This window comes from Capricornis sumatraensis, chromosome 4 (genome assembly GCF_032405125.1).
Source record: "Capricornis sumatraensis isolate serow.1 chromosome 4, serow.2, whole genome shotgun sequence".
Taxonomy (NCBI): Eukaryota; Metazoa; Chordata; class Mammalia; order Artiodactyla; family Bovidae; genus Capricornis; species Capricornis sumatraensis.
Window position 1 is genome coordinate 73,286,948 of NC_091072.1, and position 70,397 is coordinate 73,357,344.

A 70,397-nucleotide genomic window follows, 5' to 3' on the forward strand; every position below is an offset into this window, starting at 1 on the left:
CACATTAAATTGTAAAAGTAATAGCAAATCAGTAGTCAGTTGGACTGGATGGCTTCTGAGAGTCTGTGGTTCTAACAATCTTGAAACATAATGGAGGGACTTCCTTGGTGGTCCAGTGGTTAAGAAACCGCCTGCCACCGTGGGTTCAATCCCTGGTCTAAGAAGATCCACATGCTTTGAGGCAACTAAGTCCATGTGTCACAACTACTGAGCCTGTTCCCCACAAGAGAAGCCCTGCAATGAGAAGCCCGCACAGCACAAGGAAGTGCAGTAGTCCCCACTTGCCACAATTAGAGAAAGACCATGTTAAGCCATGAAGACACAGCACAGCCAAAAATAAATGAATAAAAAAATAAAAATAATTTTTTAAAGTGTTAGGAAAAAAACATAATGGAATATGCCATGGGGGAGACTGACCCAGATACAAGAAAAATCTCAACTTTCCCTGGAATTCATGGTCAATTTGTCAATAAATGCAAGCAGTTGTCCACCTCTGCAATTTAACCCTTAGGATTTGAGTTTCCTTTTCTATTCTTTTATCTGAGGACTGGCCAGGCTTACCTTTTTATTAACTTACATACATCTTGCCTACGTGTTAACTTTCTTTACCTTTCTCGGTTGGATTGGTAGTTTTCTCACACATGGACTTTTTTCTTCCTCACTGACAACTGCTATATTGTTGAATATATATTTAAGTGAATGAATTTAATCAACTTATTTTGTTTTTTTCCTTTTTTTAACCAATAAGTATCTTTAGGAATAAAAGCAACTATCTTTGCTTACTTATTATTTTATTTATTCTTTGCTTCCCCCCCCAAACTTATTTTTAACTGAAGGAAAATTGCTTCACAATATCTTGTTGGCCTCTGCCACACATCAACATGAATCAGTCATAGGTATACATGTGTCCCCTTCCTCTTTAACCCCCACCCCACCCATTCCCACCCCTCTAAATTGTTACAGAGTATTCTTTGCTTTTTTCCCCTTACTCTATGCCCCTATTCTCTGAGACTCTGTCTTTCAGTCCTTGTTTCCCAAATGAACAAGTACAATTCCTCTCTATCTGATTTATATAAATATTGATTCGCAAAGATAGAGAACTCCTTCCAGGAATAAGAAGCAAGCATAGAAATCTGTAACACTTAGAGGGAAGATGAGTAACAATAAGAGTTCTAACTAGTAAGTAGGAAGCCAAGATAACATTTACTGAGCACTTACTATTGTGCCAGGTAAGCTTCTAACGCTTTAAATGCATGAACTCGGTCCATCCCCACAGTAATTCTGTGAGACAGGTACTGCTCCAGAAGAGAGAAATGAAACAGAACTGTCCAAGAACAAACAGCAGAGCAGGTTCCAGAGCCTGTGTTAACACTAACATTACAGCCTTACTCATCGAGCTCCTCATTAATTGGGAACATTTCCTGCCACAAAGAAGTGAGTCAAGAGGTGACTGAAGTCTGGCATTAATTAGTCTCAAATGGAGGTGTTTCCCAGGTGCTAGAACCACACTGAAAAGGCATGATTTTTCAGTCCCCCATTTCAGGGATGAAAGATCAGATTTTAGAGATGTTAACAATCTGCCCAAAGTCACACGGCTAAGAAGCAGCGGAGCTAGGACTGTTTTGAGTCCAAAGTCCACGAGTCTCTTCACCTCTGCACTACATCTCTTCAGAAGAATTCGGGCATCGTTCCTCTCTCCATCGCACCCCCATGCTCCCCGGCCCGAGGTGTGCCCACTACGTTAGCTTAGGTTCCAAGCTTCTGCACACAGACCTGTTTACGTAAATGACACGCAAACGCAAGTGAAATGTAACTTTTTATTTGCTGAAAATTCAAATAATGTCGGTGGCGGGGAAAGCGGATGGTCGCACTAACCCCGGGGCTCATCAGGTCCCGTGCCCTCCGGAGCCTCGAGGCAGGCGGGGGAGGAAGCGGCTCCGGATGGAGAGTAAAGTGACAATCGGAGAAGGAAAAGCAGCCTTTCCTCCCGGGGGAGCAGGAGGCGGCCGGCGGGCAGAGGGAACCTGCAGAGGGCGGTTTCTCTCCTCTTTTCCTGTCCCACCCAGTCGGCCGCCCCCACCCCACCCCCACCCCTACTCCCGCCGGCCTCGGCAGCTAACTCTGCCAGTCCCTGCGCGCTTCCTCAGCTCCGAGTCCCCGGCGGGTCCCCGCGCTGCCTGCGGTGCCCGCCCCCGTCGAGTTGAGAGGGACGCGCGGCGCCCGCCCGTCCCCGCCGCCCGTCCGACTGGTAAGGTGAGCACGCGGGGGAGGGGACTGCGCAGGGCGGGAGGGCCGCGCGCGCCGGACGCCCACACTCACACCGCAGCCGCCGCGGCCGCGGAGGAACTGAAACCCAGAGCGGCCGAGCTTGGGCCTCGGCTGGAGCCTCCCGTCTTGGCGGCTCGGAACCCGTGCCCAGGACGGGCCGCCCTCGGAGCGCAGCGAGCCCTGCCTGGCGCCGGTAAAGGGGGCCGGGGCGGGGGCCGCGAGCCCCGACGATCGTGGACGCGACGAGGGCCCCAGGGTGTCCCGGTCTCGGCAGGGCCAGGTGGGGGGCGGGCCCGGGGGCCCGGCTAGCGGGGGATCGGTAGACCGCTCGGACGGCGCAGCGGACGACCGAGGGGCACTGGGAGGCGGCGAGCCGGGCCTCGACAACCGGCCGTCTCGGACGGGCCGGGGGACGATTGAGGACCCTCTCTGCGGTTCCCCGCTCCTGGCTCCCCCAGCGGGGCCGGGTCCCTGCCCCCGCGCCGCCACCGAGCCTGGGCCGGGGGCCTGCCCTCCCTGCGCTCTCCTGACACCTAGTGGACGGCTCCCCCAACTCGCGGGCTGGGAGAGAGCCGGTGGTGGGGGGAAACCTATTACCGCGCCTGGGCGAGCCTGGGTCCGTTGCTAATTTGCAGACTCTTACCTAACTTTCTCAGGCCCAGTGAAGGGATCTCGGGAAAGACGCGCAAAGGGGAAAGGGTGGGTGGGGGGAGGCGAAGGGATTCTGGAAAACCTGGCACCAGATGCTTTCTTAGGATTTCCGGTCGTTTTCAGCCCCAGGCACGGGCCCACCCACCTCATGCTGGGCTCTGTCCCTTTTCCTACAGACCCACACCTCCCTACCGGTGCCCGATCACCTACCGCGATGACTGGCTTCCCAACCACGCCTCCTCCAGCAGGTAGGTGAGCGCCTCTCCCAGTTCAAGTCCCTCACCCATAGCCCAGTTCCGGAATTCCCTGAGGCCTCAGCCCAGGAGGGAAGACTCTTCCACCACTCTCCACCTGCCTGACACCGCAAAACCCGGGAGGAAGCCGAAGGCAACCTGACTGCACACTTCAGTACAGTTTGAATCTGGAGTTTCATGGACCTGGGCCCATTCCTGGTACCACTTAGAGCTTTGTGACCTTGAGTGAATTATCTACCTTCTTAGCGCCAGTCTCCTCATTTGTAAAATGGGGGAAATAGTACCTTAAGAGATTATCTGTGAGGGTGAAATGAGATAATCCATGTAAAACACTGAACACAGTGTCTGGTGTCTAGGAAGCGCTCAAAAACATGGGTTATTATTACTGGGTGCTTGTAAGAAAAGTCCATCTATTCCTGAGAAGCAGTTTTGCTTGTTTTTTCCCCCCTGGCCCCCAGTTGTGTGGGATTCCCCAAATCTCTGCCATGTGGTGTCCTAGTTCCCTCACCAGGGACTGAACCTGGCCCCCTACAGTGGAGGGGCAGATTCTTAACCACAGGGCTGCCTGGGAAGTCCCTCGGCCTGCTTTTTAATTCCACTCTGATGATTCACTCCAGCATCAAAAATCCCTTGTTCCTGAAACTATTGTTAACCCTGTTCCTCAGGCCAGTATCCCCTCTTCTTCTGCTTCTCATTGAGAATGGAGTCCCACCTTTCATTTCATAAACAAACTTAGCTGGACAAACTAAGCTTGTTTTCATTGCATGTTAATTAGGATGAGGAAAGAATGAAACCTTGGTTAGTCTGTATACTTTTGTTTTCATATACGGTCTCATCTGTCATTAGGACAGACATTCTCTGCTTTTCTGTTGTGGAAACGAGTGAGAACCCCAGGGGAAGTTGAAGGTGCTGTCCTGTATGACTGGTGATGAACACAATTCAGATCTTTAGTTTTCTGCTGAGAGATAAGAAAAGGGAGAAATGGGTAACCAGCTGGATTAGTCAGTACAGGCTTCATGAGTGGGGAAGGGGATTAAGCATTACGCTTGAAGGATGGGTGAGGTTTATACAGGCCAAGACGGGTGCAGCAGGGATTCCAGACAAAGGCAGTGCCACCTCTTGTGAGCTGCAGAGCCTGTACTTACCCTGGAGGGTATCCTGAGGGAGAAGACAGAGGCCCTCCAGAGTATACCTGCCTGTAGGGAAGAGAAGTGACGCTTGCCTGGCAGCTAAGGAGTTAGAACTTGGGCAAAAGGAGAACTGTATACATTCCTTTTATTTTAAGTTGGTGGTAGGATAAACATACTATAAATGTTACCATTTTGATTATTTTTTGGCGTGTTGTTCAGTGCTGTTAAGTATTGATTGACATTCAAGTTGCTCTGCAATTATCACCACCATCCATCTCCAGAACTTTTCACCTTCCCGAACTGAACCTCTGTATCTATTAAATAATAACTCTTCCTTCCACTTTCCCCACAGCCCCTGGCTACCACCATTATACTTTCAATCTGTTTGTATTTGACTAAGTACCTAGTGTAAGTGGAATCATACAAAATTTGTCCTTTTGTGTCTGGCTTATTTCAGTTAGCATAACATTTCCGAGGCACATCCATTTTGTAGCATGTGTCAGAATTTCCTTCCTTTTTAAGGCTGAATAATATTATATACATATATATGTATATAAGTACATCATTTTTTTAATTCATTCATTCATCAGTAGATACTTGGCTTGCTTGGCTGTTGTGAATACTGCTGCTGTGAACATGGTTTTACAAATATCTCTTTGAGTCCCTGCTTTCAATTCTTTTGGATTTATACCCAGAAGTAGAATTGCAAGAATGTGTGGTAATTCTGTTTAATTTTTTGAAGACCTGTCATACTGTTTCCCAGGGTAGCTGTACACTTTACATTCTTAACAGCAATGCACAGGGTTCCAATTTCTCTACATCTCTACAACACTTGTTATTTTTTGATTTTTAATAGTGGCTATCTGAATGGGTGTGAATGGGATCTCACTGTGGTTTTGATTTACATTTCCCTGATGGCATCACGGACTTGATGGACGTGAGTCTGAGTGAACTCCGGGAGATGGTGATGGACAGGGAGGCCTGGCGTGCTGTGATTCATGGGGTCGCAAAGAGTCGGACAAGACTGAGCGACTGAACTGAACTGAATGACTAGTGATGTTGAACCTCTTTTCATGTGTTTATTGGCATCTGTATATCTTCTTTGGAGAAATGTCTATTCAAGTCCATGCCCATTTTTTAATTGTCTGTTTTGATTTGTTGTTGAGTTGTGTATTTACATTTTTGACCCACCAAATGACTTGAGTGGAGTGGTATTTTAGAACATACCATATAGTCCCCTACCCAGTGGGTCCAAGCAAATGTATTAATAAGTTCCCAGGACAGAAATGGAAAAAAATCCCACAGGGTGAGAGCTTTCACTGGGAAAAATGTAATCATTGAGGGCCTCGCATGTCTCTTCCCCACCTCCCTACCTATCCCCTCTCACATCCCTTTTCCTCAATCTGTAAAGTCCTCCACAAGGAGGACTTTAAGAGGGTTGAAAGTGAGGGCCACATTGTAACTTTCATGGGCCCTTAGCACGTGTGCCTTTGTGGACCCATTCCTTCATTTGAAAAAGGTAATATACTAAAAATTGTATTTTAGAACTGTGTTGCTGTAAGGAAGAATATAATATCAATATAATAAAATCACTAATGGTTATATTTATAATTAATTGATTGATATAGCAATATTACAATGTCCTTGACATAAACATGCATCAATTTTTTCTTCTGATTTTAAAAGAAGTTAAGATCATTAAAAAACATTTTCATGGGCCTCTAGAAGTATTGTGGATCCTAGCATGTTGCCTGTTGTATGTAGTGCGTAAGTTGCCCTCTTGGAAGGAGAGTGGAGTGGAACTTGGTGTTGTGGGCTCTGCCCACCCCACCAGGTAAAGCCCAATCCCTTGCCACCTAGTCACACTAGGTTGTCCTCACTCTAGATTAGATGCTCAGGGTTTTTCATCATGCTTAGTCTTCATCACAATCCTGTGAGCACTTATTAAAAAGTTATTTGTTTATTTATTTTTGGCTACACTGGGTGCTCATTGCTGTGCACGGGCTTTCTCAGGTTGCAGCAAGTGGGTGCCACTCTTTGTTGCCATGCACAGGCTTCTCTCTGTGATGACTTCTCTTGTTGCAGAGCATGGACTCTAGGGTGAACGGGCTTCATTAACTGTGGCGCACGCACTTAGTAGCCCTGAGGCCTGTGGGATCTTCCCAGACTAGGGATCAATCCCCTGCATTGGCAGGCAGATTCTCAACCACTGGACCATCAGGAAAGTCCTGTGAGAATGTTTCATTCTCATTTTAAAGAAGCAAAAACTGAGGTTCAGAGACGTTAAATGTTCAGAGGCTAAACTCTCCCAAGGTTAAGCAACTGATAATGGCAGAGGCAGGATATTGTGCCAAGTCTGATTTATTCTAGAGCCTGTATTCTTTCCATCATAGTGCACTGCTCTCAGCCACTCCACCCCGTGGCTGAGGCACATGACAAAGAAGGAAGAAGAAAGGAAGCAGAATTCCAGGGCGGGTTCCCATGGAAAGGAGAACTGGGGGAGCCGCCCTGTGCTGGGCAGGGCTAGAGCAAATAAGTAGGTTGGCAGACTCAGGTGGCAAAGGATCTGATGTCTCAGTGATAAGAGATTTAGCCCAGGAACAAGGGCCACAAAGAAACCAACCAGTATCTAGGTTAACTATAACAAAAAAAAGAGTAGGTGAGCCAAATAGATCTTGAAGTTCGTTTACTGTAGGTTAGGATTTGGGTTAGCCTCAAATCTCAAATCTTGTGGTCCTCAGCCCCAGGCCTCCCTCCTTGAAGAAAATCAGTGCTATACTCTTTCCATGTCTAAGAAGGGAAGGAACAAAGACACCTTCTTATTCCTTTGTTTGGAAGAGGAGACAGGAGAGAAATGGGATGGGAAAAGGAGATCAGGGAAGTAAACCATTCCTTCCACTTAATGCCAGGTTTCCTGAACTTTGTTTATTTCATTGTTGTTTTTTCATTACAAAGCTATTACATCCCCCTCAGGGAAAAACCTTCTAGGCTTCTCTGTGTGTATATATATATATGTGTGTGTATTTATAGTTTTATTTTAACCTACTTTTTCTTTACAAACATGTAATCATATTACACGTACTGCCCTAGCAATTTGCTTTTTTTGTCTAACCATATACTCTGTTCCAGTAATTGCAGATCTACCACATTCTTTTTAACAAGTGTGTACTATTTCCAGAATGAATGGCCTGTCATTTATTTAATCATTCTTCTGCTGATAGACATTCAGATATGTGTCACTCTTGCAAACAGTGCTTCAGTGAACACCCTTTCCATCCTGCAGTCAAGCTCTGAGAACCAAACCCAGCGGACAGTTCAACAAAATGTTCAGGCTGGAGTGAATAGGGATGATTCCAGACTTTGGAGAGAACCTTGAAGTGAGGAGACAAATTTGTAGCTGGGCCTAGCCAACCGCTGAGTGACGAGGGGCTGGTGGATGAAGCTTGCCGAGCTGCCTCAGTTTTCTTGGCTTGTATGTAACGATAACACCAACCCTAGTTATATCACGTTATTGGAGTGGAGATAAAATAGCTTATGTTTTTTGAACTCTAAGTCACAGATACAGATTACCATTGTGATACTTGGGCTTCCCAAGTAGCGCTAGTGGTAAAGAACCCGACTGCCCACGCAGGAGACATAAGAGACACGGGTTCAACTCTTGTGTCAGCCCAAAGGCCCCAGCTCATTCACGCGAACATCCTGTGACCTGTAGTCTGAGAAAAATTCTTCTGCATAGAGTTGAGTTCATATTCTTTTTTTTTTTTTTTTGGCTACACCACATGACGTGTAGAATCTTAGTTCCCTGACAAGGGATCCAACCTCTGCCCCATGCAGTGGAAGCTCAAAAGGTTTAACCACTGAACCACCAGGCAAGTCCCTGTTTTTTTGTTTTTAATTGAAGTATAGTTGATTTACAATGTTGTGTTTGTTTCTGCTGTTCAGTAAAGTGAACCAGTTATATACACAAACGTATACCCAGTCTTTTTTAGATTCTTTAAAATTTTTTATGTTTTTAATAGACATTTTATTTTGGAATAATTTTAAGTTTATAGAAAAGTTGAAAAAATAGTACAGTACCCTTTCATTTCAGTTCAGTTCAGTCGCTCAGTCGTATCCAACTCTTTGCGACCCCATGAATTGCAGCACGCCAGGCCTCCCTGTCCATCACCAACTCCCGGAGTTCACTCAAACTCACGTCCATCGAGCTGGTGATGCCATCCAGCCATCTCATCCTCTGTCGTCCCTTCTCCTCCTGCTCCCAATCCCTTCCAGCATCAGAGTCTTTTCCAGTGAGTCAACTCTTCACATGAGGTGGCCAAAGTATTGGAGTTTCAGTTTTAGCATCATTCCTTCCAAAGAGCACCCAGGACCGATCTCCTTTAGAATGGACTGGTTGGATCTCCTTGCACTAGTCAATCTAATCACATGGACCACAGCCTTGTCCAACTCAGTGAAACTAAGCCATGCCATGTGGGGCCACCCAAGACAGAGGGGTCATGGTGGAGAGGTCTACAGAATGTGGTCCACTGGAGAAGGGAATGGCAAACCACTTCAGTATTCTTGCCTTGAGAACCCCATGAACAGTAGCAAAAGGCAAAATGATAGGATACTGAAAGAGAAACTCCCCAGGTCGGTAGGTGCCCAATATGCTACTGGAGATCAGTGGAGAAATAACTCCAGAAAGAATGAAGGGATGGAGCCAAAGCAAAAACAATCCCCAGCTGTGGATGTGACTGGTGATAGAAGCAAGGTCCGATGCTGTAAAGAGCAATATGGCATAGGAACCTGGAATGTTAGGCCTATGAATCAAGGCAAATTGGAAGTGGCAAACAGGAGATGGCAAGAGTGAACGTCGACATTCTAGGAATCAGCGAACTAAAATGGACTGGAATGGGTGAATTTAACTCAAATGACCATTATATCTACTACTGTGGGCAGGAATCCCTTAGAAGAAATGGAGTAGCCATCACGGTCAACAAAAGAATCTAAAATGCAGTACTTGGATGCATTCTCAAAAATGACAGAATGATCTCTTCATTTCCAAGGCAAACCATTCAATAATATCACAGTAATCCAAGTCTATGCCCCAACCAGTAACGCTGAAGAAGCTGGAGTTGAACGGTTCTATGAAGACCTCCAAGACCTTTTAGAACTAACACCCAAAAAAGATGTCCTTTTCATTATAGGGGGCTGGAATGCAAAAGTAGGAAGTCAAGAAACACCTGGGGTAACAGGCAAATTTGGCCTTGGAATGCGGAATGAAGCAGGGCAAAGACTAATAGAGTTTTACCAAGAGAACGCACTGGTCATAGCAAACACCCTCTTCCAACAACACAAGACAAGACTCTACACATGGACATCACCAGATGGTCAACGCTGAAATCAGATTGATTGTATTCTTTGCAGCCAAAGATGGAGAAGCTCTATACAGTCAGCAAAAACAAGACTGGGAGCTGACTGTGGCTCAGATCATGAACTCCTTATTGCCAAATTCAGACTGAAATTGAAGAAAGTAGGGAAAACCACTAGACCATTCAGCTATGACCTAAATCAAATCCCTTATGATTATATAGTGGAAGTGAGAAATAGATTTAAGGGACTAGATCTGATAGAAAAGTGCCTGATGAACTATGGACGGAGGTTCGTGATATTGTACGAGAGACAGGGATCAAAACCATCCCCGTGGAAAAGAAATGCGAAAAGCAAACTGGCTGTCTGGGGAGGCCTTACAAATAGCTGTGAAAAGAAGAGAAGCGAAAAGCAAAGGAGAAAAGGAAAGATATAAGCATCTGAATGCAGAGTTCCAAAGACTAGCAAGGAGACATAAGAAAGCCTTCCTCAGCAATCAATACAAAGAAATAGAGGAAAACAACAGAATGGGAAAGACTAGAGATCTCTTCAAGAAAATTAGATACCAAGGGAGCATTTCATGCAAAGATGGGCTCAATAAAGGACAGAAACAGTACCCTTTCGTTACCTGAAATGTCATTTGGTACATTTGACATTAATACAGAGGACCATAGTACATTTGTGAAGACCAAAAAATTAACACTGGCACGATACTGTTAACAAATTACAGATTTCACTGAGATGTCACATTTGAAAATTTGATTTTGAAGATAATTCTGATAAAAGACTTCAAATTTTCAAAAATTCTTAACATTAAGACTGAGAAAAGTCTTGGAGGGTCAGCTAGTTCAGCTACCCTTTCTGAGCCAGGGTTCTCTTTCCTGATGCCCACAAAGCTTCTGTCCCGCTTTGGACAGATTCTCTGGGGGAGACACCCATCTCCCGTTAGTTTCTGCCAGTAGTCCTTTTGTACAAGTTGATGTATTCGAAGACAGCACTCAAGTCCTAGTCCTTGCTTCCTGACCAGGTTTTCACTCTGAGCTTTCTCTTGCAAGCTTTCCTCATCTGATGTGGTTTCTCTTGCAAGCTTTCCTTATCTGATATGGTTTCCAAGCCATTTACTGTGTTCCCCGCTCAACTCAAAAATACCCAGACTCAACTCAGCAGCCTAGGAGTAGCACAGAGTGGGACTGCCCTGCTGATACCACTATTAGAGGCCATATTTATATTCATGGTGCAAATTGCCAACATCCTCTGGATCGTCAAAAAAGCAAGAGAGTTCCAGAAAAACATGTATTTCTGCTTTATTGACTATGCCAAAGCCTTTGACTGTGTGGATCACAATAAACTGTGGAAAATTCTGAAACAGATGGGAATACCAGACCACCTGACCTGCCTCTTGAGACACCTGTATGCAGGTCAGGAAGCAACAGAACTGAACATGGAACAACAGACTGGTTCCAAATAGGAAAAGGAATACGTCAAGGCTGTATATTGTCACCCTGCTTATTTAACTTATATGCAGAGTACATCATGAGGAACGCTGGACTGGAAGAAACACAAGCTGGAATCAAGATTGCCGGGAGAAATATCACTAACCTCAGATATGCAGATGACACCACCCTTATTGCAGAAAGTGAAGAAGAACTAAAAAGCCTCTTGATGAAAGTGAAAGGGGAGAGTGAAAAAGTTGGCTTAAAGCTCAACATTCAGAAAACGAAGATCATGGCATCCGGTCCCATCACTTCATGGCAAATAGATGGGGAAACAGTGGCTGACTTTATTTTTCTGGGCTCCAAAATCACTGCAGATGGTGATTGCAGCCATGAAATTAAAAGACGCTTACTCCTTGGAAGGAAAGTTATGACGAACCTAGACAGCATATTAAAAAGCAGAGACCTTACTTTGCCATCAAAGGTCCATCTGGTCAAGGCTATGGTTTTTCCAGGAGTCATGTATGTATGTGAGAGATGGACTATAAAGAAAGCTGAGCGCCGAAGAATTGATGCTTTTGAACTGTGGTGTTGGAGAAGACTCTTGAGAGTCCCTTGGACTGCAAGGAGTTCCAGCCAGTCCATCCTAAAGGAGATCAGTCCTGGGTGTTTATTGGAAGGACTGATGTTGAAGCTGAAACTCCAATACTTTGGCCACCTGATGCGAAGAGCTGACGCATTTGAAAAGACCTTGATGCTGGGAAGGACTGAGGGCGGGAGGAGAAGGGGACGGCAGAGGATGAAATGGTTGGATGGCATCATCAACACAATGGACATGGGTTTGGGTGAACTCTGGGAGTTGGTGATGAACAGGGAGGCCTGGCGTGCTGCAATTCATGGAGTCACAAAGAGACACGACTGAGCAACTGAACTGAACTGAAAAAATAAGAGCAAGCTTTAACTATTTTAGGATTATAAAAGTCATTATCATTGTAAGAAACTTGAAAGATAAAGGAAAAGATACAGAAGAAACTAAAAGGCGTCCAAAATCCTACCACCTCCCTGTCGCTTTCACTGCTGTTTTGAGGTCTGTGCTTCCAGCGCCAGTGAGTTTCTACTGATCCCACTGTAAGTCTTTTATAGATGCTGCCACTAAGCTGTGGCTTCCCCCTGCTTTATTTGTGAGTAGTTGATTTCCTGGACCCAAGAGCAAGGAGTCTGTTGAATTCTCATCTTGTTAAATCTGGCCCATTTCTCCAGCCATTTTTAATCTCTGTTTATCAACTTATCAGTGGCTCCTTAACTTTGTGTCTTTCACAAATTTGCCAAAACTTCCCTGGGTCTACTGGGTTCTGTATTTACGCGAAGGACACTAAACCCTTCCACACAGCACCAGTAAGGCAGAACACCAAAACCAAAGCTCTTGTAAAGAATTTGATATTTACTTTTTGTGGGGCCATGCTCCCCAGCTTGTGGGCTCTTAATTCCCTGAGCAGAGATTGAACCTGGGCCCTCAGCAGCAACAGCACAGAGCCCTAGCCACTGAACTACCAAGGAGCTCCCTCATTTATGTATATTTTAAAAATATTTTTATTTATTTAGCTGTGCTGGGTCTTAGTTGAGGCACGTGGGATCTAGTTCCCTGACCAAGGATCAAACCCAGGCCCCCTGCATTGGGAGCATTGGGTCCCAGCCCCTGGGCCACCAGGGAAGTCCCCCTCACTATTTTTTAAATACTAGCAAAAAAGCTAAGAGCTGTTACCATAAGGGGAAAATGTATTATTGGACTTTGTTATATCTGTCTTGTGATTTAACATTTTTATTTTGAATTACATAAAGGCCTTAATTTGGCCCTGGCATGGTCTGTCATAATAACATCAATTCAAAAAGAACTAAGGTCAAGTCCCCGCGGAAGAATCTCTGTTTAGACTGGCATCACTCCATTCCTTGATGGCCAATTACTACCCCACTTAGTCCTTAATAAAGCCAGGCTGTTAGTCCACAGAGATGTTATAAACACTCCATCATGTGTTCTCGGATGAGATGCTAGCTACTCAGGCAGCACCTTCAACTCCCCTAACCCACCCCCTCCTCATCCTTACTCTTTAAGTTGATGACATGACCTTCTATTTTCTAGAGTTCTCAGGCTCCCCTGCCCCCATCTGCATACTACCCGCCTCCATGCCCACGTGCACATTAATCTTGAGTGATCTCTGCTGTCCGCAGCCAGTCCCTCCATCTGTGCACTGGATCCCATCCCTTCAAGGACATGACTCCAGGTGTCAATTGTTGGCTCCGGGGGTCAGTTGTTCCCTCTCATCTGAGTCATTCATATCCATACATAAACATACTGTCATTTCTCCCATCCAAAAAGCAAAAACAAAAAATTTGAACTCTCTTACCCCCTCCAGCTATAGCTCTATTTCCCTGCTCACCTTGCAAAAAATAAGAGTTTATATCCTGCTGTCAGTGCCTTTCCTTCCCTTTTTTTCTTTTTTACTGAAGTGTAATTATTGACTTACACATTGTGTTAGTTTTAGGTGTACGGCAAAGTGATTCAATGATTCAGTTATTCAGTAGATACATATATATCTATTCTTTTTCAGGTTCTTTTCCCTTATAGGTTATTAAAAAATATTGAATATAGTTCCCTGTGTTATACAGTAGGTCCTTGTTGGTTAATTATTTTATAGATAGTAGCATGTATATGTTAATCCCAAGCTCCTAATTTCCCCCTTTCCCCTTTGGTGACCATAAATTTGTTTTCTGTGTCTGGGTTTATTTCTGTTTTATAAATAAGTTCATTTATTTTTTTTTAGATTCCACATAAGCGATATCATATCATGTTTGTCTTTGTCTGGCTTACTTAGTGTGACAATCTCTAGGTCCATCCATGTTGCTGCACATGGCATTATTTCATTCTTTTTATGGCTGAGTAATATCCCAGAGAGTGTGTGTGTTTGTGTGTGTGTGTGTGTGTGTGTGTGTGTATCTTTTTATGGCTGAGTAATCCCTGTGTGTGTGTGTGTGTGTCTTCTTATGGCTGAGTAATATCCCTGTGTGTGTGTGTGTGTGTGTCTTTTTATGGCTGAGTAATATCCCACTGTGTGTGTGTGTGTGTCTTTTTATGGCTGAGTAATATCCCACTGTGTGTGTGTGTGTGTGTATCTTTTTATGGCTGAGTAATATCCCTGTGTGTGTGTGTGTGTGTGTGTGTGTGTCTTTTTATGGCTGAGTAATATCCCTGTGTGTGTGTGTCTTTTTATGGCTGAGTAATATCCCACTCTGTGTGTGTGTGTGTGTGTGTGTTTATGTATGTGAGTGTGCACGCACGATCTTCTGATCCATTCATCTGTCAAGTGACATTTAGGTTGCCTTCTCTTTTTTTCTTGAACACACTGTAAACCAGGGATTTATACTCAGCACTTCACCAAACGTCTCTTGTCAATGTTACTCATGACCTCTGCATGCAAAACCTGGTAGTCCTCCTACTTGGTCTGTTTGGCTGATACTCCTCAGCCTCCTAACCCTCCCTGGGCTCAGTCCTTTGTCCTCTTTGTCCATACTTACTCTCTTGGTGATCTCATTCCGTCTCATGTTTGTAAATACACTGGCTTTTTATTTATTTTTTAAAAACTGTTTCTTTATGGCTGTGCTGGGTCTTTGTTGCTGTGGCGGCTTTTCTCTCGTTGGGCCGAGCGGGCACTACTCTCCGTTGCAGTGCTGGGGCTTCTAACTACAGTGGCTTCTCTTGCTGCAGAGCATGGGCTCGAGGGTATGCAGGCTTCAGTCGTTGTGACTCCTGGGCTCTGGAGCCCAGACTCTGAGTTGTTCTCTGCAGCGTGCAGGATTTTTCCGGGCCAGAGATCGAACCTGTATCTCCTGCATTGGCAGGCAGATTCTTTACTACTAAGCCACCGAGGAAGCCCTGTGCTGACTTTTAAAATCTCCAGTCCAGACCTCTTCCCCAGATTCCAGTTTTTCAATTTATTTATGGTTGTCCTAGGTCTTCGTTGCTTTGCTCGGGCTTTCTCTAGTCGCAGTGAGCGGGCGCTGCTCTTTAGTTGGGCTTCTCACTGTGGTGGCTCCTCTTGTTGCAGAGCACAGGCTGTAGAGCATGGGGTCAGTAGTTGTGGGGTTGTCTCAAGGCATGTAGAATCCTCCCAGACCAGGGATTGAACCCATGCCCCTGCATTGGCAGGTGGACTCCCAGGCACTGGACCACAGGGAAGTCTTAGTTGTTGTTGTTTTTTCGGCGCACCATGCAGCCTGTGGGATCTTGTTTCCCTGACCAGGGATTGACCCTGCACCCTCAGCAGTGAAAACTCTGGACTGCCAGGGAATTCCCCCCTTAACTTCTATAGGTGTTTATTTCACTCAAGTCACCTCCCTGGCCACCCCATTCACAGTCCAACTCCTGATTCCCTTTCCTGCTTTTATTTTCTACATAGCACTAACCAAAGTCTAACGTGGTACAACCTTTACTCCTTTGTCTGTTCATGGTCCATCTTCCCCCAATCAGGATGTAACTTGTATGACAAAATGGGTTTTTTTTTTAAATTGCAGTAAAATTAGACACAAGATAAAATTTACCCTTTTAAAGGATACAGTTCAGTGGCACTATGTACATTCCCATCGTTCTGCAGCCGTCACCGTCATCCATCTCTAGAACTTTCTCGTCATCCCAAACTGAAACTCGGTACCTGTTAAACAGTATCCCCTCACTCTCCTCTCCTCCCAGCTGCTGATAACCACTTTCTGTACCTATGAATTTGACTATTCTAGGTACCTCAGATAAGTAGAGTCATGTGCTGTTTGTCCTTTTGTGACTGGCTTACCTCGGTTAGCATATCGTCAACATTCATCCATGTTGTAGCTTGTGTCAGAACATCCTTCCTTTTCAATGCTTCATAATATTCCGTTGTGTATGTGTGTGTACACGTACACATGTATGTGTGTGTGTTAGTTGCTCAGTTGTGTCTGACTCTTTGCAGCTCCATGGACTGTGGCCCACCAGGCTCCTCTGTCCTTGGAATTCTCCAGGCAAGAATATGGGAATGGATAGCCATTCTCTTCTCCAGGGGATCTTCCCAATGCAGAGATCAAACCCAGATCTCTTGCATTGTAGGCAGATTCTTTACCATTTGAGGCACCAGGGAAGCCCATATATATACACACACATACACACATATATATAAAATTATGCCATCTTTTGTTTATCTGCTCATCTGTTGATAGACATTTGAGTTGTTTCACTCTTTAGTTGTTAATGTGAATAATGCTGCTGTGAGCATTGATGTACAAATGGTAGTCCCAGTTCCTGCCTTCATTTCTTGTGGATAAATACCCAGAAGTGGAATTGCTGGATCATGTGATAATTCGATCATGTGATAATTCTATTTAATTTTTTTAAGGAACTATGAACGCATGAGTTTTTGCCTGTTGCGTTCACTAATCTATAACCAAACTAATCTATAATCGAACAGAGGCTGGTCCAAAGTACACACTCCATAAATACTTGTTGAATTAACTTTTTAATTTCTCATTCTCTGGACAGTCTAAAAAGGCTGTGTGACTTGTCTGACCTAGCTTGCTCCTAGTGGTCTCACACTAACTCTTAATGCTTGTGGTTTCAAGTTCAAGACCCCCAAAGCAGTCCCTTATAACTTGTACTAGAATTTTGCTGGGAATGGTATCAGTTTCACCAGTTGTTTATGGAACCCACCCCATTCCGTGGCCCTTCAGGCTTCTGGCCCCTCTATCTTTCTCAGAAGCTCCTGTGTCACCAGTAGCTGTCCCATTTACATACTCTCCCAGTGCCCTTGACTGTCACCTCACTGAATCCCTTTCATATCAGCCTGGTGCTTTTTGCTTCGCTTCTCTTGAGCTCACTTCTCCATGTCGCCAAGGCTCCTGCTACTCTTTTAGTGCAGAAATCATTCACTTTGACAGGAGGCAGAGGCAAAAGGGGCTGAGAGATTTCTAGTCTCTGTTACCTCCAATCTCTTAGCTTCAGTGCCAGACAGCAGACCTGTCCCGTTTCCTTGTTTTTGCTCCAAATATAACACTTTTAAAATTGTCCTTCCAGTGTCCTTTGCCAGCTGGAGCTGTGTAGAGTTTCCTGACACGGTTCTCTAAGTTTCTGCTATTAGCTTTTATGTGCATTTTTTTAAAGACTCACCTTCTGAAATCACGTTACTGGAAATGGGCTTACAGGAAATACAGAACTGGGACAGAACACTCAAAACTTATGTAACTTTGTAACAAGAACCCTAAAACTACAACAACAATCTGAATTAAAATACTAGCAGTCAAATCTCTGCTAACAGTCGAACCTCGAATCCTTGTCCATCCTAGACCCCTGTGCCCTGTGGAGTGTGCTTCCTCCTAGATTAGAGGTAGGTTCCGGAGAGATGTCACTTCCAAGAAAGACTGTTTTCATCAAAATTAAAAATCTGATGTAGGATCTGCCTTCTTCTAGTGTTTTTTGAATAGAGATAAATTTTATACAGACTTAAATTTCGTATAGGGGTCTCCCTTCATCTGATGTGTTGGATAGAAGGAAAATTTTTTTTACCACCTTCGTTTCCATTTATTGCTTCACCAGATGGCTTAATATAAGTGGAAAACAACTGATATCTGCATCCAAGGAAGGTTCAGTTCAGTTCAGTTCAGTCGCTCAGTCGTGTCCGACGCTCTGTGACCCCATGAATCGCAGCACGCCAGGCCTCCCTGTCCATCACCAACTCCCGGAGTTCACTCAGACTCACGTCCATCGAGTCGGTGATGCCATCCAGCCATCTTATCCTCTGTCATCCCCTTCTCCTGCCCCCAAACCTTCCCAGCATCAGAGTCTTTTCCAATGAGTCAGCTCTTCGCATGAGGTGGCCAAAGTACTGGAGTTTCAGCTTTAGCATCATTCCTTCCAAAGAAATCCCAGGGCTGATCTCCTTCAGAATGGACTGGTTGGATCTCCTTGCAGTCCAAGGGACTCTCAAGAGTCTTCTCCAACACCACAGTTCAAAAGCATCAATTCTTCGGCACTCAGCTTCCTTCACAGTCCAACTCTCGCATCCATTCATGACCACTGGGAAAACCATAACCTTGACTAGACGGACCTTTGTTGGCAAAGTAGTGTCTCTGCTTTTGAATATGCTATCTAGGTTGGTCATAACTTTTCTTCCAAGGAGTAAGCGTCTTTTAATTTCATGGCTGCAGTCACCATCTGCAGTGATTTTGGAGCCCAAGAAAACAAAAGTCTGACACTATTTCCCCATCTATTTGCTGTGAAGTGATGGGACTGGATGCCGTAATCTTCGTTTTCTGAATGTTGAGCTTTAAGCCAACTTTTTCACTCTCCTCTTTCACTTTCATCAAGAGGCTTTTTAGTTCCTCTTCACTTTCTGCCATAAGGGTGGGGTCATCTGCATATCTGAGGTTAGTGATATTTCTCCCGGCAATCTTGATTCCAGCTTGTGTTTCTTCCAGCCCAGCGTTTCTTATGATGTACTCTGCATATAAGTTAAATAAGCAGGGTGACAATATACAGCCTTGACGTACTCCTTTTCCTATTTGGAACCAGTCTGTTGTTCCATGTCCAGTTCTAGCTGTTGCTTCCTAACCTGCATTCAGGTTTCTCAAGAGGCAGGTCAGGTGGTCTGGTATTCCCATATGTTTCAGAATTTTCCACAGTTTATTGTGATCCACACAGTCAAAGGCTTTGGCATAGTCAATAAAGCAGAAATAGATGTTTTTTCTGGAACTCTCTTGCTTTTTCCGTGATCCTGTGGATGTTGGCAATTTGATCTCTGGTTCCTCTGCCTTTTCTAAAACCAGCTTCAACATATGGAAATTCACAGTTCACATATTGCTGAAGCCTGGCTTGGAGAATTTTGAGCATTACTTTACTATCGTGTGAGATGAGTGCAATTGTGCATAGTTTGAGCATTTTTTGGCATTGCCTTTCTTTGGGATTGGAATGAAAACCGACCTTTTCCAGTCCTGTGGCCACTGCTGAGTTTTCCAAATTTGCTGGCATATTGAGTGCAGCACTTTCACAGCATCATCTTTCAGGATTTGAAATAGCTCAACTGGAATGCCATCACCTCCACTAGCTTTGTTTGTAGTGATGCTTTCTAAGGCCCACTTGACTTAACATTTCAGGATGTCTGGGTCTAGGTAAGTGATCACACCATCGTGATTATCTTGGTCGTGAAGATCTTTTTTGTACAGTTCTTCTATGTATTCTTGCCACCACTTCTTAATATCTTCTGCTTCTGTTAGGTCCATACCATTTCTGTCCATTACCAAGCCCATCTTTGCATGAAATGTAACTAACCCTTGCTATCTCTAATTTTTTTTGAAGAGATCTCTAGTCTTTCCCATTCTGTTGTTTTCCTCTATTTCTTTGCACTGATTGCTGAGGAAGGCTTTCTTATCTCTCCTTGCTAGTCTTTGGAACTCTGCATTCAGATGCTTATATCTTTCCTTTTCTCCTTTGCTTTTCGCTTCTCTTCTTTTCACAGCTATTTGTAAGGCCTCCCCAGACAGCCAGTTTGCTTTTTTGCATTTCTTTTCCATGGGGATGGTCTTGATCCCTGTCTCTTGTACAGTGTCACGAACCTCCGTCCACAGTTCATCAGGCACTCTATCAGATCTAGTCCCTTAAATCTATTTCTCACTTCAACTATATAATCATAAGGGATTTGATTTAGGTCACACCTGAATGGTCTAGTGGTTTTCCCTACTTTCTTCAATTTCAGTCTGAATTTGGCAATAAGGAGTTCATGATCTGAGCCACAGTCAGCTCCCAGTCTTGTTTTTGCTGACTGTATAGAGCTTCTCCATCTTTGGCTGCAAAGAATACAATCAATCTGATTTCAGCGTTGACCATCTGGTGATGTCCATGTGTAGAGTCTTGTCTTGTGTTGTTGGAAGAGGGTGTTTGCTATGACCAGTGCGTTCTCTTGGTAAAACTCTATTAGTCTTTGCCCTGCTTCATTCCGCATTCCAAGGCCAAATTTGCCTGTTACCCCAGGTGTTTCTTGACTTCCTACTTTTGCATTCCAGCCCCCTATAATGAAAAGGACATCTTTTTTGGGTGTTAGTTCTAAAAAGTCTTGGAGGTCTTCATCGAACCGTTCAATTCCAGCTGCTTCAGCGTTACTGGTTGGGGCATAGACTTGGATTACTGTGATAGTAAATGGTTTGCCTTGGAAACGAAGAGATCATTCTGTCATTTTTGAGATTGCATCCAAGTACTACATTTCGGATTCTTTTGTTGACCATGATGGCTACTCCATTTCTTCTAAGGGATTCCTGCCCACAGTAGTAGATATAATGGTCATTTGAGTTAAATTCACCCATTCCAGTCCATTTTAGTTCGCTGATTCCTAGAATGTCGACGTTCACTCTTGCCATCTCCTGTTTGACCACTTCGAATTTACTTTGATTCATGGACCTAACATTCCAGGTTCCTATGCCATATTGCTCTTTACAGCATCGGACCTTGCTTCTATCACCAGTCACATCCACAGCTGGGGATTGTTTTTGCTTTGGCTCCATCCCTTCATTCTTTCTGGAGTTATTTCTCCACTGATCTCCAGTAGCATATTGGGCACCTACCGACCTGGGGAGTTTCTCTTTCAGTATCCTATCATTTTGCCTTTTGCTACTGTTCATGGGGTTCTCAAGGCAAGAATACTGAAGTGGTTTGCCATTCCCTTCTCCAGTGGACCACATTCTGTCAGACCTCTCCACCATGACCCACCCGTCTTTGGTGGCCCCACATGGCATGGCTTAGTTTCACTGAGTTGGACAAGGCTGTGGTCCTTGTGATCAGATTGACTAGTTTTCTGTGATTATGGTTTCAGTGTGTCTGCCCTCTAATGCCCTCTCCCAACACCTACCCTCTTAGTTGGGTTTCTCCTACCTTGGACGTGGGGTATCTCCTCACCGCTGCCCCTCCTGACCTTGAACGTGGAGTAGCTCCTCTCGGCCTTCCTGCGCCCACGCAGCCACGGCTCCTTAGATCCAGGGAAGCCAATCTCTTAAGTCTCTTGCATTGGCAGGCGAGTTCTTTAGCACTAGCGCCACCTGGGGAGCCCCTACAGTAAAATGCTGACTAGGAGAAAACTGAAGGGCTTCCTGACTTATGGAAAGGGAAGCCTGGGTAGTGACTTTCTAGAAGTGGGACTTCCAGGCTCTGAAGGACAGATAGACCAATATAGCAGGAGGAGGTATGGGATATATTTTGGGATAGGAGAGGCCTTATTTCAAAAACTTTCTAATTGCAAGGCCTACTCTGAATGTGTAGAAAAGGGTTTTAACGAGGGAAGGAGAAATGTTTCATTATTTTTAAAAAATGTTTACAAAGAGTTTGTAAGAACATTAAAGAAATGCATGTGCTGTATAATATAAATATACGTACACATATATGCATTCATTATTTGATCTCATTTATATAAAAATGTGTATTCCTAACAATAACATACCCTGTTGAATTACTACATGTCACGACAACCCTATAAAGTAGGTACTGTTATCGCCAGTTCGCAAATGCACAGATGGGTTAGGTAATTTTCTAACGACACAGCCTGTGAAAGATAAAGCTCAGATTTGAACCTTGCTGGTATATATATGTATATATGTGTGTGTGTATATTTTTTGCCAGGCAGTGCAGTTTATAGAATCTTAGTTCCCTGCCCAGGAATCAGACCTCGGGCCCTCAGCAGTACAAGTGCGGAGCCCTAACCACTGTACCACTAGGAGATTCTAGAGCCCATACTCTTAACTATTATGTTAGACAGAGAGGAATCTATCAAAATGTTCATTGTGGTGGTTTGCTTTCTCCTCTGTTCTCCAGGTTTTTCTATACAGATATCCTATAAGAGTTAAATGATAAAAGTTTGAGTAGGGAAGAAGGGGGGGGTTTGAAATTGAAGGATAAATATGTGTTTTAGAACAAAAGAATCCACCCTATTTCCTTTTCCACTTTGTTAAATTTTCCAGAAGAACTGATGGCTACCACAATTCTACAGGCCACTGAGGCCCTGTCTCCGGAAGCTGAAGCCAGCACAGCTCTCATTGCAGGTAACAAAGACTCTGAGTCAAATCCAAGGGGCCTTCTGAGCTCAGGGGCCCTCTTGCTTCAAAGACAGCAAGAAACCAATGTGATGGACTAAGATTCTCCCTATACAGAACAGCACCACAAACTAGAGTCTAAATCTATTAATGGGTTCACTTTGGCATGTAAGTTATGTTACACACACACACAGAGGCTTCACATCAGAGGCACTGCCAGTAATTGAGAGGTTGGGAGGTAGCCACAAACAGATGCACTGCCTATGGGTGCTCCAGTCGGGTGTGGGGATAGGGATGAGGATGTGTGTGGTTTGTTGAGTGGTGAGAAAGAGGATGGGAGGGATCAGAAACCCCTACAGGAGGCGATGGATTTAAAAACTCTTCCTGTTGGGATAAGCGATTTCCTGTTTCCCTCCTTCCTATTTCTATCGTAATCATCAGGAACGAGTTGAGCAGGAGTTCATTTTGACAGAAATCAAGTCCTTAAGCCCAAGGAGACTCTGGATATCATATACTGAGGAAGTTGGGCTTGGTGGGAGAATATGGACTTGGACACTAGTTAACAGCATGAGGATCCTCATTAAGAGTGAGGGAATCTTCTAAAGCAGGGGACCCCGTGAGTTACTGAGATGCCCCCAATCCTGAAACATGCGTTTTCCCTCTCCTTTCCAAGTTGTTATCACCGTGGTCTTCCTCACCCTGCTCTCAGTCGTGATCTTGATCTTCTTTTACCTGTACAAGAACAAAGGCAGCTACGTCACCTACGAACCCGCAGATGGCGAGCCCGGTGCCGTTGTCCTGATGGAGAATGATTCAGCCAAGGGTAGGGAAAAGGAAGAATATTTCATCTAATGGTTCCCAGGCCCCAAGGAGCTTATCCAGGTTCCAGTGCTATCACACTATTTATTAGGTGAAAGTTTTACCTGAAACTGGTGAGAACCATTGATTGATATGGGTAGACCTGAGCTCCTTCCAGGACACAGACCTAAATGCCAGCATCACCAACACCATGGACCCAGGACATGAAGAAAGCTGCTCACGTCTCTTAACCAGGCCTCTGTCACACAGCTTCTGACTGATGAGTGAGATGGAGCTGGACTGGGCAACACTGGAGTATATACCCAGTCATCTTCACTTTTTTCACAGGTTGAAGGGAAGAAGAGTTGGGGGTCACTGGATGCTCCTCTGTCCCTTACCTGGTCACCTAGTGACAACCCAAGTGGAAGTAGTATCCTTAGTTCTTCCCAGAGGCGGGAGACCACAAGGAAAGGCCGGGCCAGGAAACTGTGGAGACCTCCCTCCTGATGAACATGCCACATCCCTTAATCTGAGCCCTTCCTTTCCTTAGCCCCCAACAATCCAGACATATGCTATTTTTATCAGAATTAAAATCATTTATTGATACAGAAATCCGATTCTCATGTGCAAAAAACCACCATCTTTACACTGTGACTTATCTTTGTTGAGACTTTTTTGACAGGTTGCTGCTGTTGTTCAGTCTCTCAGGCCTGTCCGACTCTTTGTGACCCCATGAACTGCAGCATGCCAGACTTCCCTGTCCTCTATCGCCCAGAGTTTGTGCAAGTTCATGTCCATTTTTTGCTTACTCAACTCTTACCTGTGTTCTCTCTCAAGCAAAGGGGGCCCCAAGGAAGTTTCAGAAGTTCCCAGAACAATCTCAGAGGTTTGCAACAGAGGTGGTCCTGGGAAGTTTGTCCTAGAAGAGGGGCATTAGAAACAGACCCGGGGAGATGAGTTGTTTAGCCTCCATCCTGGCAAGGGCCAGTATGTCCCTGATCCATTCTGTGTACACACAGAGGGAACCAGGAACAACCTGTGACTTTTTCCACCATTGCCCTTTCTATCTCATTTCATCCATCTCAAAATGAGGCATATTTAAAAGGTACAGTGTTTTGGTAGAAATCATTAATTCTCCATGCATTGTTTACTTTGGAATTAAACTAAACCTCCTTCAAGGTCTTAACTATATGGTCTCCATTTTTCAAGCTCAAGTCCACTCAAGGTAAGACCCAAGAGTTGAGAAATTCATCTTAGCAACTTATATTCCAGTTTTCAGCATTTCTCCAAACAGAATTTTGGAAAAACCGAAGATCACCCTCAACTTACAGCTTAACAGTTGTCAAACTAAAAAGCATTTTCCTCAAGTCCAACTTAAGGGCTGGAGGAGACTCCTCCAAATGAGGAGACTCCTCCAAATGAGGAGACTCAATTGTTCCCTTATTTCTAAGTTTATGTTCTGAATTCCTCTGGCCTAATAGGCTTTTAAGAATCTGAAAGCACTTAGGAAATAAAATGAAAAAAAGCTAAACATCTAGAATGGAACTCATGAAAATGGTCAAATCTTAGCCTTGTACTCCTGCATTTATTTCAAAGACTTCATTAAAAGAAAAAAACAAAACAAAACAATGACAGCAACACTTATCTGAATTCTAGGTGGGATATAAAAAACGTTATATACAGAAGAGATCTAAAAACAAGTTGAGTAAAGAATCCTTGAAGTGAGGTGTAATGCAACTTCATCACTTTATTCAAATCTTCAAAATAGTCTTTATTCTACATTTTTAGTATAAAAAATCCACAAGTTAAGTGCACCACAGTGTAGAGAGAGACATACAACGCTGAACTTCCATAACAGTCAATGGTACAGTCAAACATCACATGTACAGAACACAAATTTAGATGAACTGAAATTATAAGATAAAATAAAATAAAATCCAATTTTAGAAAACAAAAATCAAAATATTAAGGATCCCTGAAATATTCTTAACCCTAATGAGATTTCACTGGACTCAAGTCATTTAGTAGTGAGGCATTCACAATATGACCCCATTAACCCAGCTGAAGAATTCTTGGGAGCCATAAGTGGCTACATCAGACACTGACAAGAAATGGTAACCAATTTCTGATCTGCAAACTCCCCTTAATTTGGCTCCAGAGTCATCAGGCTTTTAATGCATCCTCCTCCTTGCCCCTCAAAATTATAAACAGACTGGTGTTTACGGTACAGTTTGCACTGATATCCTTTGTTAAAACAAGGTTCAGTTTTTCTGGCACCAAAACAAATTTGGGCTTGGTTCATGTCTGAAGAGAAAACCTATGAGGAGGGTCCAAAAGGCACCCTCCGCTTTTGCCTGAGGAGATGCAAAAGCAGAAGCAATGGGTCCTGTGCTTGGGGCACAGAGGGGGTTTCAGAGGATCCTTTGTGAAAGACTAGTTAAAAGATGACAAGTGGGGGGAAGTGCAAGGAGAGAAGGAAATTAGTCTGACTGGCTTTCTGTCCTGCACCATTGATTCAATGGAGATTGGTGGGAAGGAGTGGAAGACAAGGGTTGAGGGTAGGACCAGGGGCAGAGGACGGAAAGGAAAAGGCAGACAACTAATGCAGTTCGTTTATAACAAGTAATATAAATCAAAGACTTAAAGGAGATTAAAGACCAATCAGAATAATTTGGCAACTTTAATTCTTAGGAAGATCAAAGTTCCCTCCAAACCTAATTTGATGTTTTATTACTAAAAGCAAAGACCAGTATGGTACAGTATTACTCCAGAGGAATTAAAGGAAGATCCTTAGGGCTGCTTCACCCACATTCATTTTATGAATGGATACCTCCCCTACCTCAATATGCTTTAGGGAGGTACTGCTACCATTACATGGTTCCTTATTAAGTTTGAAAAGTGCCTGAAAGTTTGGGCACCAGAAAGACACCCCAACAACATGTGTCTAAACTGCAACTTCAGGTTAATATGACTAAAGCAGTTACATTGTGAGAAGTGCTGAAGGTATGTGATGTCTTTCCCGGCATAGAGATGGCCTTGGTTCTTCACCAGATGGTGTAGCCACCATCTGAGCCACCCATGAAGAAGTTTCCCTTCCGCTGAGTTACGAGGACATTGGCTCCCTGCATGACTGCCAGCTGAGCAGCATTGGGAGGGCATCCAGGGGGAGGAGGCTGAAAGGAAAAGACAAGGTTGATTGGGCAGAGGGCAGCTATGGGAGGGAAGTGGACAAAGGTGAAAAAGGACCGATCAGGAAGATGGCAGTGTGCTAACCAGTGGCATCTCAAAGAGCTATCTGGGCCACCAATCTGAGTCCAGCAGGTCTACATTCTTTGTAAGGCCAAAGATATAAACAGGAAACCCACTCATTTAAAGGATTCCGGATCCAAAATAAAGCCTATGGATACCTTCTAAGTGTGGGAAGTCCAGACTCGGCATTTTCAGTGCAGAAAATCACTCCTATTCACATCCCAAAACGGAGCGGGTACCAGGTCCAGGGACTTACATCACAGGGCCTGACAGTTTTCAAATGGCCCTGGATAATCTGAAGGCTCTACCTGATGACAGCATTTTCACTTCATCTCTAGCCTATGGTTATTGAGTAGATGGTCCTAGCAAGGACCATATGGGCTCTAATTCCCATACATAGGAGAACTAATCAAGAGACATAGCTAAAATCCCTAGTATCTCTCTAAATGCAATTTAATAGGGATTATGCATTGTTTTTTTAATCGTCATGGTTCCTAATACAATGCCATGCTGATGGCACATATAAATAAATGCTTATGGAATGAATGAGGAGTGTTACTAAACTAGTTGAACTAAGTGAACTGGAAAAGCAGCAGGCAGGACTCCTAAGACAGGAAAACTAAGGAATCTGATAAATTCTGACATCGGTGAGTACGCCAGATGTTACTGACTGGCCACGGTTCTCCTGCCCCTTTGAGTGCTTTCTGCCTGACTACTGGACGTCAGTGATTATTACACCAATACCAGCAACTATTACCCAGGGATGATGAAAGGATGACCAGTCATTTCAGAAAGTTAAAATACGTAAGGGTTGAGCTTTTTTGTGACCAAGTCATACTCACAGGAATGTTTCCAGCAGTAGCGCCAGCTCCAAATCTGGCCCCTGTATCATACCCTCCTTCCACCAGCACTGTTGAACCCGGTGGATAGATGGGACCAACTGGGTAATAAGCCATGGGGATTGTGGAACCTAAAGGTCCAACAGCCACAGACTGGGCCATGGGAAGATACAGTGAGGCGCCAGGAAATGCAGCTGACATGGTGGGGACGGTGGCAGCCCCCGGGTGCACAAAGCTCGGACGATAGAGCTAGAAGAGGCAGAAGAGAAGGCAACAAGTTACTTCATGACATTCCTATTTCAGATCTCAATTTAATGAGTCAAGTCTTAATTCTCCTTGTGCAGATTACACTCTTTGAATTACACAAGTTGCCTTTCCACTGCCACTCAATATTCTCCTGGATCACTTCCTGCTATAGCTAATGTTAGGCTCAGGGAATGCAAACTCATCTTCTTAACTTCAGCCAGTGCCAAATAACAAAACAATCAGATAATGCCTTCTCAAACCCAAAAGAAATGGCTGAACTATGTCACGTTTTAAGATGATTCATGTGAGCACTCTCTCCTGTTTGTGGAAAGTAAATAAATGTGTGGAGCCAGACTTGGCCAAGGACCGAAAACATGATCCAAGAGTATTCCATTATTAAGTTAACTGGAAGCACCTCTGAGTAGGCAGGTGGAGCATCAGTATAGGGTGGAGCCTGAGGAAGATGCAAGGTCTGAGGGTACACAGGGTTCCCAGGAGGCTGCACGGGGTAAGTTGGCTGCGTTGGATATTGACCTGGAAGACAAGGGGGGAAAAAAGCATGTTGTCTACCATACAGTCACCAAAACAAAGCAGGGCATATTGGGTAGCCTAGCTGGGATAAGCAAAAAGAGATTTCCAAACGGACTGCCCTAGAGGGCCTGATACCTGGAGCCAAGAAAATAAGCATTCTCTTTGCACCCTTAAAGCTGAAGAAGCTGGATTCTAACTGGACATCCAGTAGCGGACTGCTGTAAGGGGAAAGTCTAGCTGGGCCCAAGATCCTCTCAGAACGCAGGGCAGTTCTGGGCATCCCCTCTAGCCGGTATTTCAACGGCGTGTCCTGTTTCCCTGTCCTGCGTGGTCTCCAAAGGTCTGGTTGTAACTGACCAAGACCTCGTGAGTAACGGTGGTTGTGGTCATCGACCTCACAGGTTCCTACTCAAGGTCGACTTCCAAATGAAAAGAGTGAGTGGTGAAGTGAACGCTGAGATCGGGGAGGGGGCTGAGGGGAATGTTCTGACACAGAAACCGGGAGGCTTTCTGGCCGCCACCGAGGGTAAGGGGGAAGAGACCCTCTTCGGGCCCGACTGGCCCGCCCACCAGAGCGGCACTTCACTAATTAAGCCCGGAGGCCTGCCTGTGGTTCCGGAGCGCGGCGCCCCGCCTCTGCCAGTTCTCCATTGGCCTACCCAAATCTCGCCTCCAGCTCCCCATTTGCTCCTACACATGCCCATCACGACAAACCTTCTCCCCACCCCCCCCAACCCACCCACCCAACAGCCCCCCCCAACCCGAGCCCGCAGCTCCAAACTGCGCCACAGAGTTTAAGGGAGAAAGGGCCGTGAGGGAGCGAACGGCCGTAGTTCGGGAATGACGAAGGTGTCTGGCGCAGCCCCGGGCACTGCAGCTGGCTCAGGAGCGCGGCGCACCTCGCCCCAGGCCTGGCGTTCGGTGACCCTGGGCTCCAGGCCCGCTCTTTCCGGGCCAGCACTACTCCCCCCGGCGGCCTCAGCCACCCCCTATCCTTGCCTTTGCTGTTCATGGTGGCTGCGGGTCCGGTTCGGCTCGGCGTCGCGGACGGTTATTTTTTTCGTCCTCTTCCTGTTCGTAGTCACTTCCGTGTCACGTGACGATCTGTCCGCCTAGCGTCACCCGACGCCCGAGTGCCGCTGCCACCGGAAACCCCGCCCCTTCGCCCGGGCTCCGGTTGCCGGAGGGAGGGCCCGCGTGATCCTGTCCTCTCGCGTAGGCCCCGCCCACCGGGTCTGGTCCTCCAACCCCTAGCCTTGTCTCTCGGCTGAAGGAAAACCAAATACAGGTAATTGTCTCAAAACGGGATCTTTTTTCTCTTGAACGCTCGGAGGCAGTAACATTAAACTATTCTCTGGAACCTTTTTCCACCTACGTTCAGCACCTCAAGGTCACCTCACCTTGACAGCCTTTCTACAAGGGGCATGCATGCTTGCTAAGTCTCATCGGTCGAGTCCGACTCTGTGCGACTCTGTGGACTCTGTCCATGAGATTCTCGCCAGGCTTCCTCTGTCCATGAGATTCTCCAGGCGAGAATACTGGAGTGGGTTGCCATTTCCCATGGACCGAACCGGAAACTAACACACACACACAAGGGACATAGATTCCTACAATCTTAACCTAACTGCCTGAGATGCTTCGCAACCCTTGATCTATCACTCGTTCCCCTCACTCAAGTCTTCACTGCCTTTCTATTCTACCGATAGGCTGTCGGTATTTTATTTCTGTGTCGTTTTCTCACCGACAGGAAGGGTATGCTGTGCTGTGCCCCGCCCCACCCCGCCGCAACAGCTAGCACTAAAACGCATGTTCTTGGTACCCAAGAAGTACCCATGCCCTGGCCCTTACTTTGATACCTGTCACAGACACCTGTATGGTACCTGATAGGTATTTTCTCTGTGTATCCCTTCTCTTCTAACTTAATCGTTCTTAAGAGCAAAGATGCCATCCTTTAAAAAGGCAACAATTGCTTCCATTCTTTATTTTAAGATACCTGCTGAACGCTTGCTGTGTTCAGGTACAGAGATGGAGCTGAACAAGACAGCCCAAGGCTATTTTCTCATGGTTTACATTCTGTAGTGTAGGAAGAACATTAGAAAAGCATCTGAAAAGAAAGCTTTGAAAAGAAAAACCCTCGGTAAACATTAGAAACCTGATACATATTTGCTGTTGAATGACTTAAACCACTGAAAAGACCAGTACTCACTTCATCAGCAATCCGCTGTTTTTCTCTCCAGTGTCATATTACAGTTTGCAGAACACCATTAATATGCATGATTTTATGGAGTCATCACAGATCTTCACAACAGCCCTGTGTGGCAGGCAGGGCTTGTTTAAGCATTTCTGTTTATCAAATGAGAGATTTGCCCTAAGTCACACAGTGAACAGGTTACAAAGTCAGGTGTGTTATCTTGGTCCCCACCCCCACCCCGGTTCCCAAATCAGTGTTTTTGTTTTGTTTTGTTCTTATCCCTTTACTCTGCCTATCACAACTGCTGCTGCTGCTGCTGCTAAGTCGATTCAGTCGTGTCCAACTCTGTGTGACCCCATAGACGGCAGCCCACCAGGCTCCCCCGTCCCTGGGATTCTCCAGGCAAGAACACTGGAGTGAGTTGCCATTTCCTTCTCCAATGCATGAAAGTGAAAAGTGAAAGTGAAGTCGCTCAGTCGTGTCTGACTCTTAGCGACCCCATGGACTGCAGCCCACCAGGCTCCTCGGTCCATGGGATTTTCCAGGCAAGAGTACTGGAGTGGGGTGCCATTGCCTTCTCCAGCCTATCACAACTAAAATGCCCTAAAAGCACAATATCCAAGACTGTATTTGGAGTTCTTTTAGGTTTTTTCCCTTTCTTTAAATTCATATTATTTATTTGGTTCAGGCTGGTATTATTAGTATGATAAAGCCTCTGATATTTACCTTTTCTTGTATTTCTGACTAATCTTCTTGAAGGCAGGCACAGTGTTAGATATTCACTCATTCAACAGTTCTTTGGAGAACACTGAAAAATGCCAAGCACTGTTCTAAAAGAAAACAAAGCTCTTGCTCTCCTGAATTCACCTTCTGGTAAAGGGGCTTACTAAGTTTTTTGAGCAAAATTCACAGTAATTTAAAGTAATAAACTTTAAATCATGACCCAGTACACACACATAAATAAATATGTGTAATTATATGTAACTGGAAATTTTATGACCTGATATCTATCCTTCTGTGTACAATGCACTCTCATATTTTCTAATCTCTCATTTCCTTTTTTCAATTCTGGTTGTGATTTCACATCCTACTAACAAGTCAGGACTCACACTTTGAAAAACACTGTTTTGGGGTTGGTTTGTTTAAGTGGACTTTTAGGGTCTTGCATTTTTCTTAGCATGAAATTTGCAGTCACTAATTGGTAAATTTGAAAGAATAAGTCCTTGGAGGTCAGATCAGTCAATCTTCTCCCTTGTAACCTAACTTTTACAAGTTAGATCCTAAACCCCCCCCGAAAGCCTGAAACTGGAGAGGTCACTAATCTATACCCATCCTACCCTGTGCCCAGGGCCTCAGACAATACAGCAATGAACCTAAGAAAGGAACTGCCCTTATTTCTCTTTGGACCCTCAGTTAGGAACCCTGAAATTGTGTTGACTATAGCAACCCATGTCGGGCTTCCCTGGGGGCTCAGAGGGCAAAGCGTCTGCCTGCAATGCAGGAAACTGGGGTTTGATCCCTGGGTCAGGAAGAGCCCCTGGAGAAGGAAATGGCAACCCACTCCGGTACTCTAGCCTGGAAAATCCCATGGACGGAGAAGCCTGGTAGGCTTCATGGGGTCGCAAAGAGTCAGACACGACTGAGCAACTTCCCTTTCATAGCAACCCATGTCAATGAGAATGTAGGAGAGGGATGCTAGTTCTGGTCATCACTGTGTCACCAGCTAACTGACTTTGGTCCTCATCTTCTCTGCTGCCACTTGTTCCTTGTCATATAAGAATCAGAATCTACACCAGTGTCCTTGCAGACGCTATGCACTTTGTGTCCATAACAGACAGAGGAAACATTCAGGCAAGAGGACTGTATTTAGAGAGGTTAAATAGCTGAACTAAGTTACACTGCTACAGAGCCAGTGTTCAGTCTCAGCTTTGCTTGATTTACAAGCCTTGTTTCTAATGTTTATTAATACATTGTTTAATCTTTTTACCTTGTTTTTAATCTGTTGCCTCCCAAGGGTCTCAGTTTCATCATCTGCCAAAAAATTCACATGATTCTTGTGTCACCTCCTGCTCTAAATCTAAACTCTGTTTTGAGGAAGGAAAAAAGCAAAGAGGAGCCTGAGAAGGCAGAGGGGAAGTGGGCCAAGCTGATAATCAGATTGTAAATTCTGGTCAGGCTCTGTGTGTGTTAATCGCTCAGTCGTGTCCAACACTTTGCGACTATATGGATTGTAGCCCTGCAGGCTCCTCCGTCCATGGAATTCTCTAGGCAAGAATACTGGGGTGGATAGCCATTCCCTTCTCAAGGAGATCTTTGCAACCCAGGAATCGAACCCAGGTCTCCTGCAGTGCAGGCAGATGCTTTACCATCTGAGCCACCAGGGAAGCCCAGTCAGGCCCTATCAGGTGTTACAAGGATAAATACAAATACTTCTACTGGATGATAATCAGCCACTGCCCCAAGCCTTCTCCCCTAATACCCTCCTCTACTCCAGCCCTTCACTGAAACCCCTCCTCTGCAGACCTTTCCATAGTCTAGTGACTAAAGGGTTAACTCTTGACATCCAGGAAGGCTGCAGGATCTAGCTCCAGCTAAGGCTAACTGCCTTCAGACTGGTCAGTCTTCATCCTCCTCTACAGGATGTTAGGTATTTTTTTTGCTTAATGCTTTCAGGGACCTGGTCTCCTGAAAGCCAGGGCAGAGCCAAATGAGGTTACCACCAAAAAAAAGGAGCTGCAAACACTTGTTTTCTCTGGCAGGTGGGATTAAGGGGCATATGGCTACTTTCTTGAACAGACATCAAAAGCTTTTTTATTTTCTTCATTCTCCTGGGTCCCCCAATGAGACAAAGATACCATTCAGTCATCAAACATCCTTTCCTGAATTAATTTAACAACTGTTTATTGACGGACTTCCCTAATGCTTCAGTAGTTAGGAGTCTGCCTGCCAATGCAGGGGACACAGGTTCGACCACTGGTCTGGGAGGATTCCACATGCTATGGGACAGCTGGGCCCATGCACCACAGCTGCTGAAGCCCACACGCCTTAGAGCCTGTGCTGTGCAACAGGAGAGGCCACCACAGTGAGGGCCCACGCACATAGGCAGGAGAGTGGCTCCCACTCACTGCAGCCGGAGGAGGGTGTGAGCAGCAACAGAGACCTAGCCCAGCCAAAAGTAAATAAATTTTAAAAATTAAAAAAATAATTTTAAAAAGCCTATTTATCAAGCACCTGTTATGTGCCAGGCCCTATAATAGACTCCAGGGAAACAGTAATGAAGAAGCACACTTAGTCCCTGTCCTCATGGAACTTAGTCTACCTAATGAGAGAGAGAAAGTAAACAAAGTCAAAGTATAGTGTGATGAGTGCATTAAGGATGGTATGGGGCCTCCCCTTGTGGCTCTGCCTGCAGTACAGGAGACACAGGTTCAGTCCGTGTTCCAGGAAGATCCCATGTGCTGCGGAGCAACTAAGCCCCTGTACCACGACTATTGAGCCTGTGCTCTAGAGCCCAGGAGCCGCAGCTACTGAAGCCCTGGGGCCCTGGAGCCCGTGCTCAGCAGCAAGAGAGCCGCTGCACTGAGACGCCCAAGCACTCCAGCTAGAGAGCAGCCCTCGCCTGCAGCAGCCAGAGAAAGGCCACGCAGCAACGAAGACCCAGCACAGCCATAAATAAACAGATAGAATTATACCTGAAAACCAGCTGGACTAACAGTGAGATTAATGTCCTAGATTAGTTAACAGGGTTAATGTCAGGGATAAAAACTCCATAAAGTCAAAAGAAAAATGACAAATTAGAGAACAAATCGCAATTGCATCACAAAGGGCTGCTGCTGCTGCTAAGTCGCTTCAGTCGTGTCCGACTCTTTGCGACCCCATGATGGCAGCCCACCAGGCTCCCCCGTCCCTGGGATTCTCCAGGCAAGAACACTGGAGTGGGTTGCCATTTCCTTCTCCAATTCATGAAAGTTAAAGGGAAAGTGAAGTCGCTCAGTTGTGTCCTACCCTCAGCGACCCCATGGACTGCAGCCTAGCAGGCTCCTCCATCCATGGGACTTTCCAGGCAAGAGTACTGGAGTGGGATGCTGTTACCTTCTCCAAAGGGCTAATCCCCCTAAATATTAATAACTCCTAGAGATCAATAAGTATATGACCAACCATCAGAAAAAGAAGCCGGGAGCAGAAGGAGTTAGATGAACGTAGTCAAAATGTACAAGGATGTAACATACAACACGATACAGATAATTAACACTGCTGTAATTGTAAATGAAAGTTCTTAAGATAGTAAATCCTGAGTTCTAATCACAAAATTTTTTTCTATTTCTTTAATTTTGTATCTATGTGAGATGGATTTCACTAACTAAACCTATTGTGGTGATCATTTCATGATGTTTGTAAGTCGAATCATTTTGTTGTATACCTTAAATTTACATAGTTGTTGTTTAGTCACTAAGTCACGTCTGACTCATTGTGACCCTATGGATGTAGCCCACCAGGTTCCTCTGTCCATGGGATTTCCCAGGAAAGAATACTGAAATGGGTTGCCATTTCCTTCTCCAGGGGATCTTCCCGGTCCAGAGATTGAACTCAAATCTCCTTTATTGGCAGGTGGATTCTTTACCACTGAGCCACCAGACAAGCCCAAACTTACATAGTGCTGTATGTCAGTTATGTCTCCATAAAACTGGAAAAAAAATTTTTTTAATTAAAAAGTTTTTTAAATAGCAAGTGATTTTTACAGACAGTCCACAGAAAAGGAAATATGAATGGCTTCTCAGTTCAGTTCAGTCGCTCAGTCGTGTCCAGCTCTTTGCGACCCCGTGGACTGCAGCATGCCAGGCCTCCCTGTCCATCACCAGCTCCTGGAGTTTACTCAAACTTATGTCCATTGAGCTGGTGATACCATCCAACCATCTCATCCTCTGTCCATCCTTTTCTCCTCCCACCTTCAATTTTTCCTAGCATCAGGATCTTTTCAAATGATTCAGCTCTTCAAATCAGATGGCCAAAGTATGGGAATTTCAGCTTCAGCATCAGTCCTTCCAATGAATATTCAGGACTGATTTCCTTTAGGTTGGACTGGTGGGATCCCTTCGAAGTCCAAAAGACTCTCAAGAGTCTTCTCCAACACCACAGTTCCAAAGCATCAATTCTCAGCTTTCTTTATAGTCCAACTCTTACATCCATACATGACTGCAGGAAAAACCATAGCATTGACTAGACCGACCTTTGTTGGCAAAGTAATGTCTCTGCTTTTTAATACATTGTCTAGGTTGGTCATAACTTTCCTTCCAAGGAGTAAGCATCTTTTAATTTCATGGCTGCAGTCACCATCTGCAGTGATTTTGGAGCCCCCAAAAATGAAGTCAGCCACTGTTTCCCCATCTATTTGGCATGAAGTGATGGGACCAGATGCCATGATCTTAGTTTTCTGAATGTTGAGCTTTAAGCCAACTTTTTCACTCTTCTCTTTCACTTTCATCAAGAGGCTCTTTAGTTCTTCTTCACTTTTTGCCATAAGGGTGGCATCATCTGCATATCTGAGGTTAGTGATATTTCTCCCAGCAATCTTGATTCCAGTGTGTGCTTCCTGCAGCCCAGCGTTTCTCATGATGTACTCTGCATAGAAGTTAAATAAGCAGGGTGACAATATACAGCCTTGACATACTCCTTTTCCTATTTGGAACCAGTCTGTTGTTTCATGTCCAGTTCTAACTGTTGCTTCCTGACCTGCATACAGATTTCTCAAGAGAAATCAGGTCAGGTGGTCTGGTATTCCCATATGTTTCAGAATTTTCCACAGTTTATTGTGATCCACACAGTCAAAGGCTTTGGCATAGTCAATAAAGCAGAAATAGATGTTTTTCTGGAACCCTCTTGCTTTTTCGATGAATGGCTTCTAAATATATGAAAAGATGTTCAGCCTCATTCTTAAGAAGGCAGATTAAAACCACACAGATACTACCATCAGACTGGCAAAAATCCAGACATTTACAAACTTTAATTGTGAGGCTGTGGATAGGCAGACACTCTTTAATTTATTGATGGTGGGAGCACTATTCCTATAGGGTTAATTTGGCAAATGTCAAATTTTATAATCCCCACTTCTAAGAATGGTTCCTACAGATACCTTTGCATTCATGAGAAACACTGTGTATATAAGGCTTTTTACTGCAGCATTGTTTGTAAAGCAAAAGATTAGAAATAACCTATATATGTCCATCAGTAGGGAAATGGTAAATTAAATCTTAGTACATCCATATAATTAAACACTGCATGGCTGTAACAAAGAATGAGAAAGCTCTCCAAAATATTTTTTAAATGAAAACAAGGCTAGGTTCAGAATCATGCTTAGCATGGAGTCTTCTGTGTAAAAGAGTGGGAAAACCATATTCGTTAGTATTTGAGTAAAGAAATTCTGAAAGATTACACATGATACCTATAAAAGTGGTAACTGAGTCAGGTTGGGGACAGAGATGGGAGTGACTTTTCACTGTATACCTTAAAAAACATTTTAAAAAATTTTGAAACGTGAATGCTTACCAGTTCAAAAACTTAAAACAATGTTGGCACACCTATTAAAATGGTTAACATTAAAAAGACTGACTGGACTTCCCTGATGGTACAGTGGATAAGAAGCTGCCTGCCAATGCAGGGGACACGGGTTCAATCCCTGGTCCCCACATGCCACAGAGCAGCTAAGCCCGTGTGCCACAAATACTGAAGCCTGCATGCTCTAGGTTCCTGGAGCGGCAACTACTGAAACCTGTGCCCCTACAGCCTGTGCGCCACAGCAAGAGAAGCCACTGCAATGAGAAGCCCGGGCACCGCAACTGAAAAGTAGCCTCCACTGTCCATACCTAGAGAAAGCCTTTGCACAGCAATGAAGATCCATCATAACCAAAAATAAAGTAACAATAATAATCAAAAAAGACTGACTATTTCAAGCCTTGGAGAGTATGTGGAGCTACTAGAATTCTCACACACTGCTGATAAGAGTGTAAATGGTACAACCACTTTGAAAACAGTATGGCAGGATTTTAAAAGTTATACTTAGTGGGTGATCAGTCCTTTCACTCCTATTAACCCAAGAGAAACGAAAGAATGTGGGCACACAAAGGCTTGCCCATGACTATTACGGCTTTATTTGTAACAGCCAGAAACTGGAAACAACACAAATATCCATCAACAGGTCAGTGGATAAATACATTGTGGTATTAAGGAATGAACTGTGTATCCATGCAACATCAGTTCAGTTCAGTTGCTCAGTCTTGTCCGACTCTTTGCAATCCCATGAATCACAGCATGCCAGGCCTCCCTGTTCATCACCAACTCCCAGAGTTTACCCAAACCCATGTCCATCAAGTCGATGATACCATCCAACCATCTCATCCTCTGTCGTCCCCTTCTCCTCTGGCCCTCAGTCTTTCCCAGCATCAGGGTCTTTTCCAATGAGTCAGCTCTTTGCATCAGGTGGCCAAAGTACTGGAGTTTCAGCTTCAACATCAGTCCTTCCAATGAACACCCAGGACTGATCTCCTTTAGGATGGACTGGTTGGATCTCCTTGCAGTCCAAGGGACTCTCAAGAGTCTTCTGCAACACCACAGTTCAAAAGCATCAGTTCTTCAGTGCTCAGCTTTCTTTATAGTCCAACTCTCACATCCATACTTGACTACTGGAAAAACCATATAAGCTCAATTATGTTGAAGGAAAGAAATCAGACAAGAGTGCATACTAAAGGGTGCCATTTATGTAAAATTTTGGAGAATTTACAAACCATAGTGATAAAGAACAAATCAATGATTGCCAGTATAAAGGGAAAGGGAGGGACAGGAGAGAAGAGGTGGACTTTGGGAAGCTTTGAGGAGTGATAGATATGTTCACTGTTTTGATTGTGGTGATAGTCTTCTTGGGAATGTCAAAATTTATCAGCTTGTACATCTTAAGCATATGCAGTTTATCGTATGTTGTGTGTACGTGCTTAGTCGCTCACCTGTCCGACTCTTTGTGACCCCATGGACTGCAGCCCGACAGGCTCCTCTGCTCATGGGATTCTCCAGGTAAGAATACTGGAGTTGGTGGCCATTTCCTACTCCAGGGGATCTTCCCAACCCAGGGATCGAACCCAAGTCTCCTGCATTGGCAGAAAGATTTTTTTTTAACCACTGAGCCACCTGGGAAGCCCTTATTGTGTCAATTATGCCTTAATAAAGGTGTTTTTAATTTTTTTTTTTTTGGTGATACCCCTCTCTTTTTATTATTTTTTTGGCCACAGTGTGTGGCCTGTGGGATCTTAATTCCCCGACCAGGGATTGAACCCATGCCCCTGCACTGGAAGATAGAGTCTTAACCACTGGACCACAGGGGAATTTCCAATAAAGGTGTTTAAAAAAAAAAAGTTAATGTTGGGAGGATTTCTTTGGTGGTCTGGTAGTTAAGGATCTGCCTTCCAATGCAGAGGATGTGGGTTTGATCCTTTGTCAGGGAACTAAGATCTCACAACTAAGCCTGTACACCACAACTAGAGAGAAGCCTGAGCATTGCAAGGAGAGGTCCTGTGAGCCGCAGCTAACACTCAACGCTGCCAAATAAATAAAAATTGTAAACTATTTATTTATTTTCGGCTGCGCTGGGTCTTCTTTGCTGTCTGCGGGCTTTGTCTTGTTGCAGAGAGTAGGGGCTTCTCTCTAGCTGTGCCTAGTCTTCTCATTGTGCTGTCTTCTCTTGTTGACTCACACAGGCTCTAGAGTGTGGGGTCAGTCGTGGTGCAGGGGCCCAGTTGCCTTAGAGCACGTGGAATCTTCCCAGACCAGGAATGGAACCCATGTCCTCTGCTTTCGCAAGCAGAATCTTAACCACTGGACCACCAAGGAAGTCCAATAAGTGTTTTTAAAAAATAAATTTTTAAATTGTTGGGATGAAGAAGAGAGAATAGCCAAGAATGATGGCTAATGAACTCTTGTAGTGTGTTTGGGCAAGAGAGATGCTGAGAGGGAAATTATAGAACTCAGTAAGCACTACAGTAGAGATGGATAAACTGCCCTCCGAGGGTTCAGAGATTGACGCACCTCTTCCTGAAGTTTCTCCTGTGTGTGTGTTAAGTCACTTCAGTTGTGTCTGACTCTTTGTGAACCTATGGATTGTAAGCGACCAGGCAAGATTACTGGAGTGGGTTGCCGTGCCCTCCTCCAGGGAATGTTCCCAACTCAGGGATCGAACCAGAGTCTCTTTTGGCTCCTGCATTGCAGGTGGGTTTACCACTGAGCCACCAGGGAAGCCCCGAAGGTTCTCCTAGTCCCAGTAAATTAGGCTGACTAGAGCTCTGTTGCGCTATGCTGGGACTTCATTGCTTTTGCTCAGGCTTTCTCTAGTTGCAGCAAGCAGGTGCTGCTCTTCCTTGTGATGTGTGGGCTTCTCATCGCAGAAGCTTCTCTTGTTGTGGAGCACAGGCTCCAGGCATGCAGGCTTCAGTAGCTGCGGCACATGGGCTCTAGAATGTGGGCTCAGCAGTTGTGGTGCAAAGGCCTAGCTGCTCCAGAACAGGTGGAATCTTCCTGGACCAGAGATCGAACCAGTTTCCCCTGCACCTTCAGGCGGATTCTTATCCTCTGTGCCACCGGGAAGTCCCTGATTAGAGCTTTTTAATGTACCTTTATTGAACATCTACTCTGTGTTGGACTCTTCATTTCTATTAACAGAAAACAAAACACCTCCTATTTCTCAGCCCAGAGAGGGAGGGTGGAAGAATCCAGTCAGGCTCTGAAGCAACCTTTTCAAAGCTTTGGCTGGTCTTTGTGTAACTAACTAAGGGAACAAAGATTACAAGATACATGACTCAGGAATGGATCCTCTTTTCTTATTGCTGGCGAGCCTTTGTAGGAGAGGCAGTAACACTGCTCTGCATAATAATGTCAAGGCTTAACTCCACTGTAGCTGGGGAGCCTAGTAAATCCTGGGACAGCTTCTTTTCTTTTGGTGTTCTGAGCAGTTTTTATCCCTGTGAAATCCCGAACCACTTGTATGAGAATCACTTAGTGTTTATTAAAAATACAGCATAGTAGGGTGATTCTACCACATGACATTTGCTTGTTTGAGGGTTAAGCTTTCATTTTATTCTTCAAGGTGTGTGTGTGTTGTGTGTGTGTGCTCCAAAAGTTATTTTCCAAAGGGTACTCAGAAAAAATAGAGCCTCATCTCCATCTCCATCTGCCCAAGAGACTGGAAGGGGTCTGGACTTGGGGTGCCAACCTTCCTTGGATAAATTTTCTGGGTGGATTGTGTGCTAAAGCTCATAGCGCCCACTCCATCCCTCACCCTCATTTAGGGAAATGTATTTCTGAATAGGGGCTCCCAGGTGGTGCTAGTGGTAAAGAATCCACCTGTAACGCAGGAGACTCGGGTTCGATCCCTGGGTTGGGAAGATCCCCTGGAGGAGGAAATGACAACCCACTCCAGTATTCTTGTTTAGGAAATCCCATGAACAGAGGAGCCCGACGGGCTACTGTCCATGGGGTCGAACAGAGTTGGACACCACTAAGCGACTGCGCACGCACACACTTCTGAGTAAAAGTAAGGAAGCAGAGGGAGGAAGGGCTTGGGCCCTCCCAGAAAGGAATGGAAGTTTGAAGGAGGAGTTCTAGGGAGGAAAACTGGCCTGAGGACAGGGAGTCAGATTAGGGTTTGGGGTCCAGGCATGCAAAATCTGACCCGCTCATAAAAACTGAACTTCTTATCTGGTTTTCATTTGAATTACACAGAAAGTTAAAATAAAAAATTTAATGCTCTTATTCATTGGAATTCTCTTTAGCTTTTTTCCCAACTCTTCAATAAAGAACAACCTTGAGGGACTTCCCTGGTGATCCAGTGGCTAAGACTCTGCACTCCTAATGCAGGGGGCCCAGGTTCCATCCCTGGTCAGGGAACTAGATCCCACATCCCCCAACTAAAGATCCCTCGTGCTGCAACTAAGATCTGACACAGCCAAATAAATACTTTTCTTTAAAAAAAGAGCAACCATATTCAGTCATGCTGGGGAGAACTCACAGCGGTGCCCCACTGTGACTACAGCTGCATTTCATCCAGAGGAACCACACCAGGCAACTAGCAGCCAGGTGAGTGACGCAGGACAGATGGAAACAGAGGACCAAGCGAAAGACTTGGGGGCACAGGCAAACGACAAGCCTTGCCTTCCATTCCATTTCCCCAAATAAATATACAGATCCCACGGGGTATTTTGTTCTAGGATCCACACCCCCTTCACAGATACCAAAATCCAAGACTGCTCAGATCCCTTATATAAAATGGTATTTGCCTAAAACCTCTGCACATTCTCCTGTATAACTTGAAATCATCTCTAGATTTCTTATAATACCTCAGTTCTGTCACTCAGTCATGTTCGTCTGACTCTTTTTGACCCTATAGACTGTAGCCCACCAGGCTCCTCCATCCACGGATTTTCCAGGCAAGAATACTGGAGCTGGTTGCCATTTCTTTCTCCATACAATGTAAATGCTATGTAAGTTGCACAGTTTTAAATACTACGTAATTGTAGATACTATGTACAAAGTTTGATTTGCAGCAAATTCACCTTCTGGTTTTGGGGACTTTCTGGAATTTATTTTCCAGATATTTTCAATCCTTGGTAAATTGAATCCTCTGATGCAATACCCATGGATAGTGGATGGCCAGCTGTGCCGGAGAGAAGGAGCCTTTAAAATAGAGGAAAGTGCGGACACTTGGGTTTCATATACATCATCTCATTTAATTCTTAAAAAACTCTTAAAAAAAAAAACACTCTAGAAGTGTAATCCCCATTTTACAAATGAGAAACTACAGCCTAAATAGGCTATCTTGCCCCAGTGAAACAGCTAGTCAGTGACCGTGATCAGATCTGAACCCATATCTGTAGATCTGGCTGAATTATATCTCCTCCTGGATCCTGTGGCAGAGGAGTTTGGCAATCATGGCAGTTAACTGCCTGTCCATTTGTTATTCTTTATTCTATAGAACTTTAGGTTATTTGATGCTTTCAAGCCTGTATTGCTTCTGGATTTCACAGAAATAATAAAGATACTAAAAAGAGAAAATAATAAAATCAGTGGTTCTTGGAAAACAATGTGAAATGCCTCTGGGAGTGGTAGGTTTCATTATTCCAGAGGATTTAGGAAGACAGAGTATAAAGAACATGGAATATGGAAGAAAATGTAGATCCCAGTCCTGCTCTGCTCACCAGCTGTTTGGCTTTAGACAAATCACTTAACCTCTCTGAGCCTGAGTTGTCTCATCTTGAAATTATTCCTACCTCAGAGACATGGTATGAAGGTCAAATAATAACATAAATGGTAACACTTCTTGGGCTGCAGAATGCAATCTGTATGTATGAAGTCTAAAAAAAAATCTATCAGATTTGCTAAAGCTGCTCCTTTGTTGCAAGAAAGGGGACTCCTTTTGGACACTTCCTGGACACAATTTCTGTGGAAGCAGGAGTCAGAGGCCTTTAGCCAAGTTAAATGAATGATGGTTGATTCTGCCAGCTTATTTCCTACTCCAAGTTTTCTTTTCCTCTTATCTACACATCTGCATGTCAGGAATAAAATTTTTCCCCTATGATATGATTTTTTTGATGGAAACTTCCAGACTTAGATGGGAGAAAGAAGGGGGGAACAAAAGCCCACGTTTCTTCAGCATTTCAATCAACAACCTCATTTTCTTCTAACAGTCGAAGTGAACTTCTTATGAATAATGGATGATAACCTGATGAATATGCACACAGCCTATTATGCCTGTGAGGTTTGGTGAATAATTTATGAGCTAAAATGTTCCTCACCTTGTTACTGTACAAAAATTATGGGGGAAAAAATCCATATTTACCCTTTGAGCTGGTAAGGTGATCTGTCAGAGTGACAGCAGCCCAGCAATAATTTTACATCATTGCTAAAATTAAAGTAAATAGATAAAATATATGCATTTCAGTGTGGGAAGTCTATAAAAAATGGAGCATGCCCAACCACACTCCTTGCCAAGCAAGTATTCCAGAACTCTGACTTCTCACCTTTAAATAGCCCCACATTGTTACCGGCACTTAGGGATCTTCTCTTTTTCCCTTCACAAGGACTTCAATATAACTAGTCAAGGTGAACCATAGCTTCCTTGTTTTATGAAAGCTGGCCAACTGCAAGCCATGATGTAAAATTTAAGACATCAGAGATTTTTTAAAAAGAAAGTCCTAAAAGCTTTCAGAGAGCAAGCAGGTAAACACAGTGGGGGGTGGAACCTGGCCCAGAAGCACTTGAAAAATGTATTTGCATTGCTGTCTTCCCTCACAGCTGAAAGATTTTTTTCCCCTGCTGACCAGCCTGACTCCCTGCTGTATCATCTTTCAACTCACTCCCACCTGCCCAAGCCTCCTTCTCTTAGCAACAGCAAAGATGCCCTTAACCTGGTGATTGGCAGGAGGAGGGCAAGATTAACTTGACAGTTAAGGAAGGTGTCTGGGAAAATGTATGTGGATCCTGGGGAAATTTGGTTGCTCCAGGGCAACTTTTGAAGATCTGAAACTGAGTCAGTCCTCAAGCTGGGAAAAACAGGGATTATCTACTTAGATCCCAAGAGCTTTCTAGGAATAGAGTGCAGGGCCAAGGAAGGCCCTTACTGTCAACAGAGCATCCCTGATGCTTGGAGGAGGCTCAGGTAAAAGAGGAAACACAAAGCCCTGTCCTACATCTGTTGCGTAAACCAATATATTCTCAGGAAACAGAAAGAAAGGGCTATTTACTACAAATTATGAGGTTTTTGAAACAATGATATAATTAAAATAATAATATTAATTTGAACAATTCAGTATTATTCAAGAAGGCTACTTAGAGGGGGTAAATCCTGAGGCGAGTTTGCAAGGAAAGAACAGCTCCAGCGGAATGCGAAGATTAAAGGTACATATTGGAGAAGGCAATGGCACCCCACTCCAGTACTCTTGCCTGGAAAATCCCATGGACCGAGGAGCCTGGAAGGCTGAAGTCCATGGGGTCGCTAGCAGTCAGACACGACTGAGCGACTTCACTTTCACTTTTCACTTTCATGCATTGGAGAAGGAAATGGCAACCCACTCCAGTGTTCTTGCCTGGAGAATCCCAGGGACGGGGGAGCCTGGTGGGCTGCTGTCTCTGGGGTCGCACAGAGTCAGACACGACTGAAGCGACTTAGCAGCAGCAGCAGAGGTACATATGGCCAGGCTTTCCTGATTCGGGGCCCTGCCTATCTTTCCAAGTTTATTTTGTGAAGTTCTTCCCATCACTTGCTGTGCTTGTTTCTTGAACACCAGGTGCTTTCCTGTCTTATCACCTCTGCTGTTCCTTTGGTCTCCTGCCTATTTCACTTTTTGAAAGTATTTATTTTTCTTTCTTTATTTATTTGACTGCACCGAGTCTAAGTTGCAGCATGTAGAATCTTTAGTTGTGGCATGTAGGACCTAGTTCCCTGACCAGGAATTGAACTCAGGCTCCCTGCAATGGGAGTGCAGTCTTAGCCACTGGAAAATCAGGAAAGTCCTTATTCCATCTTTTAAACTTCGCCTTATATGTGACTTCCTTAGGGAGGCCTTCCCTGCCCCCCAGTGTGATTCTTTCTCATATCACCTTCTAGTTTCCTTCACTGTCACATGTAATGATATATTTGTGTGCTCATTTTTTTTGTTTAACATGTGTTTCCCCAGAAGACTATAAATTTCAAGAAAGCTGTTTTGTTTTTCACTGGACACTTAGCATCCAATCTAGTAGACAATAATATTTTTTGAATAAATGTAGGCTCAGAGGCACAGGAAGTGGGAGCAAAGGAGGAAAAAAAAATGTCCTGGGCTGCGGATACTATTGATGAGTTTTCTTTGGCGCAGCATGTCACTGGTGACAGCTTCTCCCTACTTACTCATGGAAATATTTGTATTGTTGGCTTTTTCTCTGACTATAAAATGTATACTTAGTCCAAAAATCATATATTGCAATATTTCAAAAAAAGACTATTTCAAGCATCAGTGAGGATGAAACAGCTAGAACTCTCATACATTACTAGTAAGGATATAAATTGGTTCAGACATTTTGGGAAAGTATTTAGCTGTATCTGTGTTGAAAGTGTTAGTGGCTCAGTTGTATCTATTCTTTGTGACCCCATGGACTGTAGCCTGCCAGACTCCTCTGTCCATGGAATTTCTCAAGGCAAGAATACTGGAATGGATAGTCATTTCCTTCTCCAGGGGATCTTCCCAGCCCAGGGATCAAACCCAGGTCTCTTGCATTGCTGGCAGACTCTTTAATGTCTGAGCCACCAGGGGAGCAGTATCTATGGGGTTAGCCAAAAAGTTCATTCAAGTTTCTGTAAGATGTTATGGAAAACCCAAACCCAAAGGTTTTTATTGGCCAACCCAATAAAAAGTTGAACATATACCCTAAACTTAGCAATTCCACTTCTCAATATTCATCTAGGAAAAATAAGTGCCTGTATTCATAAAGAAACTTATACAAGCATGTTTAGAGCAGCTTTTATGCATAAAAGACAAAAAGAGAAATTACTCAAATGCCCATCAATAGTAGAATGGATAAACTGTGGTATACTTATACAATGGAATGTAAACAGCAGTATAAAAGAACAAGTAGTACTGTTAAACACAACAACATGGGTGACTCTCAAAAACATGTGTTGAGTAACAGAAACCAGACACAAAAGAATACACATACTGTCTGGCTCCATTTAGATGGAGTTCAAGAACCAGTAAAATTAATCTATAGTGATAATTGGAAGTTTACCTATCAAGGAACACAGAGGAGTCTTCAGTTGTTGGAAATGCTCTACATCATATTGTGGGTGTTGATTTTATATGTTTATAAAATACATATGTGTGATATATAGTAAAATGTAATTATTATAATTATGCCCAGGGTTCCCTCATTGCAGGCAGATTCATTATCATTTGAGCTACCAGGGAAGCCCCAATTGCTATAAAAAATATTATATGTAAATAACATAATCTATTTTATATGGAAATAATATGTGTAAATAATGTAATGTGTAGATAAAAATAAATATTTTATGTATAAATAATTCATCAATATGTTCATTTAAGGTTTGTTTGTGTACTTTACTGTATGCATGTTATAACCGATAAATAAAAAATTTAGACCAACAAAAAAGTAATATATGTTCAGCATCAAAAATTTAGGCAGAAGAGTATACAATATAAATTTAAGGCTTCCTTTTTCCAAAGAAAACCACAATTACCATTCTCATGTATGTCTCCCTGAATCCCTTTGATCACATCCGTTTCTTTCTTCACACTGTCCCTGATATCATGCATTTGATTTATCTGTGTGTGGCACCAAAACATGTCACATAGTTTTTGTCTTCATCTGACTACATTCAATAGCAATATTGAGCCTCTTCACATAAACAGCAGTGGGAAAGACAAAAATGAGTTGTCACCATCTGTGCTCTCAAGAAATTTACAGCCTAAGAGGAGGGACCATAGGGACAAAAGATCAAACAAAACCTCCAAGAACTGTAATACTGTCATGTATCAGTTTTACAAGACCAGTTAAAACTACAATTGTATATCAGTTAGAATTTTTCAAGGTTCTTTCACATACAAGCTCACACAGTTAAACTTCTTGACCCCGTGAAGTAATGATAACAGAAAAGTAAGTAATGAAGTTAAATCACCTGCCTGAACTGTGAGTGGAAGGGTAGGGGCTAAGCCCTAAATATCCTAACTTGGAATCCATGGGTTACTCATAGATCTGCCAAGTGCAGTAAGGTTCTGGAAAAGTGTGTAGAGATGGTCTACCACCTGGTGCTGCTCCCCTCTCCTCCTTTCCCCTGCCTTTCAGTGTCCTTCTGTGGAGCGGTGAACAGTCTCCGGTGGGCTGAGGGCCCCACTTCCATTCTCCTCACATTACCTCTAACTCGTCTATGCTTACCTCATCAAAAGATAAGCCACCAAATCTGGGGGTCGGGGTCGGGGGGAGCGGGCAGTAGATGGTGGGCCAGAGGGCAAGCAGCCCAGGCTGACGTCAGGCTGTCTCTAGGTCTCAAAGCTGGGACCCACAGTCGCTGCATTTACAGAGCCTCCCTCCTCCCCAATTCTTCTTCCTTCATTCTTTCTCTTCCCCTTTGTTCTTCCAACTCCTTCCTCTTTTATTGGCCAAAGACGTCTCCTCCGTTTTCCCTCAGCCTCAAACTGTGCCTCTTTCTATCCCTTCCCTTTCCCCCCCCCTTCAGGTGCCTCTTAAACCAAACCCTTCCCGACATCACCACCACCAAAGCAGAACGTTGGGTTTTTTTTTGTTTTTTTGTTTTTTTTTGCTCTATGCCACAGAACTTTGTCTATTTTTTACATTTCCTCATCTACTTGGTCAAGAAAGCAGGCAAGGTAGTCTCTAGACAGCTGCTATATGGGGGCTTTCGGGTCCAGGCCCCCCACGCCTCCCACCTCCCCACCCCGCTCCCCCCGGGTGAGATGGAGCTCGGCCACAGTTGCTCCGGAGGTTGGTCGGGCGGTGGTTTTGGTCTGGCTGAGTTCCCTCCCTTTTCTCACAGTGGGGGCCCGGCCTGGGACTTGGGAATGGACACGAACTTGACTTTCAGTGTTGAGCAGGGCAACTGACCAAGCTAGAGAGGACAGGGCGGCCGCTGGGAGTTACCGCCCCAACCCTAGGCTGGGAATGTGGCATAGGGTCCCCAGTTTGGACTTCTGTGCTCCCCACTCTCGCACCTTCCAAAATGAAACGACCTCAGGATGCTCCTCGGAGCGGGGCTGCGTGACCCGCCACATCGACTTTCCACTCCAGTCCGGGGAGCTAGCCTGTGGGGCCTTTGGGAGCGGGGGTGGCAAGGGGCTAGGATGCCCCCACCATCGCTCGTTCTCGGTTCCCCAGATCCCCTCCCTTCCCTGCCGGCCCGCCCAGCCCGCCGCCCCCGGCGGCTGGCGCGCGCGGTGCAGCATGCGGCAAAGCTCTTTGCATAAATTATGCTCGTGACGCAGCAGCTAAAAAAATCCAAGTAGCAGAAGGAGGGAAAAAAAACGAGGGGGGGGGGGAGGGAAAAGTGGGGGCCGTGGAAGGGGGGAAAGGAAGAAAAAATATATATATATACCTGACCGCCCCCCCACCCACCCTGCTTCCCCTTCTCGCTTCCCAGCCGTCCCCCCTCCGCCCAGCGCAGCCCGCCGAGTCCCTTTCGGCTCTGGCCAGCCCGGGCTGGGGGCCCGGGGGCGGCGGCGGGTCCCGACCGGCTCCCGGGCCGAGCCGAGCCCAGCCAAGCCGCACTGGCTTCTTTGTCTGCGGGTGGCGGCTGCCCCGGCCCCCGGGCCCCAGCCCCCGGCCCCCTGGCCCGAGCTGTGAGATGAATCTCTAATCGGTGGCCGCCGGGCACCCAAGGCGAAGGCAGCTCGGGCTCGGGCTCCGGTAAGTAGCGGGGTCCGGGGCGGGGAGGGGTTTGCACAGAGGGGGAGGGGGCCGGGCAGGGGAGGTTTCGGGTTTGGTTAATATGCAATGCCCGTAATTAGCATAATTTATATATTTATGATAAAGAGAAAAAAAATGCCGCGGGGCCGGGGCGCCGGGATGTTGGGCCGGGGCGGCGAGGAGCTCCGGGAGCTGAATGGCGTGTGGCCGCTCGCCGGAGGCCGGAGACCCCGGGGGCCGCGCCCTAGCCTTCCTGCCGGCCCACGGGGACCGAGGAGAGGAGGGGGCGGCCGCCAGGTGGACCCCGAGGGGAGCTTGGACCTGGCCCCTCCCCATTTCTGCTCCGGGAGCCCAGGTTGGGCACGGACCACGGGGACGTTCTTTACCCAGCCCCCGTGGCGATCGCGAAAGGATTGTCGCCCCACTGGAGAACCCGGACGCCTGGGTTCCCAGCAGTCAAGGTCAAATGAGGCGGCCAGAGGCACCTGTCACAATTGTCTCCAACCACCATACACCGGGAGGACTGGTGGGACTCGGGGTTAGGGGCCTGGTGCTGCTGGAAGGGTGGGAGAGTGGTGGGAGGGTTACCGTCTAGCCGAGCACAAGCACTTCATAAATATTTAATAACGATATTATTATTAATAAACAGTCATCATAATGGACCCGCTGTGTGCTCCCTGGGCATCCTCACCTGGCAAGGCCAAGGAGCCGCAGGGCGCCTTGCAACCTGCACTTTCCCGCGTTGAGGTCCCCTACTCATTTGTCATTGGAAGCCCCAAATTTTGGAGAGCCTCCGCAGCCGGCTGTGGGGGAAAATAAAACGCGGTTGTGAAGCCTACCTGGGCTAGTGGAAAGAAGCTCTTGGCGGAGATCTGTGATCTGCTCTTTGAAATTCCTTGATCCCAAAGTAGAAGGCTGGTCTTCAATTGTTATTTCCCACCTCCCTTTTCTTGGTAATCCAAGGCAGCCAAGTTGACCAGCAGGGCCTTCTGAGGAATAATTCCATGTATTTTGTTTTGATTGAAGTCTAGCTTCTCAGGGTGTTATTTCTGTGATCTGGTATTTCTTTACATATCTGCTGTAGACCATTTATTTGTTCATTAGGGCGACAAAAATATCCACTCTGTGCCAACTCTGAACAATACAGACAGAATTTGCCCTGTCTTGGAGTTTTAATTTCAGTTTGATGGGTGGGATGGGGATGGAGACAGGCAGATCATAAACATGAAAAAAACAAGATTATAGAGTGATTGTGTGTGTGTGTGTGTGTAAGAGAGAGAGAAGGAGATGGGTCATTCTCTTCTTGGAAGTACTACCTAGCAATTAAGAGATGACTCAGAAGAAATTTGCTTTTCTAAAGAGTCTTTGCATTATGAAGGAACATGGGACAAGATCATATCCCCTCTCCCCAAGATTTGCTCACTGTAAAGTCGTAGTAGTAATCTTACACATTTTTTATAACACTTTACAATTAAGAACAGTGCTTTACTTCAACTTAAAGCAATTACATAGTGTTTGCTGTGTGCCAGGCCCTGTTCCAAAAGCTTTACATAAATGTTAATGATTTAACAATAGCCCATGAGGTGGGCACTGGAATTTAGCCCCATTTCACAGATAAGGAAACAGGCTGGGAGGTGTTACCTTAAACAGAAGTGATACTCAATCTGAGTCTTCTGCCTTTAAACCCCAAGCTCTTTCTGTGTCAAAATGAGGGTCAGTGAGGCCACAGAGAGAATGAGACTCGGGAGAAACTGGCCAAATGAAGGAAGACTTGGGAATGAGGAGCTGAACTGGCACATTAGGAAGGGGTGAGTGTGACTGGGTTTCTTAAGAACTTAATACTGCTTCTTTGAAATCATTTTTAAGTAGCCCTAATATTGAAAATGAGGGCATGAAATTTGAAATAGGCTGTGTATTTTGAGGAAAAGGTAGGAAATAGGAGACTAAAGAGTATGATCTGATATCATAATTTATGTTTTCAGCTCGTATTCATTAACCTCTGTTGTGTACCAGGAATTTTATGAGGCTCTGGGATATGATGGTAAGTGGATATGCTTTCTTGGTCCTTAAAGTCTAGTAGGGGAACATACTTCTTGTTATTTTTCACATTTATCTCCTCTATTCACCCTGCCTGGGATAAATCAAGTTTGAGCACAAGGGGATGGGGGGGGTGGTGCAGGAGGAGAAACCAAATCTAAATGCGTCTTTATAAAACAAGTCTTTACTGTTTGACTATGTTTGTCTAAAATTTACCAATGATTGGTTGGAAAGAAGTAAGTTTGTTCACTACTGTCCTGTCTTTTGCCCTTTCTTCTCCTTCTGGCCCATGTGTGTGGCTAGCTAGTCTACCAATAGCTTGGCAAATTATTTATCTCTGTCCATGAATTGGGGTTGGAGGAAGTAAATTGATTAATGTTAGTCGCTCAGTCATGTCCAACTCTTTGTGACCCCCATGCACTGTAGCCCACGAGGCTCCTCTGTCCATAGGAGTTCTCAAGCAAGAATAATGGAGTGGGTTGCCATTCCCTTCTCCAGGGGATCTTCCCAACCCAGGAATCAAATCTGGGTCTCCTACATTGCAGGCAGATTCTTTACCATCTGAGCCACCAGGGAAGCCCCAAAGTGAAAGTGTTAGTTGCTCAGTCATGTCTGACTCTTTGTAACCCCGTGGACTGCAGCCCTCCAGGCTTCTCTGTCCATGGAGTCCTGCAGGCAAGAATACTGGAGTGGGTAGCCATTCCCTTCTCCAGGGGACCTTCCTGACCCAGGAATCAAATCCTACGTTGCAATCAGATTCTTTACCATCTAAGCCACCAGGGAAGCCTGTTTTTATTTCTTGGCCACACCACAAGGCATGTGGGATCTTAGTTCCCTGAACAGGGATTGAACCCACACTCCCTGTGTTGGAAGCTCAGAGTCTTAACCACTGAAACAACCTGGAGCAGAATTGAGAGCTTCCGCTTTCCAGTGTGTCCTGATCCTTGGGGGCCAGAGCAGCCTCCACCAGCCTTCCTGCCATTTCCTGAATGAAGGCTTAGTGTGGTGTCAGAAAAGAAATCTGGGGCAGGTGATGTGACCTTGAAGTTTGAAGGTCATGGACTGTGCCCTTGGGCAAATCACCTGACCTCTCTCCACCTCCATTTTCCTATAAATAAAGATGGGGATCATCGTAAGAATACAATGTTAAGCATTTTACTTGCATGATCTCATAAAAAAGTGAAAGTGTTAGTCTCTGAATCGTGTCCTACTCTTTGCTACCCCATGGACTGCAGTCCACCAGGCTCCTCTGTCCAAAGAATTCTCCAGGCTCCTCTGTTCAAAGAATTCTCCAGGCAAGAATACTGGAGTGGGTTGCCATGCCCTTCTCTAGGGGATCTTCCTGATCCAGGGATTGAACCTGGGTCTCCCGCATTGCTGGCTGACTCTTCACTGTCTGAGCCACCAGGGAAGCCCTAATCTCCTATCACCATTATAACAACCCCATGAAGCTTGCCCATTTAATCAGCATTTTAAAGTAAGGAACTTAAACTTCAAAGAGATTCAGTCATTTGCCCAAGATGGCACAGCTATTTCATGACCAAGCTGGGATTTAATCTAGGGTTTTCTCCTAAGCCTATTCCATTATCTCTCTTTGATCATCAACTTACTCTTCAATAAAAATGGGGATTGTAATAGCTTATTGTTATTTGTGCTTTATACAGTAATTCTAAGATAAGCTCTCATTATTTATCCCTGAAAAAAACGGAAGTAATCTGCCCACTTGTCACACAGGTGGTCAAGCTTTCCTGTGTGTTTACTTTGTAGCCTCATGGGGCTGGTGTCAAAATTGAATAATAGTTAACAGTTCATATTTATTGAACCCTTACACAATTTGCTACAATGCCTAGTTATTCCCGTTTCAAATATGGTAACTGAGGCATAAAGACCTCAGTTACCAAACCTAGGTTCCTAACTGCTGTACTAAATTTAAATGAGATAGTATTTGTAAGGGCTTCCTTGGTGGCTGAGATGGTAAAGAATCTGCCTGCAGTGTAGTAGACCCAGATTCAATTTCCGTATCAGGAAGATCCCCTGGAGAAGGGGATGGCCACCCATTCCAGTGTTCTTGCCTGGAGAATATGTAAATTTTTATAACAGCTACCATCTTCTGAGCACTTACTCTGTGCCAGTCGTTGGTCTAAACTTTTTATGGGCATCAATTTATTCAGTCTTCATAATAAGCCCTATGAAGTAGGTGGTATTGCTCTCATTTTTACAGATGAGGAAACTGAGGCAGAGAGGTTAAATAATTTGCCCGAAGTCCCACAGCTAGGGAATATCAAAGCTGACATTGTGAACCCTAAAGTCTGTCTCCAAAGAGTGCTCAGTGTAGTACTATGCATAAAGGGGCTGGGTCCCAATAAACTATTTTTTAAATTTATTTTTAAATTGAAGTATAGTTTATTGATAATGTATTAATTTCTGCTGTACAGCAAAGTGACTCAGTTATATACACACATACTTTTTCTTAATCTTCTGTTCCATTATAATTTATCCCAGGACCAACAAACTATTAATAATGATTAACAGTTTTTTATTAATCATTAATAGTATTTTATTAATCATTAATAATGATTACTTTTCAGCAGATGGGAAGGGAAATCTATGTCCTGGGGCCAGAAATGGAGAAGGGTGGGAGAACATACAGAAAATCCATCAAGCAAATGAAAACTTGAAAGCTGTAGCAACCCACCTGAAGATTGATGGTTTAAGAACAGAGCAGATGATGCTTGCATGCAAGAGGGGATGTTATCTTGTGTTCCTTTGCATCAGGTACAACTACATGGACCATGATGGAAGTCATAAGAAGTGGAGGGATTCTGGGTGCACTGGAAGGGAGAGCCAACAGGATTTGAAGAAATCAATATAGATGGAAATATAAGAGCAAAGGCAAGGATGACAGCAAGGTTTTCAATCTGAGCATCTGTGGAAGGATGAAGCTGCCGTTTGCTGAGATGGGGAAGGCTGCAGGCAGGTGGAGCTGGTTTGGGGTGCAAATCAGGAGTTTGATTTCGAATATGTTAAGTATAAGATTTTGTAAGCAATCAGTAGGTAGTTGGATTATATGAGTCTGAAGTTGCCAGGTGAGGTCTCAACTGGTGGCTGACAGGCTGGGTGAGACCACCTCAGGAAACCATTCTTGTCTGGACGATCTGGCTCAACTCCAACTACCTGTCTGTACTAATCTCCTGCTTCCTGCTTCCTGTCCTTGTGACCTTTTTAGATGGCAGCCCTGCAGGAGGTAAGTTGGTGCACAATTTAAATATAGAAGTGATGTAGAGTTGGAGATGCTGATGTCAACAATCTCATGTGAGAGGATTATGTCAAAAATTTGAAAGGTAATTTCCCATAACAAATGTGACTTGCAATTAAATACCAGTTAAACTCATTCCATTCATACCTTTAATCCATGCAGAATACTCTCCACCCCTCAAAATGACTATAGTGAGAGGTACTTTACCTCTTGGAAACCTCAACCACATTAAGTATATATAAAGTGATTAAAATCACAGAGATGAGTCTGCATTAAAAGTCTGAATCTCATACAACAAATTCCATTTTCCTCTACATGTCACAAGATGCTTCATGTACTATCAAATTTTATGTCTGAAACACATGCCACCCTGGAACAAGGGGCAAAGGACCATATTTAAAAGTGCGTTAGCTATACCTTCAGTGTATCTTCGGCCACCCTCTATTCATCCACCATGACGCTTAAACATACTATATTGTCGTTACCTTTTTATTTCCTCAATGCCCATATTAGACTGTTGACTCCTTAACAAAGCTGGGGAACATGCTTTTTCCCCACTGTATCCCAATGCCCAGCACATAGTGGCCACTGAAGTATTTGTTGAATAAACAAAGGACAAAGCATTTCAGGATTCTTCTTACAGGATCTCAGGCTATTCTAGGGGGTTCTGATTTGTTTTAGACTTCATTGCTCCTCCTGGGTGTCTTGGAAGATTACCTTAAGCCCAAACCAGTTCCCAAAAGAGAATGATAAACAGAACCAGGGCCTCTCACTCAGTTTTTCTGCCACTGAGAGTCCTGGATGGTCCTGGACCTCTGGATTTTTGGGTTGGAGACAAATGCCTCAGGACCTGCTGTTTATCTTCCCTCCGAGGCTGCCTGTGTTTTTAGATGCTAGCACAGGAAAGCCAGGGACAAGTGAGCCATCTGTTAGCCTTGCCAGGTTTGATTCAGGTATTTTTCAAACTCAACTCACTGAAGAAAGAAGGCAAAGGGGCATGCTGTGGCTGGGCACTGGCTCCTGTCCCAGCTTTAACCAAAGCAGCTCTGCTGTGATCTATGATTGCACCGGGGTTCTACTTCTGGGGTAGTCACAGGAGCCCCTTCTCTCAAAACTGACAGGTGATCGTCTCTCTTCATTGCTTTCAGGCTGTGGACACTGCATGATATCATGAGCTCAAAGGAGGCAGGCCATCCAGATGTGCTATTTACTAGAGTCACTGGAGTGAAACCCCTAAAACCCCTGGGGTCAGCCAGCAGTTGCACTCCTAGGTATATACCCCCAAATTGAAAACAGGTGTTCCAGTAGAAACTCGTATACAAAGATTCATAGATACACCATTCGCAGTAGCAGAAAGGTAGAAACAACCAAAATATCCATCAGCGGATGATTGAATAAACAAAATATGGCATATCCATACCGTGGGATTTTTTTTTTGACATATGAGTTTAATTATGTGCTAGACTATCCAGATGGAAATATGTGATAAGTGGATGGAAACAAGAGTCATAAAATCAGAGAGGCCGGCATTTTTAGACCCATTTAAGTTTAGACATTTATAAGGTTGGACTGTTTTTTAACATTGACAGTAAAACTTTTTTTTTTTTACCACAGTAAACAGAACACTGTATTAAAACTGACTTCCAAAATTGTCCAAATTATTTTTTAATCGCTATTTAAATTTTTCATATATTTATTTAAATGTTTTCTTGGGCAGATTTCTCCAAAATACTGAAACCTTATTTTAGAACTTGGTTTATATTTGGATAATAACAAGCTTCATAAATTGGTGTTCATCAGGACACCATTCTCTAAGCTCTAGTGGCTTATACCTTCTCTTTAAAATGTGCGAGTATCTTTTTTATTATGTCGTCATTCTCAGAGATTCTCTGGAGAAAGAATTATGAATGAAACTCTTATGACTTCATCTTCATTTCTGTTACACTGGAGCAATTTATCATCTCACCCACAGTGATCTATCAACTGGGTGAGATTCAGTTTCTTGTCCTTTGGGGACTTAGTTGATTGCCCCTCACAGAGCAACATCTAGGCACAGTGTCTTTGCTTCCTTATTAACAATTGTAGCTGGGACAGGTCGTTCTTTGAGTGATACATTTTGACTAGTTTTACCCTCTGAAGTTCTCTGGAATCTCCTTCACCCATTTGGCGGATTTGGCTTTTTCTTCATTTAATCCTTGTTTGGAAATGTTCTCATTCACAAAATCATTTTGGAGGACCATGCATAACCCAGTATCCAGTGATTTAGATTCATATGCAACACTTCTGTTTGTTTTTGGTCGCGCCATGTGGCATGTGGGATCTTAGTTCCTTGACCAGGGATCCAACCTGCACCTGTCTCCCCCTGCCACCCCAGACTGGAAGTGCAGAGTCTTAATCACTGGATCACCAGGGAACTCCTGCATCAATATTCATTAAAGTATTTTTCAAATATCAACTTTCTTCTAACTCACTGTGTGTTTAAATTTTTATTGAAATTCCAAACAGTTTTTCTTTTGCCAAGGATCCAGTCTTCCCTGAAAAGATCTGATAGTTTTTTTCATTCTCGACTTTGAGATGCTTCACCACTCCATTTATTTATGAGAATTAAATGAAGATCTTGTTTTCCTTAATTGCTCTTTAAGTGTTGCGCTCATAGGTTGTGTTCTTGAACTATTCGTATGGGGAGGTGGTGGATTGGCATAGACCTGCAGAGTGCTGGGTGAAGTCACAGCTGAGTCTGATGGACTTTCCATCTTGGAAACAAAGTCTTGGTTTACCTGTGCCTCTGCCTTCCCTGGAGAGTGAAAGAGTCTATACGATGAAATTTTATCCAGCTGTGTAAAAAAATGAAGCGCCGATACATGCTACAGATAAACCTTGAAAATATTCTGCAAAGTAAAGGAAGCCAGACACAAAAAGACCCCATATCAAATAATTCCATTTATTAATATATGAAATATTAGTGTTAGTCTCTCAGGTGTGTCCGAGTCATTATGACTATGGACTGTAGCCCACTAGGCTCCTCTGTCCATAGAATTCTCCAGGGAAGAATACTGGAGTGGGTAGCCATTCCCTTCTCCAGGGAACCTTCCCAACCCAGGAAGTGAACCCAGGTCTCTGCATTGTAGGCAGATTCTCTACCATCTGAGTCATCAGGAAAGCCCATATGAAATATTGAGAACAGGCAAATCCAAAGAGAGGAAGCAGATTCATGGTTGCCAAGGGCAAGAAAAGGGAGTAACAGCTAATGGGCATGGAATTTCCTTTTGGAGGATGAAAATGCTCTGGAGCTAAAGAGTGTTGATGGTTGCAGAACACTGTAAATGTACTATAAGTGTACTGAATTCCATCGAGTTGTACATTTAATCTGATGTCATGTGAATTGTACCTCAATTACTCAAATGACAACCACAAAAGGAAGGCCCATGAAACAAACCCAGAGGTAGAAAAGGAGGAGGAAGAGAAAGGTGAGGAGTCTAGAACCCTTCTCCGAGCTGCGTGTCCTCACCTATGACACGGTGATGCTGATGTTCCCATACCCCAGCTGGCCTGAGTAGTACGTGAATTAGTGTTCCATAGAATGCTTAGCACAGTGGGCACTCAGAATAAAAGTGTTGGTTGCTTCTTCCCTATTTCTGTGTCTAAAACTCGTTGTCCTAGCTATTTCCTTTATTTCTTGTGACTGTGGTTAGTGGCTCCAGCCAGACCGTCTGTTCTCGTAAGGTCTTCTCACTCCTCACTGCCTGTGGCAGCCGCTCCACCATCTGGTATGTTGTCCTGCCTCCCATGCTAAAGGCCAGCGTGGTTCTTGGGCCACTGCCACAGAAACCCCTGAGGGACCCACCTACTGAATCAGACTCCCTGGAGATGCTTGGTCTGGGAAAATCGGGGTGGGGGGGCGGTCTGCAGTTTTAATGTGTTCCAGGCGCATTAAAGTCTGAGACAACTGTTTCCATTTATTCCTATCTTTGCCATCTTTTCCGGGGGAAGTCTGCTCAGACCCCTCCCCTGAGAATTGTTCTGATACCCAGAGGGCTCCTTACTTGTGTCTGGTTCTGAGTATCTGGGTCAAAGTCACTTTGGGTTCTGCTGGGTCTGCTCTTTCCCATTGGACTGGGGAACTCCCAGGGACAGACGTCTGCCCCCCCCACCGCCCCCATTCCTCCTGTTACCCTGGCTCCGCCTGAGTGTAGGTTGTCCTAGGGTGCTGCAGGAAGTCAGACATTTTAATTTTAAAATCCTTAGAATCCTGTTCCCTTCACTTCTACACATGCCTGAGAGCCCTTAGCTTCTCTCTCTTCCTACCATTCTACTTCTGACTTTCTGAGATGATATGGAAATTGTCTTACATTGTCACATCAGCCTTTGCTTTTCCCATCTCATCTCACCCTGCAGAATGTGTAGGTGTGGGCCAGCCCCCACCCCACCCTGACAAGTCACCATGGATCCTGGAGCCGGGCCAGACTCATCTCTGACTGTCAATGAGCAGGTATCTTTTGGAGCAGGAAGAGGTGGGGGTGGGGAAGGGGGAGGGGGATGGACTGAGGGGTGTGGGCAAGGAGGAACACTCCATATAAAGCCCCTTGTTGTCTGTTTCTTACCAACGTTCATGGTCTCTTGACCCATCCAGATGTGGTTGCCAGCTAGGATTTTTCAGGGGCTGGGTTTGGGGACTTTAGTTGTGACTTTAAAAAGTAGAAATATGTATAAGTTAATATGGGGAAAGATTTGGATATCTGGGAACTTATTTATTTTTCTTGGTTATATATCATTTTCTAATTTTTACTTCAATGACCTTTAATAACTTATGTAAAAATTTTTTTTAATTGGCCATGCCTGTAGCTTGCAGGATCTTAATCTCCCAACCAGGAATCGAACCCAGGTCCCTGGCAGTGAGAGTACCAAGTCCTAACAACTGGACTACCAGGGAATTCCCTTATGTATTTTTAATGTATTTTTAAAAGGAGGAAAAAAGATGAACATCTCTTAAAATGTAATTGGAGTAAAGGTTCTCATAGTCAGGTTTGAGTCAGAAAGGAAACTGCTTGGGAAGGTTATTTCACTCATACTCCCCTGATGGGTCACATAGTTGCTTTTGTCCAGCAGAGTCTCTGGCTGGATCCAGTTTTCAGTCCCAAGGAGCGTGTTGTGGCAGTGGCTTTGGCCCCAGGACAATTGCAGGGAAGGCCTGATACAGAGCTTTTTCATGCATAGGGTGTCCCTGATTCTTGAAAGACCCAAGTGGAAGCATGTCAGTGCTGGAGGTTAAGCACTAAGTGCTGGCTGTCTGAGCAGGAAGGAAGACCCAATGTTCCAAGGAGGCCCAGGGGCCACCCGCATCGCTGGGCATGGGGGCTCCCCTCGAGGAGGTGCAAGGTTAGAGCATGCACACACCAGATGGCATGCTGGAGCTGCAGGTCTACAGGGTACAAAGCTCCAGTTCAGGAGGGCCAGCGAGAGGCCGTGCCTTCAGAATTCCTGACCCTTGCTTCAAGAAGTTAGCTTGCAAGGAAATCATGGCCTCTAACCTCAGGGTTTTAGACATTAAGGAACCATGAACTTCAAAAGTTCCTCAGCATCCTGGAGCATTCATTTTCCACTCCTGTAATGTTTAGAGGGACATGCAGAGGGCTTCCTGTCTTGTCCCAGCTGAAGCTGTGGGTCCTGTGTTTGGGGTCATCGTAACCACACTCCAGTATCCTAGCAGCCAAGAAGACATCCTGGCAAGGCTGTGGGTGAGGCCATTTACCAGTCCCTGAACTGAGAGCAAGAGAGGAAGCAAATAGAAATGTCTTCAAGTGGTTTCACTCAGTGGGACTTTTTCTAGCTTGTGTTAGACCCTTCCCCCTGTCACCAGGGCCTGCTCTCTCCTAGCACTTCCTTCCCTGGAATCAGAGAGCTCCAGGCTCCGGGAATTCTCACAGAGCACACAGTCCTCGGGACAGGAAGTCTGCAATCTGAGATACTCTCTCCTCTCTGCCTCAGTCACACCTAGAGCTTTAGCTCCCCGGAGGCTGTATCAGCCTCTTCCCCTAGCAGTGTCCCTCTCATGTGTTCACAGGTCATCGTGATGTCAGGCCATGAGACCATCCGAGTTCTGGAGGTTGGAGTGGATGCTCAGATCCCTGCTGAGGAGGAGGGCAAAGCGCTGGAGGCTGTGGCCACCGAGGGCTCCCAGAGTGGAGGCCCTGCTGAAGTTGGTGAAGCTGCTGGTGAAGCTGGCCCAGACAACCCAGACTCCTCCGTGGAGGCAACTGGTACGAGGCCACTGCTCCCACCTGAGTCCCTTCCCGTGTTCCCCCTGGGGAGCCAGCATGAATCCCAGGGGGCTAGGTGTCTTTAGGGGTGTGTTGTCTTCCTGTCCACTGGGCAGGCCTCTGGTCACAGCCTGTGCTGCTGTTCAGCTCCTAGACCACTCCTCAATCCCTGGAATGAAGGACCATTTTCAGTTATTTATAGACCTAAACTGGGACGGGTCAGGGTGAGGTGGGAGGAGAGTGGTGGGACTCAGCTGAGGGGATTGCATTTTCTTTATTTTCAGACAAGGCTTTCCTGGGGCCCCTGCTGCAGCAGAGGGAAGCGAGAACAAGCAACAGGTTCCCTTGCTTGCTCGCTCCCTGAGGGAGGACCAGCTTATTCCTTACATGGGGTGAAGGTAGGGATGTGTCCAGGGGTCAGGCTGAAGGGGTGGCCTAGGTATTTTGCCCATCCCTTAGGTGGCGTGTGCAGGGGGCATGCACAGTCCTCTGCTTTTGCTCTAAGCTCTTCAAAAGTGGCGGGTGGGTTTTTTGATCTCTTTGTATCTTTTGTTCAGAATTTACCTTTTAACTGTACATGCACATCAAGGGGATTGAATTAACCTCCGAGAGGGCTCCCGGGTCTAAACCAGACCCTCAGGCTCAAGGCAGAGAGGACTTAACCTTTAGGGTACTACCAGCCCTTGCAAATCAGTACCTTTTATGGTAGAGGTGGGAGGTGCCAGGAGCTGGAGATGGAACGGCATCTTACCCACACTGGGCTAAGAATGTGTGTTAGGGAGGGCCTTGTAGAATCACAGCTTCTCACTCCTGGCTACACTGACACACATCTAGCCTGGTGGGCTTATCTGGGCTGTTTATCTCCAAAGGTGACTTTAGGGCATGAGTTTGATTCTCCTGCATGGGGAATGGATGTGGCTGATTGACTCACAGTGTCTCCCCGAATGACTCTACAGTACAGCTGTGAGATAGCCAGGCTGTTCTAAAAGCTGGCACTGGTTGTAGGCACTGCTTTCTGGGCACAGGGTACCCTTTCATTGACTTTCCTCATTAACACCTTGCAGAATAGACATCTCTTTTTGCAGAAAGCCTGGGGCCTCCTTTGCCAGTTCCCCCAGAAAGCCATGGTTCATCTCGCCTTGCCTTCTGCTGAACTTCACTGCTTCCCTAGATTGGTGATCTGGTTGGGGGAGGTGGGGGCGGGGGGGGGGGGCGGCAAGAGGAAGAGACATGAAGAGAGCAAAGAGAATAGAAAACAGGTGAGAACACTTCGGGATCTCACCTCCCTTGCTGTACTTGCAAATCAGTATATAGATCCATCTGGGAGCCTGGTATTTTATTTTTTCTCCTTTTGAGTAAAGGAATGACAAGACACATGACCATTTTCCCTAGCCTGGCAATGTTCTGCTTCCTTGCTGAGGAAGTGTCCTGGGCCAGTGTCCTGGTGAGCAGGCAGGAAAAACAAGGATTCTCCATCTTGGCCAGCCTTTCCATTCCTTTCCATTGTGGGGATGGAGCCCCTTTTCAGGAAATCTGGGAGATTTTCCAGCTTTGTCCACAGTTCGTGTGTGTGTGTGTGTATGTGTGTGTGTGTGTGAAGTTGCTTTAGTCATGTCCAACTCTTTGTGACCCCATGGACTGTAGCCCACCAGGCTCCTCTGTCCATGGGGTTCTCCAGGCAAGCATACTGGAGTGGGTTGCCATGCCCTCCTCCAGGGGATCTTCCTGACCCATGGATTGAACATGGGGTCTCCTGTGGCTCCTGCACTACAGGTAGATTCTTTACCACTGAACCACCAGGGAAGCCCCCCCTACAGTGCTTCCCTTTCTTTTTTACCCTTTTATCCATCTTCCGTATCTCACTTCCTCTAGCGCCTTAATTCTATTCCTTACCCAAAACTTACTCTCAGAAATGGATCCAAAACCAGTAATTTACATCTTAGCATGAGTGTTCATGGTAGTGTGCATCTTCTTTCAGAAGTTTATCTAATTAAGCCTTTCATTAAAGTCTTATTTGTAAAGGAATTTTAGTCATGGTCAAGCAGGTAGGGGAGGAATGTTGGTAGTAATTCCTAAGAAGTTGTCAGCTTAAAATATAGCTTTGTTAGAACGTTTCTGCATATGAAATATTGAGAAGGGTTTCCTCTTAAAACTAAGTAATAGGAAACTTTTTCCAGATGAAAAAAGAATCTAGTGATTTGTGCTACTCTGTTACCCAGACTTTGTCACACACACATATTTTTATAGATGTGGCCCCTGAGGGCAGGCTAAGTAGTATGACACCTACCACCATATTATTTCATATTCTGTATCCTTTACTAACAGATTCACTCACTGATTTTGGCTCTGGCTATTATCAAACTCCCTGGTTTTTTCATTGTCATAAACAGCTGCTTTAACCCTCTTTTTCTTTGAGGTGTAGTCCACTAAAATTCCTTTTGAAGAGAAATGAATTGTTTACACAGTAGGAAATCATTACATGGAAAAACACACAAAACCTTGCTATCAATGAGAGGAAAAGTAGTCGGCCAAGAGGTACCATCTATACCTCGGAAGCCAGAAAAAGAAATTGTGATAAAATCTAAACTGGGTGGTGCTGTGGAGAAACAGGTACATTGTTGATGGTTCCGCAAATGGGTTCATTCTTCCTGAAAAGCAGTCTGCTGTTGCTGCTAAGTCACTTCAGTCGTGTCCGACTCTGCGACCCCAGAGACGGCAGCCCACCAGGCTGCCCCGTCCCCGGGATTCTCCAGGCAAGAACACTGGAGTGGGTTGCCATTTCCTTCTCCAATGCATGAAAGTGAAAAGTAAAAGGGAAGTCGCTCAGTCGTGTCCAGCTCTTAGTGACCCCATGGACTGCAGCCCACTGGCTCCTCCATCCATGGGATTTTCCAGGTGGAAAAGCAGTCTAGCAGGAAGCAAAAACAAAAAAACCTAAATGTAGGTGAATCCTAGGCCCCATAGTCCCACTCTGGAAACATATCCTAATGAAATGACTTATTTCTTCAGATGGTAAGCTTTCATCACTCACGCTTGTTACATTTCCATTTCCTCAGTTTCCTTTAAAGGTTTCATCACACTTAAAAAAAATAAACAATCGCTGGTATTGTTGCTTGTTTTTATTTATTTATCTGGTTGTGTTGGGTCTCAGTTGCAGGACATTGGATCTTCGTTGTCCTTCACTGTGACGCATGGACTCTCTAGTTATGACACACGGGTTCAGTAATTGCAGTGCCTGGCCTTAGTTGCTCCACAACACTTGGAATCTTAGTTTCCCAACCAGGGATTGAACCCACATCCTCTGCATTGCAAGGCAGACTCTTAACCACTGGACCACCAGGGAAGTCCCGGTTTCATGACACTTTGTCAAGTGAAATATTTTTTGAATTCTCAGAGGTTCAGATTATCCTTATCTTCTCTGATTTTTTTTTCAACAGTTAGAAATATATTTCCCCTTCACAGTGGACATAAATCTGCCATTTGGTTTTCTTTGGTATTTTATATGGTTTTTGTGGTTGCTTGTCTCTTTCATCCTTGAAGCAATATGGATTTTTAAATTGTATACTGTGAATAGTCCTGGCTTAGGTTGGTGCCTTTCCAGATTAAAACAAGAGCTGGGAATGCAGGCTTGGAAGGTTCTCTAGTTCAGTGGTTCTCATTTTGTCCCTGTGTATCACAAGGGAGCTTAGAAGAAAGAGAGAGAGATGTGAGGTTGCCGGCCTCCACTCCTGGACATTCTGACTCAGTTGGCCTAGAACAGGGTCTGGAAACCTATGCCCAGCCAGCATTAAGAAGTCACTCATCTGGTCTAACACCCAACACCTGGACTCCCTGTAATGTCTCACTATGTATTAAATAACCCTTCTCCATATTATTATGTGACTTTGAAGAATTTTTCTGCTAGGGGTCCTTACCTAACTAACTCCACATAGTGAGAGGAAGCTCTCACTTGTTTGAAAAGCTACAATTCATGAGAAGCTCCTTTGCTGCTGCTGCTGCTGCTAAGTTGCTTCAGTTGTGTCTGACTCTGTGCGACCCTCATGGACTGCAGCCCAGCAGGCTCCCCCGTCCCTAGGATTCTCCAGGCAAGAACACTGGAGTGGGGTGCCATTGCCTTCTCCAATGCATGAGAGTGAAAAGTGAAAGTGAAGTCGCTCAGTCGTGTCCGACTCTTCGAGACCCCCATGGACTGAAGCCCACCAGGCTCCTGGATCCATGGGATTTTCCAGGCAAGAGTACTGGAGTGGGGTGCCATTGCCTTCTCCAGGGAAGCTCCTTTAGAACCTCCTAAAAGCTGCTCATCAGACTTCAGACCTCAGGGAATGCCAGAGAGAAGTTATCTGGCCTGGAGAGCCCTGGGATCCAGAGTGTGGCCATGACATGTCACTTCCTAGGCTTCACCCTGCAGAAATCCTGCCCCTTCCCTAAGCCAGCACTGCATCCCCAAAGTAGCCTGGAGGCAGAGTGACCATTGATCCAGTTGCTGGATGCGCCAATCAATCCCATTGATTCTGGCGCCTTCTCTCCCTGACACATGTTCATTTCTACTGCTGGTTATGTGATAGGTCCTAGCATCCTGCCAAGCCAGGAGATGACAGGCTGATACCCAGCTGTGCCTGGGTCTGCATTTTCTTCATCCACATGTGGGATGAGGGTGGTATACCTTCCAAGTCTGGCATAGGGCTTTCCGGCCTCCCATGCTCACTACCAGTAACTTTGGGGGAACTCCCTCTTTGGGCCAAGGAAGCCAGAGATCGGCCTTGGGTTGTGCAGAAACGCAGTGTGGCACTGAGAGTTGTCCCACTCCACCAGGTTCACTCCTTGTCCCTCTCTCTCCCAATGCTGCATGAAGTGAAGTCGCTTCCGGGGATGCCTTCGAGCCCTGCCCCTGCTGTTGCCACCTTCAGCCAAGCTCCATGCCAGCCTCAGGCATCACAGACCCTGACGCCGCTGGCTGTACAAGCTGCCCCCCAGGTAAGGACCACCCCAGGGAGCTAGACAGAGGGCAGTAGGCAAGAGCAAGGCATGGGATAGCCAACATGGGCTGGCCATGGGGTCTGGGGGTCTGGCCTGCCTCCTTCATGAGGCAGGACAGGGAAGGGGCTGTGGCTTGAGGGAGGGAATCTCCTACTAGGGACCCCTGGCTTTTCCCCGAGCCCAGATCAGGCTCCCTGGGGAAAGTAAATCTACATTTGTCAGGTAATCCCCTCAGGTCCAGCAAGGATTAATAGATTACAGTAACTCTTCAAGTCATCTAATGATTGAATGAGTGAATACCCTTGTCAGCCCCTCTAGGGGGTGCCTGGAAGAGTTAATGGCTCCTCATTTAGAGCAGAGGGCAGCCCCAGCACAGCAAGAAGCTGCTCCAGGGGCCTCCAGGCAGACTTAGCACCCTGTGATATCTTTCACTGCACACACAGATATCCAAGGTGTCCATCAGGAGTGTCCTCTATCATAGCTTCCCAGAGGCCTCTGTGGGCCTGGACGACTCAGTTCCACCAGCCCCTGCCCCTGCTCCTGGTCACAAAGCACTGGTCCTGTGAGCAAAGACCCAGGGAAGGCTTGGGAGGCAGCCGACCATGGCGGGAGAGACCTGTGACCCTTTCTGATCCTTGGGCAGGGCTGGGCCCTGACCCTGATGTGGGCTGCTTCTCCAAAGATGGGATAGTCCAGTCCAGGTCCCTTCTCAGGGATGGGCCTCCAGCTAGGGCTCATCTCTTCCCCGCCCTCATGCAGCCTTTTCCCCTCTTCCCTCAGGATGCTTTGTGTGTGCTCAGCTGGGTCTAAAAGACCCAGTGTTTGCGCTGTTGATGTTGATTTTTTATTTTTTCTTTTCTTTTTTGAAATCTTGTTTGCTTTTGCAGGTCTTGACTCAGGAAAACTTAGCCACAGTTCTGACAGGAGTTATGGTTCCAGCAGGGGCAGTTACTCAACCTCTTCTTATCCCCATCAGTATTGCAGGTCAAGTGGCTGGTCAACAGGGGCTGGCCGTGTGGACAATTCCTACCGCAACCGTGGCTGCCCTCCCAGGACTGACCGCTGCTTCTCCCACGGGGGGAATTTTCAAGCCACCTTTAGCCGGTCTCCAAGGTAACGGCAACTCTCCCCAGGACTGCACCAGGCCCCCGCCACCTTCCACTACCTTCCCTGCTCGTGTGTTTGCCATGTTGGACTCTGAACCCACGGCCCTCCCAGGGCAAGAGCCCTGGAGTCTGGATCTGGTGCCCCAGGCCCCCAGCCACAGAGCTGCTGCACCACCTCAGGACTCTAGGCCAAGACACCACGCTGGCCCGGCAGGCCTGTCTTCCTTCAGCCAACTGTCTGGGACTGCCCTCCCCCTACGCCAAACCTCACCCTGTGACCAGCCTCCTGAGAAGGACTGCAAGAAGATTCCACTTCTGGTTCTGAACCTACACGTCTCCAGGCCCTAGGGAGGGGGGATGAGAGATGTTGGCATGTGCCACCCCTGCAAGGATCAAGGGAATCACAGCAGCCTGTGCCCCCACCCCAGTGCCCCGACCCCCGTCTTGTTCTTATACCAGATCCCTTGGGATTGGAGCTGCTCTGGCCTGCGGCTAGGCATTTGAGCGCCTCTGTCTCTGCCTTGCTCCGTAGCAGCTGCCGTGCTGAACACCGCTCTCCCGGCGCCTGTACAAGCCGCCCCACCGGCCCAGGCCTCCTCGCCTGCCCAGCCCCGACCACCGGCTCAGCCCCAGACGCTGTTCCAGCCCCAGCCACTGCTGCAGGCCACACCGGCCATTCTACCACAGCCCACTGCTGCCACTGCCACTGCCCCCACCCCCAAGTCTGTGGACACCCCCACACAGATCACCGTTCAGCCTGCAGGCTTCGCATTCAGCCCAGGAATCGTAAGCTGCTGCCCTCACCCAAGGCTCACCGGGGATGGACTGGATCTCTGGCCAAGGGTGAATGTGACCCTTCCCACGGGGAGTATGGAGGTGCAGGACCAGCCCCCTGAATGCGGCTCTTTTCCAACACTTCGCCAGAGATGGGCTCCTTCCGAGGCAGCTGCCAGCCCATGCATCCCAGCCAAGAGCAGACAACCTCTGCCAAGAGGGCTGGCCCAACCTTCCAGAACCTGGACCATGGACCAGCCTTGGAGGGTGGGATGATGTCTGGGGATTGCAAACTTCTGAGCTGTCACTCAAGTGGCGCTAGAGGCTCACGGCCCCATGCCAGTGTCTATCCAGTGTGGTTCCTGACTTGGTAGTGGAGCTGTTAGGCATGAGTAGATGGCTTCTAGTTAGATGTGGCTAGAGTCACATCAGCCTCTCCAGCCTGGCCCTTCTACTCTCCCCGGGCTGGCCTGAAAGATTAGCCAGAGGTACTCCTCCATGACTGTGGCCCCGTCCTTCCCTGCTCACCTTCTGCAGCCCCTGGCCCTGGATACCATTCAGTTGGTGGACTTGGGCTTGCAGCCCACACTCACATCTGCCCAGCATCGGTTACCCCCCACCCCTGCCCCAATACCCTCAGCCCTCTTCCTTCTGCCTTGGGCTCTTTCTTGCCCCGTTGCCTCTGAGCAAGGCTCTTCCTCCACCCACAGATCAGTGCTGCCTCCCTCGGGGGACAGACCCAGATCCTGGGCTCCCTCACCACAGCTCCAGTCATTGCCAACGCCATTCCCAGCATGCCGGGGATCAGCAGTCAGATTCTCACCAACGCTCAGGGTCAGGCAAGTGGTCAAAGCCAGGTGGAGGGGTGGGGATCGTGGAGATGCTGGCTGTGGGGGAGGGGCAGGACTGGGTCATAGAAACTCAACCAGGGTGAGAAGCTGCTGTTCATTATTGCCTGTGTGACAGCTCTCTGCCGACACTGAGGCCAGGCGGGGGCATTGCCCCCACCCCAACCCTGCCGGTGCTCACTCCAGTGGGGGGTTTTCATTTAGGGAGCCCTCGCTTTGTGGCCAGGTTCTGTGCTACGTACTTTCTCATACATTATCCCACTTAATTCTGAGTACAGCCTGTTGGGTGGAGATTTTTGTTCCCATTTTCCAGGAGAGAAGGCTGAGGTTCGGAGAAATTAAGCTAGTTAAAGGGTGGCAGAGCAGGGCTTCACATGCAGGCCTACTCGTGCTCCCTCACGGCTCTGGAGAGAGGATAGAGAAGCAGCCCCTAGAGTGCGAATCCTTCACTTTACTGAGAGGACACTGAGGCCCAGAAGGGTTAGGTGACTTGTCTAAGTCCCTTCCTGCCAGTGTGGGGGTTGAGGGTGGAGCTGGACGCTGCCCTCACACGTGGGGTCCCTGTGTTTCCTCCCAGGTTATTGGAACACTTCCGTGGGTAGTGAACTCGGCTAGCGTGGCGGCCCCAGCACCAGCCCAAAGCCTGCAGGTCCAGGCTGTGACCCCCCAGCTGTTGTTGAACGCCCAGGGCCAGGTGATCGCGACCCTGGCCAGCAGCCCCCTGCCTCCTCCTGTGGCTGTCCGGAAGCCAAGCACTCCTGAGTCCCCTGCTAAGAGTGAGGTACAAGGGCTGGGTTGGGGGAGGGTGGCAGGCAGTGTTGTCAGGCATGAGCGGCCTCCCTCCAGAGGCTGGGCAAGACAACATTATTTTCCAAAGCCCCTGGGAAAGCAGGACACCTCCCCAAAGTGGAGGGAGGCTGAAGGTAGAAGGTCCCTTTGGTTCACACGTGCTCTGCCCAGAAAAACACCACCACCACCCCGCCCCTTACCCCCACACACCAAACATGTGTATATGTGCCCTCAGAGGCCAGTGCCACTCTGAGAAGGCCAGAGAAGGGTGGTCAAAGTGAACTGGGCCTTGGGGCTTCCCTGGTGGTTCAGTGCTTAAGACTCTGTACTTCCAATGCAGGGGACGCAGGTTCGATCCTTGGTAGGAGAACTAAGATCCCACATGCTGCAGAGTGAGGCCAAAAAAAAAAAAGTTAATTGGGCTCAGTCAACTCCAGGGTGAACAAATTGCTGGAAAGGCCCTGGGAGGTTCATTCTGCACCCTCCTCTTCTTCACCCCTTCATCCCTCCACCCCTCCTCCACTCTGCACTGTGGCATCGATTATTCACTCACGTGTTCATTCTAGGAGCGGTTTTTGAGTGCCTGCTATATTCCAGTGCTGAAGATACAGAGATGAATAAGATGCCCTTCCTTGCCTTAGGTAGCCCAGCATCAGAGACAATTAAAGTCAGTGTGGCAAAGGCTCTGATAGGGGCAGGATAAGGTGCTTTAGGAACCCAGTCTGCTGACTGAGGAGTTTGACAAGCCCTCACAGAGTACGACATTGAACTAATCTAAAGGGATGGATTGGATGGGAGATTGTTCTACTTCCACAGAACTGCAGGAAGTACAGTGTGCCAGAGCAGGGGTTCTCAAACTTGAGTGTGCCAAAGAACCACCTGGAGGGTGTGCTAAGATGCAGATTTCCAGGCCCCACCTTGAGTCTCATACAGTAGGTCTGGAGTGGGGTTGAAGGATTCACATCTCTAACAAGTTCCTAGGTGATGTTGAGGCTTGTGGTTCTCAAATGGATATGCTGCTTCCCAGCTTCATTGAATAACCTTAGCCTCATCTATAGAAGGAGAAGGCAATGGCACCCCACTTCAGTACTCTCTCCTGGAAAATCCCATGAACGGAGGAGCCTGGTAGGCTGCAGTCCATGGGGTCACGACTGAGAGACTTCACTTTCACTTTTCCTTTCATGCATTGGAGAAGGAAATGGGAACCCACTCCAGTGTTCTTGCCTGGAAAATCCCATGGGCTGAGGAGCCTGGTAGGCTGTAGTCCATGGGGTCGCTAAGAGTCAGACACGACTGAAGCGACTTAGCAGCAGCAGCAGCATCTATAGAAGGAGAATGATGAGAGTACCAACTTAAGTTATGAATGGTAAAGGATACATTACATGGAAGGTTGGTGCACAAAGTGAAATGTGTGTGAAATGTGTGTAAAATGTGTAAAAAATGGTGCTTTTATTGTTATCACTAATATTAGGTAACGGGGAGTCACCGGAGAGTTTTTAGCAGGAAAGTGGCTAGTTAGATGTGTATTTTAAAAATTCCTTTTGTTATCCAGGTGGAGCCAAGAATTGGACTGTGCTGAGACTTGAGTCCTATTTGTTATTGTTGTCTAGTCGCTCAGTCGGGTCCAACTCTTTGCGACCCCATGAACAGCAGCACGCCAGGCTTCCCTGTCCTTCACCATCTCCCAGAGTTTGCTCAAACTCATGTCCATTGAGTCGGTGATGTCATCCAACCATCTCATCCTCTGTCACCCCCTTCTCCTTCTGCCCTCAATCTTTCCCAGTATCAGAGTCTTTTCCAATAAGTCGGCTCTTCACATTAGGGAGCCAAATTATCAGGGCTTCAGCTCCAGCATCAGTCCTTCCAGTGAATATTCAGGGTCAATTTC

General features: G+C 45.8%; 3 protein-coding genes, 1 non-coding gene and 1 pseudogene across 8 annotated transcripts in view; 3 read left to right on the forward strand and 2 right to left on the reverse strand.

The window, feature by feature from the left end:
* The first annotated feature begins 2,357 nt into the window (after positions 1–2,357).
* SMAGP (small cell adhesion glycoprotein) lies at positions 2,358–23,732 on the forward strand. The gene is made up of 4 exons (XM_068970086.1): positions 2,358–2,461; positions 3,096–3,167; positions 22,096–22,176; positions 22,841–23,732. Exons 2-4 carry the CDS (start codon positions 3,134–3,136, stop codon positions 23,017–23,019), a joined length of 294 nt encoding a protein of 97 aa, XP_068826187.1. The 5' UTR covers positions 2,358–2,461; positions 3,096–3,133; the 3' UTR covers positions 23,020–23,732.
* A 903-nt stretch (positions 23,733–24,635) lies between these two features.
* Positions 24,636–28,917, reverse strand: DAZAP2 (DAZ associated protein 2). Of its 5 annotated transcripts, XM_068970083.1 has the most exons (5): positions 28,830–28,917; positions 27,715–27,833; positions 27,244–27,302; positions 27,057–27,177; positions 25,878–26,138 (listed from the first exon to the last, which is right to left on the reverse strand). In XM_068970083.1, exons 1-5 carry the CDS (start codon positions 28,840–28,842, stop codon positions 26,010–26,012), a joined length of 441 nt encoding a protein of 146 aa, XP_068826184.1. In that variant the 5' UTR covers positions 28,843–28,917; the 3' UTR covers positions 25,878–26,009. The 5 variants fall into 5 exon arrangements, with proteins under 5 accessions (XP_068826182.1, XP_068826184.1, XP_068826185.1 ...); XM_068970081.1 differs by having other exon boundaries at positions 24,636–26,138; positions 27,134–27,302; XM_068970084.1 differs by lacking the exon at positions 27,244–27,302 and having other exon boundaries at positions 27,057–27,206.
* An 11,954-nt stretch (positions 28,918–40,871) lies between these two features.
* TRNAR-CCU (transfer RNA arginine (anticodon CCU)) lies at positions 40,872–40,944 on the forward strand. Its single transcript has one exon. It is a non-coding gene; the product is annotated as a tRNA-Arg (tRNA).
* A 14,692-nt stretch (positions 40,945–55,636) lies between these two features.
* Positions 55,637–56,541, reverse strand: LOC138078598 (swi5-dependent recombination DNA repair protein 1 homolog pseudogene; annotated as a pseudogene).
* Positions 56,542–58,199: 1,658 nt separating this feature from the next.
* POU6F1 (POU class 6 homeobox 1) overlaps positions 58,200–70,397 on the forward strand; it is a 15,993-nt gene continuing 3,795 nt past the window's right edge. Inside the window, exons 1-7 of the mRNA XM_068972242.1 lie at positions 58,200–58,247; positions 59,820–60,015; positions 64,868–64,989; positions 65,880–66,105; positions 66,631–66,884; positions 67,583–67,711; positions 68,298–68,501. Of these exons, the coding sequence (XP_068828343.1) occupies positions 58,200–58,247; positions 59,820–60,015; positions 64,868–64,989; positions 65,880–66,105; positions 66,631–66,884; positions 67,583–67,711; positions 68,298–68,501 (1,179 nt within the window). The remainder of the gene's footprint in view (positions 58,248–59,819; positions 60,016–64,867; positions 64,990–65,879; positions 66,106–66,630; positions 66,885–67,582; positions 67,712–68,297; positions 68,502–70,397) is intronic.

Excerpts from the sequence above, each read along its gene's own strand:
- DAZAP2 (XM_068970081.1), bottom strand. Across the intron at positions 27,303-27,714 it reads CTCCACCTGCCTACTCAGAG|CTCTATCGTCCGAGCTTTGT; the intron begins GTGCTTCCAGTT and ends TGCCTCTTCTAG. Across the intron at positions 26,139-27,133 it reads TGGTCCCATCTATCCACCGG|CCTCCTCCCCCTGGATGCCC; the intron begins GTTCAACAGTGC and ends TTTTCCTTTCAG.
- SMAGP (XM_068970086.1), top strand. The coding sequence starts at position 3,134 with ATGACTGGCTTCCCAACCACGCCTCCTCCAGCAG. Across the intron at positions 3,168-22,095 it reads AACCACGCCTCCTCCAGCAG|AAGAACTGATGGCTACCACA; the intron begins GTAGGTGAGCGC and ends TAAATTTTCCAG. Across the intron at positions 22,177-22,840 it reads CAGCACAGCTCTCATTGCAG|TTGTTATCACCGTGGTCTTC; the intron begins GTAACAAAGACT and ends CTCCTTTCCAAG.